The 72,089-nt window shown below is 45.3% G+C and overlaps 2 protein-coding genes across 2 annotated transcripts; both read right to left on the reverse strand.

Moving 5' to 3' along the window:
* Positions 1-19,915: 19,915 nt before the first annotated feature.
* Positions 19,916-20,642, reverse strand: LOC127299862 (uncharacterized). Its single transcript, XM_051329896.2, has one exon. The coding sequence runs from the start codon at positions 20,463-20,465 to the stop codon at positions 20,040-20,042; it is 426 nt and encodes a 141-aa protein (XP_051185856.1). The 5' UTR covers positions 20,466-20,642; the 3' UTR covers positions 19,916-20,039.
* Positions 20,643-54,645: 34,003 nt separating this feature from the next.
* LOC127299863 (uncharacterized) lies at positions 54,646-57,429 on the reverse strand. The gene is made up of 5 exons (XM_051329897.2): positions 56,815-57,429; positions 56,232-56,299; positions 55,935-56,075; positions 55,494-55,649; positions 54,646-55,305 (listed from the first exon to the last, which is right to left on the reverse strand). The coding sequence occupies exons 1-5, from the start codon at positions 57,200-57,202 to the stop codon at positions 54,958-54,960; spliced, it is 1,101 nt and encodes a 366-aa protein (XP_051185857.1). The 5' UTR covers positions 57,203-57,429; the 3' UTR covers positions 54,646-54,957.
* Positions 57,430-72,089: the final 14,660 nt, after the last annotated feature.

The raw sequence follows: 72,089 nt of genomic DNA on the forward strand, positions 1-72,089 counted from the left end.
GTGTCTTTCTTCTTCAACCTCTAGCCTCGGCTAGGTTCTTGAGGAAACCGTCCGGAAGTTCATCCCATCTGATCACAAACCCTCCCCCGAATCCTCTAGCGTCCATTCGGCCCCAATTTAAGCCATCCTATGGCATCTGTCTGTTCACCACGACGACAGGCTCCCAATAAACAGACTCGAGGAAAGGTAGTGGGTGATGGGGGTCCCACTCCCCCACGTACGGGTAGAGCGCTCAATCTCGGAACAGATAACAAGAACTCGGGTCCTAGGGGACATTAGCAAGTCAAAGTTCCGATGCTTTCGCAAAGGGGCTCACAGATGCCTCTGCTTACAATTTTAGTTGTTAACAATAAAGTAAAGCATGAATATCTCCAACAATTGATATAGCATGTGATAACCTCCCAACAACCCAACATATCCCGATAACAGATCGAGATAAACAACAGAACCTAAACACGCCTACGACTCGCAAGGCTCAAACATCAAGCAACGGCTATGGGTAAGGAATGATGCATATAGGATTATTAGGGTAAACAAGTGGAATAGGACACGTGACTCGATAAAGAAGCGCAACATAAGGATAGCAATGCGAGGGAGAGTGTGTAATAGGTGAAGAGAGAGGGCTCGCCTGTGAAAAGCTGCAGAAAAACTTGTCGTATCTCACAACACCACTTCGTGATCCTATCCGGGAAGAAGCAAATGCTGGACAAACAACGGGTGCAAGTCTTACTACTACGGAAAAAGGAACCAGCATGATCAAGATGGTATGCATGACATGGCAATTATGATGCAATGCAACTTATCCATATTAATCAGAGTCGGAACCCCGGACAAACAATTAGGTTGGCATTGCATTTTCTACCGTCAAAGTTAAGCATTGATTAGCATGGCATATCATGGCAGGGGTGAGCTACTTCAGTATTAATCGGAGCGAGGAACCGTAGCCGGTAATTCCCAAATACTCCGCGTTTAATTATTAGGTGCGATGCAAACTATAATGGAACCACATGATGCGGGATGCAAACAAATGAATGGATGGCATATTCATGATCCTCACATTTTTCTGATCAATTTTCATATATAACACTTTTAATTTCGAGTTACCAATTAAAAGTTATTATCATATTAGGATTTTGCTATTTTAAAAGTGAATAAACAGATTTATTTTTAAATGGGAAGGACCCAGAAACAATTTTCGAAAGGGGGAAGGACCCCGGGTTGGTTAGCAAAAGTTCCAGGGGGTTTTCACGCGAACGGCAAAAGCAGGGACGCCGGATTTAGCAATTAGAAATGCAGGGGCCATTCTGCAAAAGCAATAGGATCTGGATCTAGGACGCGTTTTCTCACCAACGCGGGATCTAGCCCGAGGCGCTGACAGGTGGGGCCGGGAGGTCGAGGTGGCGGATGACGTGGCGAAGCTTGTCTGTGCGGCGCGGAGGGTGTTCGACGCAGGGGCTTGCCGCGCGCGTTCCCGAAGACGGCGGTGACCACGGTCGGACGTCGACGCTCCAGGCGATTGGAGGCGTCCCAGGCGGCGCGGCTAGCGCGTTCGACGCGCCTCGTCGGCGCGGACGAAGAGAAGGCGGCGCCGGTAGCGGGGGACCACCGGAGCATGGCCGGCGGCGGAGATCTGCAGAGGAGCGACCGACATCAACATCGGCAGGAGAGGAGAGGAGGGAAAACAGAGGAGGAAGGGGTCCAGGGTCACGGCATGCTCACTAGGAAGCCAACGGAGGGGTCGACGGAGGCAGAGGAGGTCGAACGGTCTCGCCACCGTCGACGAATTGCTCGCGGTCGAAGGCGGGGAAGACGAAATTGGCGGCGATTGGGAAGCCCCCGGGGCGATTCGAGGTACAGGGAGATGGAGGACGTCGAGGCGCACCCGATGGTGCCCTCAGCACGGTGGGGGACGCAGTGCAGCGGCGGTGCCATGGCGGGGTGGAGGCGTACTGTGGGACTTTTCCCCTTGGTTTCGTTTACAGAGAAAAGAGAAAGGGAGAGGGGTGGCGGCGCGAGAGGAAGAAGAGGAGGGCGCTACGGTTGGTGGGAACTAGGCTTTGGCGCAGATAAAAGGGAGGAGGGGAGCAGGTAGAGGTGGGCGCGGCGCCATGGTGGACAACGACGTGAGAAGGGGGCTCATGCTCTCCTCGTGCCCGTGGGGAAGACGACAACAGAGAGAAGGGTCGTACCCCTTCGGTTTGAGAATGGTGGGCCGGGCTGAGGAAGGGAGAGCACTAGCTGGGCTTGGATTGCTTCGGGAAAGAAAGATAAAAGGCCAGATAGGGAGATAGGTCCAAGAAGGTTAGGGTTCTCTTTTAGGAAAACATCTTTCTTTATTTATTTGAAAACTGGTTTGAAACCTTTTTGAAAAACAGTTTGAATTTACAACCAGAACAAAACAAATTTTACATTGAATATGAAAACATTCGAAAGGAGTTTTGTTTATTACATAATTTTTCTTGTTTAGGGTTTTGTGAAAAAGAAAGATGAAGGGAGGGTTTAATATAAAACCATATGAGAGGAAGAAACAAAATAATTAGGGTTTATAAAATAGTTTTTATTTTGTGAACACATGGATGATATGATGCATGATGCCATGATGATGCACAAAAGAAAAAGGAACAAACAAAAATCTATAGGGGGTCCTTCCCTGGGCCGTTACATCTACCTTGCTGGTAGAGATAACGTCCTTCATGGGAGCCGCTCTTGAAAGTCTGGTTGATAAGGTAGTTAGAGTACCCGCTACCATTCGTTGACAACAACAAACACCTCTCAAAACTTTACTTTTATGCTCTCTATATGATTTCAAAACTTGAAAAGCTCTAGCACTATGATTTAATCCCTGCTTCCCTCTGCGAAGGGCCATTCTTCTACTTTATGTTGAGTCAGTTTACCTATTCTTTCTATCTTAGAAGCAAACACTTGTGTAAACTGTGTGCATTGATTCTTACATGTTTACCTATTGCACTTGTTATATTGCTTTATGTTGACAACTATCCATGAGATATACATGTTACAAGTTGAAAGCAATTGCTGAAACTTAATCATCCTTTGTGTTGCTTCAATGCCTTCTACTAAGAATTTATTGCTTATGAGTTAACTCTTATGCAAGACTTATTGATGCTTGTCTTGAAAGTACTATTCATGAAAAGTCTTTGCTATATGATTCAGTTGTTTACTCATTGTCTTCATCATTGCTTTGAATCGCTGCATTCATCTCATATGCTTTACAATAATGTTGATCAAGATTATGTTGGTAGCATGTCACTTAAGAAATTATCATTGTTATCGTTTACCTACTCGAGGGCGAGTAGGAACTAAGCTTGGGGATGCTTGATACGTCTCAAACGTATCTATAATTTCTTATGTTCCACGCTTGTTTTATGACAATACCTACATGTTTTATTCACACTTTATATCGTTTTGATGCGTTTTCCAGAACTAACCTATTAACGAGATGCCGAAGTGCCAGTTCCTGTTTTCTGCTGTTTTTGGTTTCAGAAATCCTAGTAAGGAAATATTCTCGGAATTGGACGAAATCAATGCCCAGCATCCTATTTTTCCACGAAGCTTCCAGAACACTCGAGAGCCAGCAGAGGGGGGCCACAGGGCCACCAGATGACAGGGCGGCGCGGCCAGGGCCTGGGCCGCGCCCCCCTATTGTGTCGCCGCCTCGTCAGCCTTCCGACTCAGCCTCTTCGCCTATAAAAAGGTCCCTAACCTAAATCTTCGATACGGAAAAGCCACGGTACGAGAAACCTTCCAGAGCCGCCGCCATCGCGAAGCCAAGATCTGGGGGACAGGAATCTCTGTTCCGGCACGCCGCCGGGACGGGGAAGTGCCCCCGGAAGGCTCCTCCATCGACACCACCGCCATCTTCATCACCGCTGCTGTCTCCCATGAGGAGGGAGTAGTTCTCCATCGAGGCTAAGGGCTGTACCGGTAGCTATGTGATTAATCTCTCTCTGTACCCCAATACAATGATCTCATGAATTGCTTTGCATGATTGAGATCCATATGATGAGCTTTGTATCACTATTAGTCTATGTGCTACTCTTGTGATGTTATTAAAGTAGTCTATTCCTCCTTCACGGTGTAATGGTGACAGTGTGTGCATCATGTAGTACTTGGCGTAGGTTACGATCATAATCTCTTGTAGGTTATGGAGTTAATTATTACTATGATAGTATTGATGTGATTTATTCCCCCTTCATAGTGTAAAGGTGACAGTGTGTATGCTATGTTAGTACTCGGTTTAGATTGCAAAGATCTATTATGCTCTAAGGTTACTTAAACATGAATATCGAATGTTGTGGAGCTTGTTAACTCCGGCATTGAGGTGCTCTAGTAGCCCTACGCAACGAATGGTGTTCATTATCAAACAAGAGTATATGTAGCACAAAGGAAGAGAACTTATTTATTTATGTGATCAATGTTGAGAGTGTCCACTAGTGAAAGTATGATCCCTAGGCCTTATTTCCAATACTGCAAACACCGCTTGTTTACTGTTCTGCTGCATGTTTACCATCAACTGCACGCCAGCAAGCACTTTTCTGGCGCCGTTACTACTGCTCATATTCATTCATACCACTTGTATTTCACTATCTCTTCGCCGAACTAGTGCACCTATACATCTGACAAGTGTATTAGGTGTGTTGGGGACACAAGAGACTTCTTGTATCGTGATTGCAGGGTTGCTTGAGAGGGATATCTTTGACCTCTTCCTCCCTGAGTTCGATAAACCTTGGGTGATCCACTTAAGGGAAACTTGATGCTGTTCTACAAACCTCTGCTCTTGGAGGCCCAACACTGTCTACAAGAATAGAAGCACACGTAGACATCAGCCGCTTCATCCCACCATCCCGCAAGATGTAAAGTACACTAACTAGAAACAACAAGAGCATCAACTCCCACAAAACCATTGTGTTCTACTCGTGCAACAGATCTATGCATAGACACGGCTCTGATACCACTGATGGGTTCGTTCCAAGGAAAACAAAAAATTTCTACCGTGAACATGAACAAAAACCAAGATCCAATCTAGGAAGAAGCAAGATCTAATCTAACAAGATCGAAGCAACGAGATGTATGTGGGACTAACCCTCGAAGATTCCAAAGCCTATGAGATTAGATCTCGTTATTGATGTAGTCGATCGTCCTGTGCTGCAATCCGGCAGCACTTCCGTACTCGGTCGTGCGTACGGTGTCGATGAAGCCCGTCCTCTCCCCTTTCCAGCGGGCAGCGGAGGTGTGGTACATCCCCTCGGAATCCCAGCAGCACGACGGCGTGGTGGTGGTGGTGGAGGAGAAAATCTGCAGGGCTTCGCCAAGCCGGAGCAGATGTGTAGTGGAGGAGAGAGGGAGGCGCCAGGGCTAGGGTTTCAAGGGTGTGCGCCCCCTGCCCCCTTGATGCGTGCAGTTAACACACGTCCGTTGGGAACCCCAAGAGGAAGGTGTGATGCGTACAGTAGCAAGTTTTCCCTCAGTAAGAAACCAAGGTTTATCGAACCAGTAGGAGTCAAGAAGCACGTTGAAGGTTGATGGCGGCGAAGTGTAGTGCGGCGCAACACCAGGGATTCCGGCGCCAACGTGGAACCTGCACAACACAATCAAAGTACTTTGCCCCAACGTAACAGTGAGGTTGTCAATCTCACCGGCTTGCTGTAAACAAAGGATTAACCGTATAGTGTGGAAGATGATGTTTGTTTGCGAAGAACAGTAACGAACAATTGCAGTAGATTGTATTTCAGATGTAAAGAATGGACCGGGGTCCACAGTTTACTAGTGGTGTCTCTCCCATAAGATAAATAGCATGTTGGGTGAACAAATTACAGTTGGGCAATTGACAAATAAAGAAGGCATAACAATGCACATACATATATCATGATGAGTACTATGAGATTTAATTAGGGCATTACGACAAAGTACATAGACCGCTATCCAGCATGCATCTATACCTAAAAAGTCCACTTTCAGGTTATCATCCGAACCCCTTCCAGTATTAAGTTGCAAACAACAGACAATTGCATTAAGTATGGTGCGTAATGTAATCAACACAAATATCCTTCGACAAAGCATTGATGTTTTATCCCTAGTGGCAACAGCACATCCACAACCTTAGAACTTTCTGTCACTGTCCCAGATTCAATGGAGGCATGAACCCACTCTCGAGCATAAATACTCCCTCTTGGAGTTACAAGTATCAACTTGGCCAGCGCCTCTACTAGCAACGGAGAGCATGCAAGAACATAAACAACATATATAATAGATTGATAATCAACTTGACATAGTATTCAATATTCATCGGATCCCAACAAACACAACAAGTAGCATTACAAATAGATGATCTTGATCATGATAGGCAGCTCACAAGATCTAACATGATAGCACAACGAGGAGAAGACAACCATCTAGCTACTGCTATGGACCCATAGTCCAGGGGTGAACTACTCACACATCGATCCGGAGGCGATCATGGCGATGAAGAGCCCTCCGGAAGATGATTCCCCTCTCCGGCAGGGTGCCGGAGGCGATCTCCTGAATCCCCCGAGATGGGATTGGCGGCGGCTGCGTCTCTGGAAGGTTTTCCGTATCGTGGCTCTCGGTACAGAGGGTTTCGCGACGAAGGCTTTAAGTAGGCGGAAGGGCGGAGTCGGAGGAGTCACGGGGGCCCCACACGCTAGGGCCGCGCGGGCCCCCCTTAGGCCGCGCCGCCCTAGTGTGGCGGCGCCCCGTGGCCCCACTTCGTTTCTCCCTCGGTCTTCTGGAAGCTTCGTGGAAAAATAAGCCCCTGGGCGTTGATTTCGTCCAATTCCGAGAATATTTCCTTTGTAGGATTTTTGAAACCAAAAACAGCAGAAAACAGCAACTGGCTCTTCGGCATCTCGTCAATAGGTAAGTGCCGGAAAATGCATAATAATGACATATAATGTGTATAAAACATGTGAGTATCATCATAAAAGTAGCATGGAACATAAGAAATTATGGATACGTTTGAGACGTATCAAGCATCTTGTCCTAATTAGCTTGGATTAACGCGGATTATCATTGCAAGCCTCATGCATAGAATACTAATAGTGCCCGCACCTTGTCCTAATTAGCTTGGATTAACGCAGATTATCATTGCATAACATATGTTTCAACCACGTGTCCCAAAGGGGTACCTCTATGCCGCCTGTACAAGGGTCTAAGGAGAAAGTTCGCATTGGATTTCTCGCTTTTGATCATTCTCAACTTAGAAACCCATACCGGGACAACATAGACAACAGATAATGGACTCCTCTTTTAATGCTTAAGCATTCAACAACAGATAATATTCTCATAAGAGATTGAGGTTTTGTGTCCAAACTGAAACTTCCACCATGATTCATGGTTTTAGTTAGCGGCCCAATGTTCTTCTCTAACAATATGCATACTCAAACCATTTGATCATGAAAATCACCCTTACTTCAGACAAGACGAACATGCATAGCAACTCACATGATATTCAACAAAGGTAAAAGGTTGATGGCGTCCCCAGAAACATGGTTACCGCTCAACAAGCAACTTATTAAGAAATAAGATACATAAGTACATATTCTTCACCACAATAGTTTTTAAGGCTATTTTCCCATGAGCTATGTATTGTAAAGGCAAAGAATAGAATTTTAAAGGTAGCACTCAAGTAATTTACTTTGGAATGGCAGAGAAATACCATGTGGTAGGTAGGTATGGTGGACACAAATGGCATAGTTTTTGGCTCAAGGATTTGGATGCACGAGAAGAATTCCTCTCAATACAAGGCTAGGCTAGCAAGGTTGTTTGAAGCAAACTCAAGTATAAAACGGTGCAGCAAGACTCACATATGAACATATTGTATGTATTATAAGACTTTACATCGTCTCCTTGTTGTTCAAACACCTCAACCAGAAAATATCTAGACTTAGAGAGACCAATCATGCAAACCAAATTTTAACAAGCTCTATGTAGTTCTTCATTAATAGATGCAAAGTACATGATGCAAGAGCTTAAACATGATCTATATGAGCACAACAATTGCCAAGTATCAAATTATTCAAGACATTATACCAATTACCACATGCGGCATTTTCTGTTTCCAACCATATATCAATGAACGAGGTAGTTCAACCTTCGCAATGAACATTAAGAATAAAGCTAAGAACATATGTGTTCATACGAAACAACGGAGCGTGTCTCTCTCCCAAACAAAGAATGCTAGGATCCGATTTTATTCAAACAAAAACAAAAATAAAAGCAAACAGACGCTCCAAGTAAAGCACATAAGATGTGACTGAATAAAAATATAGTTTCACTAGAGGTGACCTGATAAGTTGTCGATGAAGAAGGGGATGCCTTGGGCATCCCCAAGCTTAGATGCTTGAGTCTTCTTAAAATATGTAGGGATGAACCACGGGGGCATCCCCAAGTTTAGACTTTTCACTCTTCTTGATCATATTGTATCATCCTCCTCTCTTGACCCTTGAAAACTTCCTCCACACCAAACTCGAAACAAACTCATTAGAGGGTTAGTGCATAATTGAAAATTCATATATTCAGAGGTGACATAATCATTCTTAACACTTCTGTACATTGCACAAAGCTACTGAAAGTTAATGGAACAAAGAAATCCATCAAACATAGCAAAACAGGCAATGCGAAATAAAAGGCAGAATCTGTCAAAACAGAACAGTCCGTAAAGACGAATTTTTCAGGGGCACTTAACTTGCTCAGATGAAAATGCTCAAATTGAATGAAAGTTGCGTACATATCTGGGGATCACGCACGTAAATTGGTAGATTTTTCTGAGTTACCTACAGAGACTACTGCTCAAATTCGTGACAGCAAGAAATCTGTTTCTGCGCAGTAATCCAAATCTAATATTGACTTTACTATCAAAGACTTTACTTGGCACAACAATGCAATAAAATAAAGATAAGGAGAGGTTGCTACAGTATTAACAACTTCCAAGACTCAAATATAAAACAAAGGTACTGTAGTAAAATGATGGGTTGTCTCCCATAAGCGCTTTTCTTTAACGCCTTTCAGCTAGGCGTAGAAAGTGTGAATGAAGTAACATCAAGAGATGAAGCATCAACATCATAATTTTTTCTAATAATAGAATCATAATGTAACTTCATTCTCTTTCTAGGGAAGTGTTCCATACCTTTCTTGAGAGGAAATTGATATTTAATATTACCTTCCTTCATATCAATAATAGCACCAACAGTTCGAAGAAAAGGTCTTCCCAATATAATGGGACAAGATGCATTGCATTCAATATCCAAGACAACAAAATCAACGGGGACAAGGTTATTGTTAACCATAATACGAACATTATCAACTCTCCCCAAAGGTTTCTTCATAGCATTATCAGCAAGATTGACATCCAAATAACAATTTTTCAATGGTGGCAAGTCAAGCATATCATAGATTTTCTTAGGCATAACAGAAATACTTGCACCAAGATCACATAAAGCATTACAATCAAAATCATTGACCCTCATCTTAATGATGGGCTCCCAACCATCTTCTAACTTCCTAGGAATAGAAGTTTCAAGTTTTAGTTTCTCTTCTCTTGCTTTTATGAGAGCATTTGTAATATGTTTTATAAAGGCCAAATTTATAGCACTAGCATTAGGACTTCTAGCAAGTTTTTGTAAGAACTTTATAACTTCAGAGATGTGACAATCATCAAAATCTAAACCATTATGATCTACAGCAATGGGATCATTGTCCCCAATATTTTGAAAAATTTCAGCAGTTTTATCACAAACAGTTTCAGCAGTTTTAGCAGTTTCAGGCAGTTTTGCACGCTTTGCACTAGGAGTAGAAACATTGCCAACACCAATTATTTTACCATTGATAGTAGGAGGTTTAGCAACATGTGAAGCATTATCATTACTAGTGGTGGTAATAGTCCAAACTTTAGCTACATTATTCTCTTTAGCAAGTTTTTCATTTTCTTCTCTTTCCCACCTAGCATGCAATTCAGCCATCAATCTAATATTCTCATTAATTCGAACTTGGATGGCATTTGCTGTAGTAACAATCTTATTATCATTATCCTTATTAGGCATAACTTTCAATTTTAAAAGATCAACATCAGAGGCAAGTCTATCAACCTTAGAAGCAAGAATATCAATTTTATCAAGCTTTTCCTCAACAGATTTGTTAAAAGCAGTTTGTGTACTAATAAATTCTTTAAGCATGGCTTCAAGACCAGGGGGTACACTCCTATTATTGTTGTAAGAATTCCCATAAGAATTACCATAACCATTACCATTAGCAGAAGGATATGGCCTATAGTTGTTACCAGAATTATTCCTATAAGCATTATTGTTGAAATTATTACTTTTAATGAAATTCACATCAACATTCTCTTCTTGGGCAACCAATGAAGCTAAAGGAACATTATTTGGATCAACATTAGATCTACCATTCACAAGCATAGACATAATCGCATCAATCTTATCACTCAAGGAGGAGGTTTCTTCAACAGAATTTACCTTCTTACCTTGTGGAGCCCTTTCCGTGTGCCATTCAGAGTAATTGATCATCATATCATCAAGAAGCTTTTTAGCCGCCCCCAAGGTGATGGACATAAAGGTACCTCCAGCAGCTGAATCCAATAGGTTCCGCGAAGAAAAATTTAATCCTGCATAGAAGGTTTGGATGATCATCCAAGTTGTTAGTCCATGGGTTGGGCAATTCTTTACCAAAGATTTCATTCTCTCCCATGCTTGAGCAACATGTTCATTATCCAATTGCTTAAAATTCATTATGCTACTTCTCAAAGATATAATTTTAGCGGGAGGATAATATCTACCAATAAAAGCATCTTTACATTTAGTCCATGAATCAATACTATTCTTAGGCAACGATAGCAACCAATCTTTAGCTCTTCCTCTTAAGGAGAAAGGAAACAATTTCAATTTTATAATATCACCATCTACATCCTTATACTTTTGCATTTCACATAGTTCAACAAAATTATTAAGATGGGCAGCAGCATCATCAGAACTAACACCAGAAAATTGCTCTCTCATAACAAGATTCAGTAAAGCAAGTTTAATTTCAAAGAATTCTGCTGTAGTAGCAGGTGGAGCAATAGGTGTGCATAAGAAATCATTATTATTAGTGTTTGTGAAGTCACACAACTTAGTATTTTCAGGAGTATTCATTTTAGCAATAGTAAATAAAGCAAACTAGATAAAGTAAATGCAAGTAACTAATTTTTTTTGTGTTTTTAATATAGAGAACGCAAACAAGATAGTAAATAAAGTAAAACTAGCAACTAATTTTTTTTGTGTTTTGTTTTAGTGCAGCAAACAAAGTAGTAAATAAAGTAAAGCAAGACAAAAACAAAGTAAAGAGATTGGAAGTGGAGACTCCCCTTGCAGCGTGTCTTGATCTCCCTGGCAACGGCGCCAGAAAAAGAGCTTGATGCGTGCAGTTAACACACGTCCGTTGGGAACCCCAAGAGGAAGGTGTGATGCGTACAGTAGCAAGTTTTCCCTCAGTAAGAAACCAAGGTTTATCGAACCAGTAGGAGTCAAGAATCACGTTGAAGGTTGATGGCGGCGAAGTGTAGTGCGGCGCAACACCAGGGATTCCGGCGCCAACGTGGAACCTGCACAACACAATCAAAGTACTTTGCCCCAACGTAACAGTGAGGTTGTCAATCTCACCGGCTTGCTGTAAACAAAGGATTAACCGTATAGTGTGGAAGATGATGTTTGTTTGCGAAGAACAAGAATCTAACAATTGCAGTAGATTGTATTTCAGATGTAAAGAATGGACCGGGGTCCACAGTTCACTAGTGGTGTCTCTCCCATAAGATAAATAGCATGTTGGGTGAACAAATTACAGTTGGGCAATTGACAAATAAAGAAGGCATAACAATGCACATACATATATCATGATGAGTACTATGAGATTTAATCAGGGCATTACGACAAAGTACATAGACCGCTATCCAACATGCATCTATGCCTAAAAAGTCCACTTTCAGGTTATCATCCGAACCCCTTCCAGTATTAAGTTGCAAACAACAGACAATTGCATTAAGTATGGTGCGTAATGTAATCAACACAAATATCCTTCGACAAAGCATTGATGTTTTATCCCTAGTGGCAACAGCACATCCACAACCTTAGAACTTTCTGTCATCGTCCTGCATTCAATGGAGGCATGAACCCACTATCGAGCATAAATACCCCCTCTTGGAGTTACAAGTATCAACTTGGCCAGAGCCTCTACTAGCAACAGAGAGCATGCAAGAACATAAACAACATATATGATAGATTGATAATCAACTTGACATAGTATTCAATATTCATCGGATCCCAACAAACACAACATGTAGCATTACAAATAGATGATCTTGATCATGATAGGCAGCTCACAAGATCTAACATGATAGCACAACGAGGAGAAGACAACCATCTAGCTACTGCTATGGACCCATAGTCCAGGGGTGAACTACTCACACATCGATCCGGAGGCGATCATGGCGATGAAGAGCCCTCCGGGAGATGATTCCCCTCTCCGGCAGGGTGCCGGAGGCGATCTCCTGAATCCCCCGAGATGGGATTGGCGGCGGCTGCGTCTCTGGAAGGTTTTCCGTATCGTGGCTCTCGGTACAGAGGGTTTCGCGACGAAGGCTTTAAGTAGGCGGAAGGGTGGAGTCGGAGGAGTCACGGGGGCCCCACACGCTAGGGCCGCGCGGGCCCCCCTTAGGCCGCGCCGCCCTAGTGTGGCGGCGCCCCGTGGCCCCACTTCGTTTCTCCCTCGGTCTTCTGGAAGCTTCGTGGAAAAATAAGCCCCTGGGCGTTGATTTCGTCCAATTCCGAGAATATTTCCTTTGTAGGATTTCTGAAACCAAAAATAGCAGAAAACAGCAACTAACTCTTCGGCATCTCGTCAATAGGTTAGTGCCGGAAAATGCATAATAATGACATATAATGTGTATAAAACATGTGAGTATCATCATAAAAGTAGCATGGAACATAAGAAATTATGGATACGTTTGAGACGTATCACCCCTCCCCTCTTTATATAGGGGGGAGGGTCAGTTTGGGTGGCCCCCCAACCCCCTAGATCCATCTAGGGCCGGCGGCCAAGGAGGGGGGGAATTTTCTTCCCCCCAAGTTGATCCCCCCTAGAGTTTTGGGGAACCCTAGTGGGCTGGCCGACTTGGGCCTTGAGGGGCATGTGCCCCTGGCCCATTAGGCTAGGGTGCATCCCCTCGGCCCATGCTAGGCCTCCTAGGGTCGAGGGCCCATTGGTGGGACCCCGGAACCTTCTAGAACCTTCCCGGTCTTCCACCAGAAAAATCTCGAACTTTTCCGAAACCTAGAAATCAACTTCCCTTATATGAATCTTATTCTCTGGACCATTCCGGACCTCCTCGTGATGTCCTGGATCCCATCCGAGACTCCGAACAAACTTCGGTCTCCATCTCATATTCCGAATCTACTTATGCGACATCGAACCTTAAGCGCGTCACCCTACGGTTCGTGAACTATGCGGACATGATCGAGACTCCTCTCCGACCAATAACCAATAGCGGGACCTGGAGATCCATAATGGCTCCCACACATTCAATGATAACTTAGTGATTGATTGAACCATTTACATACGATACCAATTCCCTTTGTCACGCGATACTTTACTTGTCCGAGGTTCGATTATCGGTATCTCCATACCTAGTTCAACCTCGTTTACGACAAGTACTCTTTACTCGTACCGTGGTATGTCATCTCTTGTGACCTAGTCACATGCTTGCAAGCTAATCAGACGACATTCCACCGAGAGGGCCCAGAGTATATCTATCCGTCATCGGGATGGACAAATCCCACTATTGATCCATATGCCTCAACTCACACTTACCGAATTCTTAATCCCATCTTTATAACCACCCATTTACACAATGGTGTTTGATGTAATCAAAGCATCCTTCCGGTGTAAGTGATTTACATGATCTCATGGTCGAAGGACTAGGTAACTATGTATCGAAAGCTTATAGCAAGTTGAACTTAATGACTTGATCTTATGCTATGCTTACTATGGGTGTGTGTCCATGACATCATTCACCTAATTATATGATCATGTTATTAATAACATACAATGTTCATGATCAGGAAACCATGATCATCTATTAATCAACAAGCTAGTTAAACGAGAGGCTTACTAGGGACTCTGGTTGTTTACACAACACACATGTATTAATGTTTCCGGTTAATACAATTTTAGCATGGGGTGTAAACATTTATCATGAACACTAAGATATAACAAGAAGTAATTTATTATTGCCTCTCGGGCATATCTCCAACAGGGGAGTGTCTAGGGTTTGGGGAGAGGGGGCACTTGGGCGCCGGCCTTGGGTTCCCTTGGTGGTATGGCTCAATTGGTGTGTCCAGCCCCCTCCCTCTCCCCTCATTATATAGGTGGAACCTCCTTGGGTTTTCCCAAAATTCGAAAAAGAGTCCAACTCAAAACCTTCCATATGGGTGAAACCTAGGGGAAGTGGGATTGCTCCCTTTCCTTTCCCTATGGCCGGCCATGGTGGTGGAGTCCACCATGGACCTCCACCTTCCCCTTTGGTTGGTCAGCTAGGGTTGGTGGAGTCCATCCGGGTCTCCACCTTCCATGGTGATTTCTTCCGGAAGGTTCTAGATCATTCTAGCGCCTTCCATAAATGCGCCCGATCATTTCCAAACTTGGAAAGTGACTTCCTATATATGAATCTTATTCTACGGGCCATTCCGGAACTCCTCGTGATGTCTTGGATCCCATCCGAGACTCCGAACAACATTCGAACTCTATTCCATATTTCATATCTACTTAAAACGACATCAAACCTTAAGTGTGTCACCCTACGGTTCGAGAACTATGCGGACATGATTGAGACTCCTCTCCGATCAATAACTAATAGCGGGACCTAGAGATCCATAATAGCTCCCACATATTCAATGATGACTTCGTGATCGAAAGAACCATTCACATAAAATAACAATTCCCTTTGTCTCGCGATATTTTACTTATCTGAAGTTTGATCGTCGGTATCTCCATACCTAGTTCAACCTCATTAATGATAAGTACTCTTTAATCATACCGTGGTATGTTATCCCTTGTGAACCAGTCACATGATTGCAAGCTGATTGGATGTCATTTCACCAAGAGGGCCCAGAGTATATCTATCCGTCATTTGGATGGACAAATCCCACTATTGATACAAGTACCTCAATCCTATACTTTCCTAACACTTAATGCCACCTTTATGACAACCCATTTACGCCTTAGTGTTTGGTGTCATCAAAGCACCCATCCAGTGTAGGTGATTAACAATATCTCATGGTCGAAGGATTAGGTTACTATGCATATTAAAGCTTGAAGCACAAAGAACTAAATGACTTGATCATATGCTACACTTACTATGGGTGTATGTCCATCATATCATTCACCTAATTATATGACCTTGTTATTAATAACATCCAATGTTCATGATGATGAAACTATGATCATCTATTAATCAACAAGCTAGTTTAACAAGAGACTTACTAGGGACTCTTTTATGTTTACAAAACACACATGTATTAATGTTTCCGGTTAATACAATTATAGCATGGGATGTAAATATTTATCATGAAGACTAAGATATAACAATAAACACTTTTATTATTGCCTCTTGGGCATATCTCCAACAATCTTTAGTAAGAATCACACATCGGCGAAGATATCATGTGAAGACCTTAGTTTTCAATGGTATCTTCATCTTTCGGATGGACTTACTATTTAAAATTGGTTGGGTAGGAATGCAAAGGGATATGTACATTGAGGCTACCGAGAATACTCCATTCTTGGTAAGACTCCAACGGAATTTATCGGTTCCCGTAGATAACTGTATTGAATCTAACCGCTGAATCAGTTCGTTCCAATAGTCTAGGCGGGGACCAATAAGATCATGTCAGGACGTTTCCGAGGGTGGAGAAGATTTCATCACCTTATGCAAGGTGTCTCCTTTATAGCGAACAAAATTGTACAAGGTTGGATACTGTTCGCGGAGAGTGGTTGTTCCCAACCATTGATTCTCCAAAAAATGTATCTCCGCCCCATTCCTAATGGAGAAGGAACCAAATGGAAAAAAATATTTCTTTGTTGCCATGATGCCAGCCCAGAAGTGTGAATCCCCCGGTTTCCAAATAACCTGGGATATCGCTTTTGAGCCTACATACTTTTTCCGGAGCAGTTGTTGCCATACACCGTCCTCTGTTAATAACTTGGCCAGCCACTTTCCTAGCAAGGCCCTGTTTTTAACTTCTAGATCGTGAACACCAAATCCACCTTGATCTTTTGGACGGCATACAACACTCCATTTTGTCAACCGATATTTTTCTTTTCACTATCCTCTTTCCAAAAGAATCTTGATCGGAAGTAATCCAATCGGTACAAGACTCCTTTGGGTAACTGGAAGAAAGAGATCATATACAGTACCATATTTGTGAGTATTGAATTTCTGAGGACTAATCTTCCCCCAAGGGATAGGATCTTTTCTTTCCAGCTAGTAAGGCATTTTTGAAGTCGTTCTTTGACGATTTTCCATTCAACCAGAGTTAGTCTCCGATGATGAATCGGAATTCCAAGATAGCCATTGGAAAACAACCAAGCCCGCATCCGAATAGCTCGGCATAAAGGTTGGCATCGTCTATGGCTTTGCCAAAACAAAACAAATCTCTTTTATGGAAGTTGATCTTAAGACCTACAATTGCTCGAATGCTGAAAGAATTAACTTCAGATTACGTGCCTTTGCCAAATCATGGTCCATAAATAGAATTGTATCGTCGGCATACTGAAGAATTGATAAGCCCCAATAAACTAAATCGGGAACCACACCTTCAAATTGGCCATCAAACTTAGCGCGTTCAATTATAATTGCAAGCATATACGCCACAATGTTAAAGAGCATTGGGGACACGGATCGCCTTGCCTCAACCCTTTTTTCGTCTGAAAGTATTTGCCAATATCATCATTGACCTTTATGGCAACAGTACCACCAAAAATGGCGTTATTAATTAGAGCGTGCCACTCATCAGAAAATGCTTTCATCCGTAGTGTTTGTTGAAAAAAGGACCATTTAACTTTATCATAGGTTTTTTCAAAGTCGATTTTGAGTACGACCCCATTCAACTTTTTACCGTGCATCTCATGAATTGTTTCATGCAAAGTGACGACTCCATCTAGGATGTATCTACCTTGCATGACAGCTGTCTCGAAGGACGCACCACATAATCTTCCACTGAATTCAGTCGAATAGTAGCTACTTTTGTGAAAATTTTGAAACAAACATTTAAAAGATATATGGGTCTGTATCGTTGGATCCGTTTCGCATCAGTAACTTTCGGTAAAAAAATGATTTCACCAAAATTGATACGGAATAGATCCAGCTGTCATGCATGGAGCCTTACTATCCCAGAAGTACTGATAGAGTTCGGCTGGAAAACCATCCGGTCCCGGTGCCTTATTATGCTCCATCAGAAATATAGTCTTCCTAATCTCCTCCTCGAAATAAGGGGTGATTAGAATGGCATTTTCTTTTGGAGTCACCTGTGGAATATCATCCGTCCTGGATTCATCCAAGGATATATCCTATTCCTTAGGTTCGCCAATGCAATAATAATAAAATATTTGAGATGCTTCGTTTTTTTAGAGATGGCAGACAAAATATTTTGACCTTTTATCCCTAAAATTGAGAATAGCTTTAAATCAAAACACGTTAATCTTAAAGCCAAACAAACGCAAAATCTGCTTAAACATTTTCAACGTAGGGAGAATCATTGAGAAAAATTACCACATCAATACCCTCAAACTGAATGAAGCTACATAGGTGTTAGCCGCATAATTTTCTCCTCAATCGATACCGTGTTCTCTTCGACATCTCTGGCCTAGGAAAAATCGTGAGTTCACAGCGGCCTTGGGCGAGGAATGGTGTCTCCCGTGGGGATGTCTTCAGATGCATTGATCAAAATCTAAAATTAATCCAGGAATAAAGATATGCGGGATCAAGCGAGAAAACCCTAACCTTATCCACGTAAACCTTCACGAGTGAGCCGACGGCAAGAACTTGGCGCGGTGGTCGCGAGCAGCAGCTCCAGGTTGACGCCAACAATAGTACCTCGAGCAAGCAACTACCAGCTTGTCCTTTGTGCCTCCCAGCCACCATTTTGTTCACTGCAGCGAGATCCTTCCGTCGGTGCTCCTCACGTTGGCTAGCAAATTACCGAGCGCCACCCCCTGTCCTGGTCGTCTCAGTTAGACACATCGGCTACCCCTGGAGCTCCGCCTCCAACTCTGCCCTTGGATGCTCGTCGTGGCATGGCTGGCTACTGGAGCGAGCACGAGAATGGCGTCCGGACACATGCATGTTCGCTCCCCAGCGTCCCACGAGGAGGGGCACCTAAACGTCGGAGGCCCAGCCGACGATGGATGACGAGGAGGGCCTCAACAACATAGGCCACACCGAGTTCAGCGACCAGAGGATAGGACCGTCGAGGGAGACAGCGGGGAAGCAGTGGGAGATGCAACGCCTGTCCAGCACCACTATCGTCGGCAGCATCACACGCGCCACTAGCACCCCATCCTCCTCCCTGCCGCCGCCACTCCTCCTCCCTGCCGCCGCCACTCATGAGGCTGGTTATCTCTGGCAAGAATGCCATTTTGTTCATTTTCCAGGAAATCTGGTAGCTCTGTATCTTCTGCGTATAGGCGTATCTTCTGCGTAGGTGTTGGGCACGGTACCAAGGTTGATGCAGGACGGATTTCGGAAAGTCATCCACACCACCGACTTGCTCCGGTGAGAGAATGGTATCTTCTGCGTAGGTGTTGGGTAGGTGTTGGGCACGTACCAAGGTTGATGGTCGACGGATTTTGGAAAGTCCTCCACACCTCCGACTTGCTCCGGCGAGAGAATGACGACAGTGTGATCCGGTGAGAACGCCGCCTTCGTCAAACTCATTCGAGCTTTCGTCCGCGAGCTCATCATTGTTCAGGCATGCCGGCCAGTCCGACGGCCCTCCCTTGCTCGCCTCGGAGATGAGATGATCAGATGATACTTGGGTTATGTATAGCATCTCCTTGTGTATAGGATCTCCTTTCACTATAAAAATGACCGTTGACATGCAAAAAATAACCGTTGACATGCATGAAGTATAAAATCTGTTACACCTTCTGTGTTTAGGAAACAGGTACATAAAATCTGGTAGCATATCATCTTTGGATGCATGCTCGTAAGCAGAATTTATGGAGACGAGATAACTCTAGCGCTGATGGAGGGAGTATCTGATTAATTGCAGATCAACGTCGGATGTAGAACGGATGGATCGGATAAAGGCAAATTGTGAAGTGGACGTACCATTAAACCTAGAACATCTCCAAATACGATTAATGGACAAGGCTTGCAGCCCATTACTCTATTTTTACTAATGATGTACCAGGCCAATTGCACCCTTTACCGCCTTAATCGGCAAATAAGAGCCCCGTAAGACCAGAGCCCGCGAGCTACCATTAATGGGCTGCAATCAGACTTGGCCTTAACGTCGAGTGGACCTAGGAGGAACAGACACAGGCTTCTTCTGATTTCTTCACCTAAAAAGAAAAGGTTTCTTCTGATTCTTAGGGGGGGGGGGGGGGGGGGGGGAGGGGAAAGACAGATACTTCTTCTTCCACTAAAAAGAATACTTATAACATTCTGAAGAAAAAACACTTGGAAGTATTCTCGGACTAGTTCTTTTTTTCTGAAAAGAAACGGGACATGGACTTTGAGGACATCGTCTAGTACCCAAAGAGACGATGTAAAGTTGACTGCCGAACGTAATTAAGCCAAAATAAACCGAACAGTTCCGAAATCAGAGGCAAGACAGAAGTAAATTTGAGTTTGTTCCACGCTTGATTATTGATAGCTACATGGTAATTCAGCACTGACAAGTCCACACAACACACACACAGTAGGAACGCTCGCTCACACGGCGCTGAGCCAGCTCCTCCTACTGCAGGTCCTGCAGGAGCGGCGGCGCGACGTCGACCCTGGCGACACCGTCCCTGGCCTCGGCCACCTTGGCCACCTCCACCTCCCCGACCAGCGCCTCCTTCGCCACATCCTCCATCTCCCCCTCCTCCTCGTAGTTGGGGTCGTTGCGGTCGATGGCCGCCGGCAGAGGGTCGAGCTCGCTGTCGACGATCCCGTCGGGGCCCTCCCAGGTGAACTTCCCGCCGCGTCCAGACTTGGGCGGCGGCGCACCGATGCCGCGGGGACCGTTGGCCGGGTGGCGCTCGAGGCGGTGCAGGCCCTTCTCCTCGAACTTGCGCTCGAAGTGCCTCGCCGTGTCCGGGCGCCGCGTCCCCGGGATCGGCACCTTCTCCTTCACCATGTGGCCCTCCTCGTCCCGGTGCACCACGCGCATGTGCGCCATCTTTTGGTCTGGATCGACTGTTCGGCTGGATGAATCGGAGCTTCGCTCTCGGCTAATAGCTCTGGATAGGACTGTATGGGCGCGATGGGATAGATAAGCAGAGACGCGACGGCGGCGAGGCTTATGTAGGACGCGGGGTTTCGGTGGGCGGTGGAATGGTGGATAACTCAAGATGCCTCTAGAACAGCGGGGAAGATGGCGGAAGCGGAAGGCGACGTCTAGAGGACGGGCTGGACTGGTACCGCCACGTCAAGCTCGAGAAATATGGTCGTGTCAAGACATGTGTCTGGTGTCGATTTGGCACATCGAAGCGTACGGGGTAAGTTGAGTCGGCGCTCTCGCGAGAAATCTTCTCGTACCGCAATTGCAGAGTTTAGTCCTCTCTGGATCTCACTAGTAACACCGTCGTAGAAACCTTGCAGCAGAAATCTACTTTTTTTTTTTTTTTTGAGAAACACAGTACAAACGCAGACGCTCACATACATGCGCATACACTCACCCCTATGAACGCACACACGCACACCCCTACCCCTATGAGCACCTCCGAAAGACTGAGCCGGCGGATTGGATCTTGAAATTGACGAAGTCACCACAGGCGTCTCGCTGTCGACGGGAACGTCGCCTCCCACTGAATGAATATTCCGCCTTTATGAGACACACAGATGTCAAACCTGGGGTTTGAACTCTGGTGGGCTGGGGGTACAACCACCCTCCTAACCACCCAACCTCAGGTTGGTTCTCTTGCAGCAGAAATCTACTTACTCCCTATGTTCAATATTTCTCTTTTTTTGATAGGATAGCCCATTTTAAATTAATGAAAAAGCCTTCCATTATCAGTTATATATAGTGCAGAAAAACAGCTCACAAAACTACAAGCACAGGAATTAAAAGCCATGAAGTGCAACTAATCCCGGTGGAGTTTATGCGCTAGCTATGTGAGAGGAACCGGCCGGTGCCATGGTCAGATGCCAGCCTAATGGGAGGAGGCTGGTACCTTAAAGCTCACCGCGTGCCAGTCCCTCATGTGTCGCTTAATAAGGGACGAGAGCGGCACGACGAGGTCCGCCGCCGCCGGTTCATACTGCTGTCGGATCTGCGAGACGATTTGGCATTCGATATCAACTCATGCAATTGGATCATGTTTGAGACGTGGGAGTTCGACCCGCGCCGCCGAGCAGGATACCTCGGGGATGTCCAATTCTTCAAATGAGAAGTTATGACCGGCCTCACGAACGACGAGGAGGAGGACGACAACGAGGAGGCCGACAACGAAGGCGACGACGACAAGGAGGAGGACCAGGACGAAAATCAGGGTGAAGCCGACGACTTCGTCGAGGACGAAGACATCGATCCCTGTGACGAGAACTTCAACAACGGCGGCGCGGCGTGGGATCCGGAGCACCAGCCGCCAGATCTCAAACCATCCAGCTCGCCATTTCGCAGAGCGAGCTCGACCAGCTCGGCCAGTAGGATGGCCTCGTCGTCTAGCTTCACGAGTCTACGCTGGCGCAGGAGAGGCCGGTGACACGGGAGAGCGAGGAGAATGGGCCGTCTCCTGCTCCTCCCGTGGTGTGGGATTTGTGGCCCGATCCGGTGACGTTGGCTACCCTTCCTCCTCCTCCACCGTCAGTATACCGTCTACCGCCGCTGGTGCTAGACTGGCCATGGGAGATGCTGGAGATAGTTGACCTCACCAGCAACGACTAGACGCCCAGTTGATTTTTCTATGTTATTCCCTATGTTTTAATATTATCCTATGCTTTTTATTTGTTTTAAACTTTGTCAACTATGTATCTTTATCAATGAAAATTTTTAAAAATGTGTTGGGCTGCTAGAGAAGCCATAATCGGAAAAAAAAATCACTGAAGATAGCACAGAGGACTCGCACCATTGTCAATCTTAGGACAAGACACGATGCCAAATGTTTCTACCTCCGAAGAAAGCACTCTGCCTTCTCGCCCCGGATCGAGGGGCGCCGCACCTGTCAAGAGGTGGAGCAGCTCACCTTGGCGATTTATTTTATAATACGAATTATTTATTTAATTCCAGGAATAGCACGCGTTTTCAGTTATTTTCAAAAGTGTGACCTGGTCGGTCAGTAGCTGACTGATCGGTATTTAGAAATCCAATTGCCGCTCCATGACTAGGAGTCTAGGCCGACGAAGGCTAAGGCTGCAAGTTTGCCCCGGGTGTGAGAGCGGAGCGGTGTTGGTGCGGCCGTCTTGCGAAGGTTAAGCAGGTGGAGGATTTCTCTGATCAGTTTGGCATGAAATTTTTCATGTGTGATCCACCCCGAAGTTCAGCTTTGTCGTCCACCAGGTCGTCGGTATGTTTTGGCCTACGGGTGGCGACGGTGGAAAAAGATGCCTGGTGGACGACGAAGCTGAACTTAGGGGCGGATTATGATCATAGTTCGCACACATGAAAATTTTCATGCCGAACCAATCAGAGAAATCCTCCACCTGCTTAACCTTAGCAAGACGGCCGCACCAACACCGCTCCGCAGTCACATCCGGGGGCAAACTTGCAGCCTTCGCCTTCACCGGCCTAAACTCCTGGTCAGAGCATGACACACTCGTGATAGCTAAGGGTGATCCAACACAAAGAAGAGAGAGATAGAAGCACTTGTGCATCGAAGAGTGTCGATCCCTGCTTTTATAGAAAAAATCCAAGAACAAGACGGGAACAAATGGTGGGAGAAAAGTGGTGGGAAAAATATGGCGGGAGAGCGGTGGCGGGAGACAGTGGTGGGAAAAATATGGCAGGAGATAGTGGCGGGAGATACGGGCAGAATTTTTTTTACCGAGTGTGTCGTACGCCAGAGATATGTGCGGGAAAATATTTGCCCAAGAGGTGGGAGGAGCCCTAAACTAACCTAAAAGTAACCATATAAATAATCGGCATATTAGCAGCCTGGTTGGGGACCGGTCGGTCGGCTACTAACCTAAAAGTAACCATGTAAATAATCTGATGGGCCAGAGGCAGCCGACATCCTATCGGTATACTACGAGCCGATCGGCCCACGGTAGACCGACAGAGTCTCAAAATTGAAATAGATCCAAAACGCGTAATATTTCTGGAAAATAATAAAAAAATCGTATTATTAAAAAAATCGCCGCTCACCTTGAGCATGCATGGCCATTGATATGTAATTGGGGAACTTAGAGCACTACCGCCTCACCACGCAGCCACCCACGGACACTGTCGCCGCCATAGCACCGACCACAACGCCAAGACCTAAGTTATCGCAAGAAGACACCAACGAAGATGCAGTGAAAAAGATGTGCCGGTGTGAGGCCTGGTCAAGCAACACGGCTCGAAGACGGGAGGCTGCTTCTACCGTAGAGGGGAGCACTTCCTCTCTCGCCCAGGCTCGAGGGCGTCGACCCGTCGGCAAGCAAACAACTCCGGGGGAGTAGAGCACCTGGCCAGCCACAACACATCACCAAAGAACAACCTCTACCAGCTACCAACCAGCCGCCGTTGGATTCGTACATTGACACTGCAATCTCATGGCGGTGCCTCCAAGGATGGGACGACGCCAGAGCCCCACCGACACCCATGCCAATGCTTTTGGTTTTTCACCCGAGACATGCAAGTCAGGGATGGGAGAGTATACCTCAAAGTCGCCTTGAAGAAGGAGAACGACGCATGCAACATTGTCGACATCGTGGCTGTCTTTGTCAGCCAAGGTTTTTCCCCGATCCAGAGACCAGCGCCCCACGCAGTTGCCTTCCTCCCTGCAGCCGCACAAGGGGCCCCAAATGCAGATTCCCACCGCCTCCTTCACCGGCGCCATATTTCTCATAGCGGGATGGAGCACTTTATCTCGCACGAGTTGACGCTCTCACCGTCAAAATACACATACTAATGTACTCGCACGAAATCCACGTTATCTCACAAGAGTAGAAGAAAATCTATGACCATATTAGGTTATTAGATAATTTTCAAGCAAGTAAAAATAGGTTATTGCACTGGTCTTTTGTGGTGACCCTGCATACTACTGCATGTTGTAGTATGCCAGTCGTTGATATAACATTCACGAAGTACCAATCCGCAAATATTACATCCCTCAGAGTAGTACAACAGAACATAGCAGGTCCATAACTCATTCACTTATTATTACAAGCAACATGTACATATCATCTCGGAGCTCCTCTTGGGTCCTAAGAGGGATACTCCTGGGTTCGAGGCGAACCCGACTTAACTTACAATATAAAAGTCTTACTAGGTTATACATTTTATTCTCCTCGAGCAACTAAGTACTAAGAGTTCGTACTGCTCGGATACTACTACTACTCGATAGGTCTAAGCTTCTCCTCCGGAACCCTCCCCGGTTCCGTAGACTATGAGGTAGTCTATTCCTTCGATACCTCCGGAGAGGTCTGGTTCTTCATAGCCGATGACTTCGGCTCCTTCAGGGTCATCGTTGTCCTCCTCCAGTCGATTCAGACAGTCTAAGCAGGGGATTTAAGAGTGGTATGAGTACGAGCGTACTCAACAAGTTCATTATAGAAAAGAGGTGTTTAATGCACTAGCTACGGTATTAGACCAGAAAGCCTAACACCAATGCAGGTTTTCATAATCATTTCTTCAAAAGGTTGCTTTTATTCAGAAGAACTATGTCCGTCAGCCTTCACCGGTTTACTAGAACTTCATGGAGTTCCTTTCCGGCAGCGTTCGCAGTTCCAAAACCCGGAACAAGGAGTGACTGGTCACGATTCGTTACACTCTGCAGAGGTGTGTTGCTTTACCCATAAGAGATCTTAACCTTGGTGCCAACCGGGCAGCTTTCCCGTCCACACTTCCTTTGGTGTGAGGCCCGGTATAAGGTCCTAGCCAATTATGTTCCTCCGCTACCTCGAACACCCACCCTTTGTTGCAATTCCGATCTTGGGTCCTCGCCGGCCAGCGTATCCTAAGATACCATCCGACCTCGACTACTATCAGGCACGACGGCCTGATACCTTCGCCGGTCGTTGCAACCCCTCATAGACCGTAATACCGTGGGGACTTAGGACTCCCCAGCCTCACCGCTTGCTCCTTCGGGCGACAAGTGTACTACGGACAATGCCGTGGGGACTTAGGACTCCCCAGCCTCACCGCTTGCCCCCTTGGATTACAAGTGTACTACGGTAAAGCGCGTCCGTTGATGAACGAGAGGTGGAAACACTTTTTACTACTCCGTCCCACTCCAGATCTTATGGTTAACACGGGTATTACGGCACAAGAATCACTGGACGACATTTGTTGTTTAATCCTAGATGGATATAAACCCTTGCAATGGAACCTCCACCATATTAACACAATCCATGGTTCCATTGCCCACCATTTAGTCATATTCATAGTTATGAAAATAGTGGTTTTGCCTTTTTATGCAATAGTGATAAATATAGTATTTTGCAAGTAATTTGGTAAAAATACTCAAATGGCATGAGCAAGTGATGAACTTGCCTGAACACTGCAAAGTGTTGCAGTTGGATGGGGTGGACTGACCCTTGTCCTCTGTTGCTGAAAAATAGCATCATTGTCTGATAAGGGCAATGGTTAAAGAAGCAATTATACATGCTTTCCATTTTTAGGGTTTGTCCCCCCCTTCCGGTGTTTTATTATTTTATGTGAGAGGTTAATACTAAGAATAATTTAGGGATACTCTGTTTAGGGTAAAATACAACCTTGAAATGTTGTCAAGGTGTTTTTTTAAAATCCCAAAGCATTTATAGACTTATTTTCATTATTGAAAATATAAGGTGTGATTTAAATGATTTATTTTAATCATTAAATTTGGGCTTAATCATGTTTGTCTTCAAAAATTCCATTTCATATTTTATTATGATAGAGAATTTTATTCTGAATGGTTTTCATATTTTAATTATTTTTTTAAAGCTATTTAACATTTTTATGCATTTTCAAAGTTTCTGTTTTATTTGGAATTGTGAAAAGTCATAATTGCCCCTGGACCCACATGTCAGGGTGGCCCAGCGGGTTAACCCTAACCCGCCCGATCCAACCGACCGGTGCGGTCGCTCCCCACTCCTCTCTCACGCTGCCGCTCCGTTGAACCCTTCTCCTTCCCGTGCTTTGGCGACTCGCGTCGCCGTCGCCGTCGCCGAATTAATCCGGCCGTCTCCGGCTAGCTCCGGCCGCGTGGTTGGTCGCAAAAGGACCGCTGCGCGACGGCGCAACAGATCCTCCGCGTCGATCTAAGTTTCGCCGCCTCCTCGACTCGCCCCCATCGCCTCTGCGACGCGGCCATGGTGATTCGCGGCGATCTCGTTGCCGCCGACGATCCAGGTGCTGCGGCGCGGTCGTGTGTCTCGCCGTGCCTGCGCTGGAGCTCCCGCGCTTCGGCGACCGCCTGGCTTGGCCATGGCTTGGCGCTGCCGTGGCCAGGCTGTGCCGCCGTGCCGCCACGGTGACGCCGTGGTGCTGCTCCAGGTTAGTGCGCCTCCGTCTTCTTCCTTCCTTCCTTCTCCTCTGTGCCTAGCTCTAGTTACTGGCCTGCCTCTCCTCATGGAGATGCTGGCCGTGCCGATGTGCTGCAGCTGCTACACCTTGCTAGTTGTGTATACGCGTATGCTATTGTCTTCTTCTTTGTCTTTGCTGTCTTCTTTGTCTTCGCTCTGTTGCTTGTCTTCTTTGTCTTCTTTCTTGTCTTTGTTCTTCTCTAGCACCTGCTGTTCTAGCTTATGAGCTTTTGTTCATAAGCATAATGTGATGCTTTGTTTAATTATCTTGACTCCTACTGTTGCTCTGTATCCATGCCTCTCCTGTGTATGCAATGGCTTGCTTCTGGCTTGATCATGCTGTGATGATCCTTGCCTTTGGCAAGTGCCAGTGCTCCTGATGTGCTATTATATGTGCTCTAATTCATGGACATGCTCAATTGAACCTATCTGTTGCTTTAACAGCTCCATCCCTTGATGGAGTGCTTCTGGATACCAGCATAATTCATTGATTTGATTAACTGTGGAGCAATTATTGACTATATGTGGCTATTTCATTGACTGGTTCCTGCTCTGCTGCTCAGTGATGCTCTAGCATGCACTGGCATGCTCTAGCAAGCTTCTGATGATCACATGATCATCAGTTGCTTGTAAATGATGTTGTTTCATAATTGTGCCTCACTATTGCTCACTCTGTGTTGTGTGTGCATCACACAGGCTTGGCCTGGTGTATGCTGGTGCTTGTTTAAGCATCAGCTAATGCTTGCAATGATCCATTGGATCATCAGCAAGGCTCTGGTGTATCTATTGCTTGTGTATCTCATTTATCTGTGTTGACTTGCTTGGCTGAATGGATAAATGATGTGAACTGCTTGCAGTTATGATCGTCTTTTTAATTGTGACAGGCTAGATGGATGCCAACCCTTGGTTGTGTACCCTAGTCCATCATTTGAACCCTTCTGATGATGATAACTGTGTAAGGCTTGTGATTTGGGGCTGTTTCAGTGGTTGAGGTGGCCTCAACAGCAATTCTTGCTGTCCAGGAAGCTCCCACCCCTGTTGGCTGGTTGTGGCTTGATGAATGCATCACTGGACAATCCCTTGTTGGATTTCCAGTGAGCTTTACTGTTGACAAACAACAATAGGCACAGGTTGCCTATCTGTCTGATGGTATTACTAGCTGTAGGTGCTAGGTGATTTGGGCTAGGCTAGCTGTGAATCCATCCTTTGCTGGATTTCCTTAGTTGTGCCACTGATTTGACATAACTAGTGTTCCCTTGGATGATTTCCTATTGGCCTCTCCCCTCTTTGCTTGCACCAAATGGCTAGTAGCCAAGTGATGATACAAATAGGGTTTCTACCCTCTTTTGCTTCTGTGACATATGCACATGCTTAATTATGAACAAAACCATGGTTTGCTCATGTTTATCTGGTATACCTCACTCCAGCTCCTAGAAATTTGGTGTTGGTGTAGAGGTTTGCTTCTGATTGATGACTTAAGCTTGCCCTGCTCCTCCTGGCTAGCTTGAGCTTGCTCTACTCCATCTTGTGCTTGTTCACAGTTGACAATTCTTGGTAAAACTGTCCCAGGATGATTTCTGGTGGTTTGTTGTTCTTCCTGTTCTAAGTGTTCTTGTGTTCTTGATGCACTTACCCAGCTGCTTGTGTCGATGGACTGGTTAGTGTTTACTGTGGAGGCTTTTATCTGTCTGGCCCCTTTCTTCTCTGGTCGACAGCACTGCCTGGCAATACTTGGTGACTCACTGGCTGTGTGAGTTGTTGTTGTGCATGCACACTAGCTGTGTGTGCTGCATGTGTGTGTGTGTGTGTGTACCAGGCTTGGGAACTTGAGCTGTGAGAAGATCAGCTCGACAGCTTGTGGTCATATCCTCTCCAATAACCATTTTCTTGCTAACCTGCCAAGTGGCAATGCCACTTGGCTTAACTTGTGTTTTGCTCTGTTTGTGTGCAGGGAACTTGGAGATGATCAAGATGAAGTGCAAGATCATCTTGGTCAAGGATTTCATGAAGATCAACTTGTAGTTTAGGAAATTTCATTAAGTTGTAATCTTTCTTTTTCTTTTTCCTTTTATTCAATTTAGGTAATGTATTGTAATATTTCATAATTTCAATTATGAATATTGTAATGACAATGTATCTTGTGTGATTATCAATAAATCTCCAATTTTCTCTATTGAGCTTTACTTAATATTTGCATTGTTCATATTCTTTATTATTTATAATTTGTTTAAAGAATTACCTCAATAGTGAATTATGAGATATTCATATGGTGTTTGAATTTGAAATTCAAATGCAACTTGTGTTTGAATTCAATCATGCAACTTAAGTTGGGATGCACTAACTCTCCTCTCTTCTCAAAACCCTAAGCTAGTTAAGTGAGATGCAAGTTTGTCGCACTCTCGAAACCCTAACCCTGTAAGGTTTCGAGAGAGAAACTTGTCCCCCTTCGATGCAGTTTTCTTTTAAAAGCGCGAAATTTCCCCAGAATTTACAATGCAATGCACATCCCTTTCTAAAATCTACCCCTCGATCGTCTCTAAACCTGGGACATTACAGCCTTTCCCCCTTAAAGAAAACTTTGTCCCGAAGTTGTGGTTGTAATACCTGAACAGTTCTGGGTAAGACTTTCTCAGGTCTTCTTCCTTCTCCCAAGTGGCTTCCCTCTTAGGATGATGCTTCCACTGAACTTTGCAGTACTTAATGGCTCTGTTTCTGAGTTGCTTCCAATTTTCCTCGAGAATCTTGGCTGGTTTCTCGATGTAGGTCAAATCTGGTTGTAACTCTAGCTCATCATGTGATACTGGCTCGTCTGGAGTCTTTAAACATTTCCTGAGTTGAGACACATGGCATACATTGTGTACTTGAGCTAACCTTCCCGGTAGATCCAATTCAAAGGCTAACCTTCGGTTCTGACTCAGTATCTTGAAAGGTCCGATGTATCTAGGGCTAAGCTTCCCCTTTACTCCGAATCTCTGAAGACTTTTCATCGGACTTACCTTAAGGTACACCATGTCTCCAACTTGTGGCTCCCATGTTCTTCTCTTTTGATCGGCATAACTCTTTTGTCGACTTTGAGCTATTTTGAGTCTATCCCTTATAATGTCGATGATCTGCTGCTTTTCCTTGACATAATCTGGATTGAACTCCTTGCTTGATCCCGCCTCATACCAACATATCGGTGATCTACACTTCCTTCCATACAGAGCTTCAAATGGTGCCATCTTGATGCTGCTTTGATAGCTATTATTGTATGAAAACTCTGCTAGTGGTAAGTGCTCCTCCCATGATCCTCCGAAGTCTAGGGCACATGCCCTAAGCATATCTTCCAATATCTGGTTTGTTCTCTCTGTTTGTCCACCTGTCTGAGGATGATAGGTGGTGCTATAGTCTAACTTGGATCCTAAAGCTTCATGTAGTTTCTTCCAAAATGCTGATGTGAACACGGATCCTCGATCTGACACAATCTTCTTGGGCACTCCATGTTTACTTACGATCTCTTTGATGTAAAGATCGATGAGTTTCTCCCCTTTATCCTTCTGGTTTACTGCTAAGAAGTGTGCACTCTTCGTCAACCGGTCCACGATTACCCATATCATGTCCTTCTTTTTATTAGTCATGGGTAGTCCGGTGATGAAATCCATTCCTATCTCCTCCCATTTCCATTCTGGGATTGGTAAAGGTTGCAACTTTCCCGTCGGACTTTGATGTTCAGCCTTCACCCTTTGACATGTATGGCATTCCGCCACGTATTGTGCTATCTCTCTTTTCATGTTATTCCACCAGAATAATTCCTTGAGATCCATGTACATTTTTGTACCTCCTGGATGTATAGAGTATGGTGTTTGATGTGCTTCCCGGAGTATAACTTCTTTGATCTCATCAATATCCGGAACGCAAATCCTTTTCTGGAACCATAATGATCCCAACTCTCCTCGGTGAAATCCTGATGGTCTTCCCTCATCAATCCTTCTCATCTCTTCCACGATGAATGGATCGTCCAATTGACCCATGATTATCTCATTCTTTAAGTTCACACTAAGTTCATCGGCTACTTGTAATGCCGATAGTCCTTCATGAGCTTCTTTCTCCCAAAGTTGTATCTAGGCTTGGCTTATTTCTTTCTTCAACTCTGATGCGGTTTCTTGTTCAACTCCTCCAGTACTCTTCCAGCTCAAGGCATCTGCTACAACATTGGCCTTTCCTGGAGTGTAATTGATGGTCAAGTCATAATCCTTGATTAGCTCCAGCCATCTTTTCTGTCTCATGTTGAGTTCCTTCTGAGTGAAGAAGTACTTGAGACTCTTATGATCAGTATAGAGCTCACACTTGGCTCCATAGAGAAAATGTCTCCAAGTTTTAAGTGCAAAAACTACTGCTGCTAACTCCAAATCATGTGTTGGATAATTCACTTCATGAGGTCTGAGTTGCCTCGATCCATAGGATATTACTTTCCGATCGTGCATGAGTACGCAACCCAATCCATGTTTGGATGCGTCACAGTACACGGTATAATCCTTGCCAACTTCCGGAACTGCTAACACCGGTGCTGTGGTGAGTTTTTCCTTCAGAGTCTGAAAACTCTTCTCACACTCATCAGACCACACGAATGGTGTGTTTTTCCTTAACAGCTTGGTCATCGGTCCTGCTATCTTAGAGAATCCTTCAATAAATCTCCGATAGTATCTTGCCATTCCTAAGAATCCTCGGATTTCTTTGACAGTCTTTGGTGCTTCCCATTCTAAAACTGCTGCTACTTTGCTTGGGTTTACTGCTATACCATCCTTGCTAATAACATGACCAAGAAATTCTACTTGATCTAGCCAAAACTCACACTTGCTGAATTTGGCATAGAGTTGATGCTCTCTTAGTGTTTGCAACACTATCCTCAGAAGTTCAGCATGTTCAGCTTTATCCTTAGAATATATCAAGATATCATCGATGAATACGATGACAAACTTGTCTAGACATGGCATGAAGATCTTGTTCATAAGATTCATGAATATTGTTGGGGCATTGGTTAATCCAAAAGGTGCTACCAGGTATTCATGATGTCCGTACCTTGAGACAAAGGTTGTTTTTGGAACGTCTTCCTTCTTGATCTTTATCTGATGATAACCGGATCTTAGATCAATCTTGGAAAAGACTCCCGCGCCTCTAACTTGATCAAATAGATCTTGTATTCTAGGAAGTGGGTACTTGTTCTTGATAGTAACATTATTCAGATTCCTGTAATCTCCACACATCCTTCGGCCTCCATCTCTCTTATCCACGTCACAGGTGATCCCCATGGTGATATACTCTCCTGAATAAATCCTTTCTGTTCCAGGTCATCCAACTGTTCCTTGAGTTCTTTCAACTCCTTAGGCCCCATATTGTACGGTGCCTTAGCAATCGGAGCTGTTCCTGGAATTAGGTCGATAGTAAACTCTATCTCCCTATCTGGTGGCATTCCAGGTAATTCCTTAGGAAAAACATCTTGGAATTCATTGACAATTGGAATGTCCTCGAGTTTCACCTCCTTCATACTGTTTAATTTTAACTCAACTTCAATCTGGGTGTGCTTATCTCCTTGATAGATTATTCTTCCTCCATCTGGGCTTTTCAGAGACACTGTCTTATTGGCACAATCTATCAGTGCTCCATTCTCCTCTAACCAGTTCATACCAAGAATGACATCTATGTCCTTCATAGGTAGAACAAATAGGTTTGCGTTGAACTCACATCTACGGATCATAATGATCTGCTCTTCCTTAACGTGGGTAACTAAGATCGTTCCCCCCGCAGATAATATGGTGATAGGTGTTTCTAACTTAGTGCAACTAATCCCATGTTTGATGATGAATTGCTGGGAAATGAATGATGTAGTTGCACCAGTATCAAAAAGTACTTTGCCAGGATGAGTAAGTATCTGAAGCGTACCTATCACTGCCTGATCGGAGTTCACCACCTCCTCCAAGCTGGTGCAGTTCAACTTGCCGAAGGGTTTCTTGTTCTTCCAGTTCCCTCCGGTATTCCCGCCTCGATTTCCTCCTCCTCCTGACTGTCCTCCTCCACTCTTCTTCTTAGGGCAATCCCGAAGCATGTGCCCCTCCTCGCGACAACCAAAGCATATTATTCTTGGCCTCTTGCAATCCTTGGAAAAATGTCCTTTGCCTCCACAGCTACGGCAAACAATCTGGGTTGCAGGCTGGAATCCTTGGTTCCTCCTCTGGTTGTTGTTGTTGTTGTTGTTGTTCTACCTTGGCTTGAAACTTAAGCCAGTGTTTGGCTTGTTGCTAACAAATCTCTTAGGCTCAAATTTAGCCTTCTTCCTCTTCTCTTCTTGCAGCTGTTTGAAGTCATCCTCAAGAGTGATGGCTGCATCCACCAACTCCTGAAACTCGGTAGCTCTCAACATCCGGAGTTGTACCTTGAACTGAGGATTCAATCCTCGCATGAACCTCTTCTTCTTGTCCTCGGTGTTGACCTCCTCAACGGCGTACCGGGACAATCCAGAAAACTCCCTGACGTAAGTCAGGATAGCCTTATCTTTCTGCTCGAGACTTTCAAACTCTCGGTGTTTCAGCTCCATAATACTCTCAGGGACATTGGATTCCCTGAACTTCCTCTTGAATTCCTCCCAAGTGAACACTTTCCCAGCCGGATAAACGGCTACTATATTATCCCACCAAGATGCGGCGGGTCCACACAACAGATGTGTTGCGTATCTGACCTTCTCCAGGTCATTGCATCCGACAGTGTTGAGCTTTCGATCAGTGTCCATCAACCAATCCTCCGCGTCCATTGGTTCGGGCGCGTATGCGAAGGATATTGGCTTAGTATTCTGGAAGTCCGACAAAGTGACTCCCTGATTATCAGGCCTCTCCACCCTATTTTGCCGTAGCAGCTCCTGAAAGAACTTGTTCTGCTGCTCCATCGTCATGCGTTGCCTTTCCTCCAACATTTGCATGTATTGGAGGAAATTCTGCTGCGTCATGGGTGGTGGTGGTGGTGGAAACTGGTTTCTGGCTGCTTCATCAGCCTCCTCCTTCTGTTTAGCTTCGCGCTCGAGGCGCTGTGCTTCGCTCTCCTCACCCGGCGCTACCGACATATCCCCTAGTTCTGCAACACAAAGTGGTACTCATAATTACTCCATGCGCAAGCTTTCTGAGCTCAACTTTGTGCACAGAACTAGTCACGCAATGGAAATCAAGAAACAAATCCAAATCATACAAAACATATACCATGTATATACATACTAAAGTGGTTTATTACAATACTCAGTAGCGATGTGAGTATGCAAACTCACTTATTAAAGTATATGTACAAATTTCTACAAATATTACATACTACAATACATGTGGTACAATTGTATTGTAGTCTCGCCTCCCATGGTGGTCTCTAGTCGTGCTTCACTCCCGGTACATCCCAGGCTTCCATCCGGTCGAACGTGTAGTCCTCCTGACAGAATCTGGAACATAGGGTCTTCCAGTCGGCTGATAGTCAGAATCAGAGGATGATCCTAGGGAGAAATCTGTGCTCATGAACTGGTCATTCAATGCATCATAATCCACCCATCGGGTGTACTCCCCTGTGACTCCACCATAGGTATTTCCACCAACAGTATCCGACTCGATCTGTATCGGATACTCCCCATCATCTTCCCTATTATACTGATAGTTCTGGTTCTGGGTTGTGGCGTCCTCATTCATCTCAGGATTATATCCAACTGAATCACTATGGGTTCCAGTGTCTGATCCCCAACGCCAACCTGTGGAGTTTTCTATAGGAGTCTCGGAACACTGATGGTTTCCGGATTCCTCTCCACCCTCATAACCTCCATGGGAACTACTAGGAAAGTACCTAGGTGTAATAGGTGTGGTTTGTTGTTCTGGATGGTCAATACAAATGAAGTCACCAGCTGAATAAACTGGTGTATGAACCTCACTCTCCATTGGTTCTTTCCCCTTAGTCTCCTCCTTGGGCTCAGTGAACTCTTCCAGCATTGTGTCAATTCCTCCCGACAGATGTCGGTTCAATTGAAAGAACAATGACAGTAGGTTGCGACTATTATCCATGTACTTAGCGGCTTCTGCTGGTTTACGTTTTGCATACTTGAAGTGGTTAAGCATAGGATCATCTTCCTCCTCCATATGAGGAATGTGTGAGAATTCGGAACCAATAAGCTCTTTAGTCTTATGTTCCCGAATATCAGTGATAGCTCTCATGATAGCTATGTGGTAGGCTGTTTGGATAGTTCTAGCATCACCTGCTGGCATCACTACACTCATTCCTAGGGATTCTGGAAGTCTTAGTCCTACCCTACACTTCGCTAATACCGTACCGTCGTAGTACATGTATTTCATTACTTGGATTTGGGGATCGCACCCAAATTCAAGCAATATAGCACGAAGAATGTCCGCAAGTCCTCCATCATATTCACTTAGGTTTGATTCCATCACCTTCATGTTACGTCCCGAACGTGAACTTGCCATAGTTGGCTGTAGAATAGAAAGAATATTATATTAGTAATGATGCATCATAATAGAGATAATAAAGAATTATCGCACTAAAAGATATGATGGTTTTATTCTCAAGTGAATAGATACCATATTTTTAGAGAATTCTTTACTAATCCTATTTGACTCCTAACGTTTTCGTCCCATTTACTAGGTTCCAACCTAAGGACAAAGCTTTTGCTCTGATACCAACTGTGGTGACCCTGCATACCACTGCATGTTGTAGTATGCCAGTCGTTGATATAACATTCACGAAGTACCAATCCGCAAATATTACATCCCTCAGAGTAGTACAACAGAACATAGCAGGTCCATAACTCATTCACTTATTATTACAAGCAACATGTACATATCATCTCGGAGCTCCTCTTGGGTCCTAAGAGGGATACTCCTAGGTTCGAGGTGAACCCGACTTAACTTACAATATAAAATTCTTACTAGGTTATACATTTTATTCTCCTCGAGCAACTAAGTACTAAGAGTTCGTACTGCTCGGATACTACTACTACTCGATAGGTCTAAGCTTGCTCTCCTCCGGAACCCTCCCCGGTTCCGTAGACTATGAGGTAGTCTACTCCTTCGATACCTCCGGAGAGGTCTGGTTCTTCATAGCCGATGACTTCGGCTCCTTCAGGGTCATCGTTGTCCTCCTCCAGTCGATTCAGATAGTCTAAGCAGGGGATTTAAGAGTGGTATGAGTACGAGCGTACTCAACAAGTTCATTATAGAAAAGAGGTGTTTAATGCACTAGCTACGGTACTAGACCAGAAAGTCTAACAACAATGCAGGTTTTCATAATCATTTCTTCAAAAGGTTGCTTTTATTTAGAAGAACTATGTCCGTCAGCCTTCACCGGTTTACTAGAACTTCATGGAGTTCCTTTCCGGCAGCGTTCGTAGTTTCAAAACCCGGAACAAGGAGTGACTGGTCACGATTCGTTACACTCTGCAGAGGTGTGTTGCTTTACCCATAAGAGATCTTAACCTTGGTGCCAACCGGGCAGCTTTCCCGTCCACACTTCCTTTGGTGTGAGGCCCGGTATAAGGTCCTAGCCAATTATGTTCCTCCGCTACCTCGAACACCCACCCTTTGTTGCAATTCCGACCTTGGGTCCTCGCCGACCAGCGTATCCTAAGATACCATCCAACCTCGACTACTATCAGGCACGATGGCCTGATACCTTCGCCGGTCGTTGCAACCCCTCATAGACCGCAATACCGTGGGGACTTAGGACTCCCCAGCCTCACCGCTTGCTCCTTCGGGCGACAAGTGTACTATGGACAATGCCGTGGGGACTTAGGACTCCCCAGCCTCACCGCTTGCCCCCTTGGATTACAAGTGTACTACGGTAAAGCGCGTCCGTTGATGAACGAGAGGTGGAAACACTTTTTACTACTCCGTCCCACTCCAGATCTTATGGTTAACACGGGTATTACGGCACAAGAATCACTGGACGACATTTGTTGTTTAAACCTAGATGGATATAAACCCTTGCAATGGAACCTCCACCATATCAACACAATCCATGGTTCCATTGCCCACCATTTAGTCATATTCATAGTTATGAAAATAGTGGTTTTGCCTTTTTATGCAATAGTGATAAATATAGTATTTTGCAAGTAATTTGGTAAAAATACTCAAATGGCATGAGCAAGTGATGAACTTGCCTGAACACTGCAAAGTGTTGCAGTTGGATGGGGTGGACTGACCCTTGTCCTCTGTTGCTGAAAAATAGCATCATTGTCCGATAAGGGCAATGGTTAAAGAAGCAATTATGCATGCTTTCCATTTTTAGGGTTTGTCCCCCCCCTTCCGGTGTTTTATTATTTTATGTGAGAGGTTAATACTAAGAATAATTTAGGGATACTCTGTTTAGGGTAAAATACAACCTTGAAATGTTGTCAAGGTGTTTTTTTAAAATTCCAAAGCATTTATAGACTTATTTTCATTATTGAAAATATAAGGTGTGATTTAAATGATTTATTTTAATCATTAAATTTGGGCTTAATCATGTTTGTCTTCAAAAATTCCATTTCATATTTTATTATGATAGAGAATTCTATTCTGAATGGTTTTCATATTTTTAATTATTTTTTTAAAGCTATTTAACATTTTTTATGCATTTTCAAAGTTTCTGTTTTATTTGGAATTGTGAAAAGTCATAATTGCCCCTCGACCCACATGTCAGGGTGGCCCAGCGGGTTAACCCTAACCCGCCCGATCCAACCGACCGGAGCGGTCGCTCCCCACTCCTCTCTCACGCTGCCGCTCCGCTGAACCCTTCTCCTTCCCGTGCTTTGGCGACTCGCGTCACCGTCGCCGTCGCCGAATTAATCTCGCCGTCTCCGGCCAGCTCCGGCCGCGTGGTTGGTCGCAAAAGGACCGCTGCGCGACGGCGCAACAGATCCTCCACGTCGATCTAAGTTTCGCCGCCTCCTCGACTCACCCCCATCGCCTCTGCGACGCGGCCATGGTGATTCGCGGCGATCTCGTTGCCGCCAACGATCCAGGTGCTGCGGCGCGGTCGTGTGTCTCGCCGTGCCTGCGCTGGAGCTCCCGCGCTTCGGTGACCGCCTGGCTTGGCCATGGCTTGGCGCTGCCGTGGCCAGGCTGTGCCGCCACGGTGACGCCGTGGTGCTGCTCCAGGTTAGTGCGCCTCCGCCTTCTTCCTTCCTTCCTTCTCCTCTGTACCTAGCTCTAGTTACTGGCCTGCCTCTCCTCATGGAGATGTTGGCCGTGCCGATGTGCTGCAGCTGCTATACCTTGCTAGCAGTGTATACGCGTATGATGTTGTCTTTCTTCTTTGTCGCTTGTCTTCTTTGTCTTCTGCTACGCTGCTTGTCTTTGTGTCTTCTTCTTGTGTTGTTCTTCTCTAGCACCTGCTGTTCTAGCTTATGAGCTTTTGTTCATAAGCATACTGTGATGCTTTGTTTAATTATCTTGACTCCTACTGTTGCTCTGTATCCATGCCTCTCCTGTGTATGCAATGGCTTGCTTCTGGCTTGATCATGCTGTGATGATCCTTGCCTTTGGCAAGTGCCAGTGCTCCTGATGTGCTATTATCTGTGCTCTAATTCATGGACATGCTCAATTTAACCTATCTGTTGCATTAACAGCTCCATCCCTTGATGGAGTGCTTCTGGATACCATCATAATTCATTGATTTGATTAACTGTGGAGCAATTATTGACTATATGTGGCTATTTCATTGACTGGTTCCTGCTCTGCTGCTCAGTGATGCTCTAGCATGCACTAGCATGCTCTAGCAAGCTTCTGATGATCACATGATCATCAGTTGCTTGTAAATGATGTTGTTTCATAACTGTGCCTCACTATTGCTTACTCTGTGTTGTGTGTGCATCACACAGGCTTGGCCTGGTGTGTGCTGGTGCTTGTTTAAGCATCAGCTAATGCTTGCAATGATCCATTGGATCATCAGCAAGGCTCTGGTGTATCTATTGCTTGTGTATCTCATTTATCTGTGTTGACTTGCTTGGCTGAATGGATAAATGATGTGAACTGCTTGCAGTTATGATCATCTTTTTAATTGTGACAGGCTAGATGGATGCCAACCCTTGGTTGTGTACCCTAGTCCATCATTTGAACCCTTCTGGTGATGATAACTGTGTAAGGCCTGTGATTTGGGGCTGTTTCAGTGGTTGAGGTGGCCTCAACAGCAATTCTTGCTGTTCAGGAAGCTCCCACCCCTGTTGGCTGGCTGTGGCTTGATGAATGCATCACTGGACAATCCCTTGTTGGATTTCCAGTGAGCTTTACTGTTGACAAACAACAATAGGCACAGGTTGCCTATCTGTCTGATGGTATTACTAGCTGTAGGTGCTAGGTGATTTGGGCTAGGCTAGGTGTGAATCCATCCTTTGCTGGATTTCCTTAGTTGTGCCACTGATTTGACATAACTAGTGTTCCCTTGGATGATTTCCTATTGGCCTCTCCCCTCTTTGCTTGCACCAAATGGCTAGTGGCCAAGTGATGATACAAATAGGGTTTCTACCCTCTTTTGCTTCTGTGACATATGCACATGCTTAATTATGAGCAAAACCATGGTTTTCTCATGTTTATCTGGTATACCTCACTCCAGCTCCTAGAAATTTGGTGTTGGTGTAGAGGTTTGCTTCTGATTGATGACTTAAGCTTGCCCTGCTCCTCCTTGCTAGCTTGAGCTTGCTCTACTCCATCTTGTGCTTGTTCACAGTTGACAGTTCTTGGTGAAACTGTCCCTGGATGATTTCTGGTGGTTTGCTGTTCTTCCTGTTCTAAGTGTTCTTGTGTTCTTGATGCACTTACCCAGCTACTTGTGTCGATGGACTGGTTAGGGTTTACTGTGGAGGCTTTTATCTGTCTGGCCCCTTTCTTCTCTGGTCGACAGCAGTGCCTAGCAATACTTGGTGACTCACTGGCTGTGTGAGTTGCTGTTGTGCATGCACACTAGCTGTGTGTGCTGCCTGTGTGTGTGTGTACCAGGCTTGGGAACTTGAGCTGTGAGAAGATCAGCTCGACAGCTTGTGGTCATATCCTCTCCAATAACCATTTTCTTGCTAACCTGCCAAGTGGCATGCCACTTGGCTTAACTTGTGTTTTGCTCTGTTTGTGTGCAGGGAACTTGGAGATGATCAAGATGAAGTGCAAGATCATCTTGGTCAAGGATTTCATGAAGATCAACTTGTAGTTTAGGAAATTTCATTAAGTTGTAATCTTTCTTTTTCTTTTTCCTTTTATTCAATTTAGGTAATGTATTGTAATATTTCATAATTTCAATTATGAATATTGTAATGACAATGTATCTTGTGTGATTATCAATAAAGGTCCAATTTTCTCTATTGAGCTTTACTTAATATTTGCATTGTTCATATTCTTTATTATTTATAATTTGTTTAAAGAATTACCTCAATAGTGAATTATGAGATATTCATATGGTGTTTGAATTTGAAATTCAAATGCAACTTGTGTTTGAATTCAATCATGCAACTTAAGTTGGGATGCACTAACTCTCCTCTCTTCTCAAAACCCTAAGCTAGTTAAGTGAGATGCAAGTTTGTCGCACTCTCGAAACCCTAACCCTGTAAGGTGTCGAGAAACTTGTCCCCCTTCGATGCAGTTTTCTTTTAAAAGCGCGAAATTTCCCCAGAATTTACAATGCAATGCACATCCCTTTCTAAAATCTACCCCTCGATCGTCTCTAAACCTGGGACATTACATCTTTTCCACGAATAAAGGGCCGATGACCCCCAGCTTTCATAAAAATCCAAGCAAGGTCACATAGTTTTTAGACGAATCTGCTCACGATTCGTGGCATTCTCGAGGTCTTTGGCGAAGCCTGTGGATTGTGCACCAACTTTGCGAAATGCTCGGTATCCCTGATCGCCTGCTCGGAGGAAGTAGCCGCGGGTGCGGCGGCTATTATGGAGTGCCAGGTGGCACCCTACTCCGTAAAGTACTTGGGCATACCCCTAGTTATTCGCCGGCTCATGGCTAGTGCGATCCAACCGGCGATCGACTGGATTGGGGATTGTCGAGGGTGCTCCTCGGCAATGCCCTCCGATAGGGGCTTAGGGTTGATGGAATCCTGCAAGCTGACACGAGACATCGGTTCACAGACAAGCGGGGAGAGCGATTTACCCAGGTTCGGGGCCCTCGATGAGGTAAAACCCTTACGTCATGCCTGTCTGTTCTTGATTATGATGATAATGGGTTACAATGGGGTGCCGAATAGTTCGGCTGTGATCTCGTCGAGATGGCTAAGTACTAGGGTAACCTAGCTCTAAACTTCTGTTGGCTAAGATCGCTAAGATTGATTGTGTCCCTCGACAGCCCCTCTCTTGGCCTTTATATAGGAAGCCAGGTCTCAAGAGGTATAATCGAGTACGACTAGGTTTACAGTAGATCTATCTCTAAACTTTCCTTGTTCGGCTCCTTCCGCGTCTTGTACTTCAAGGAATCTTCCGTTGCACTGTCCTAGTGGCCCACCTTGCCATCGGGTACCTTCATGGGCCTCCAACTAGGAAATACGGGATAAGGCAACATTGGTTAGCCGAAGGGTAATGCCCACGTTAGTAGCCCCCGAGTGTCTAGCCGAAGCTAGTTCGGGTAGAGACTAAAGCATGTCTTCCTCTGATGTCCTTCTCCTCAGTCGTTCTTGTTTTCCTTCTGTCTGCATCATCTTCTTCTATCGGGTGCGCGTCAGCGCTCCCGATGGGAGTAGCCCCCGAGTCTAGGTACGGATGCTTGCAATTCGTGCATAGACTCAAGTTGTACCACTCGAACATTTGTCTCTGCCGAAGTTTTTCTGCAAGTCTTCGTAAGTCATCCGATATATTTCCCCTTGCAAGGGATAATGAGTAACGTGCCCAGCTTTTGCTGGTTAACTGCCGACGGCAAAACAACGTTACCCTACACAGAATCAAGTCCCCGGGCATGATCCTGGAGTGCGAAAAAAGTTCTGTCGGGTGCGCGTCCAGCGCTCCCGATGGGAGTAGCCCCCGAGTCTGGGCACGGGTGCTCGCAACCGGGTGCAGACTCGAGTCAAACAATTATCTCTTCTCTCAAGGCCTTCTTTTTCTTTTTCTTCGAGTCCTCATTTTATCGGGTGCGCATCCAGCGCTCCCGATGGGCGTAGCCCCCGAGTCTAAGTGCAGATGCTTTGCAATCTGTGCATAGACTCAAGTTCACCATCCGATACTTTTTTATCCCTTCAAATGCTTTGAGCATTTCTCATGACGTCATTGATGACGCTTTACTAATATCCTAATTTTGACTGACAGGACGTAACCTGCTGGGCCTATTCTTTCTTTGTCTGCCCCTTTTCGCACAGTCACCAAGGCATCTCCTCGATTTCTGCAATCTTTAATTAGAAAAGATCCACTGAATGAACCGGTAGCAATGACACGTGCCCACACAGCTCTCAAGTTCTCCTTAAAATCTCCAAAGGGCGAAAAATCTCTAATCTTCTCCCACATTTTCCGTAGCATCTTCTCGTTCTTCTCCTTCTTCCTTCCTTCGCTACTGCCGCGCCGCCACCACTGCTTTTCCGATCTCCCCAGATCTCGCAATGGTGAAGAAGAAGGGCCTTACTGCCGCCGCCAGTTCTACTAGCGGAGGCGCCGCCACCAAATCTTCCTCGAATCCTCCGAAGGGGGGGCGCCCCGAACGCTTCTCCCCCAGCTCCGGCACCGCCGGCGCCACCAAGTTCGGTAGCCAAGCCCGGAGATTGGATAGCGTCAACCGTCACCAAGCGTGACGAGAAGAGATCCCGAAGCTTGGGCTTGATCTCCTCCGACGAGGGGAATGTGATTTTTCCAGGTGCGATTTCTCGGCCTAATCCCCCCGCTGGCTTTACCGTGATGTTCTTGTCGTTCCTCTATCGGGGTCTTTCGCTCCCCGCTCATGAATTCCTCCTCCATCTCTTGCGAACTTACGAGATCCAATTATGGCAACTCACACCCAACTCGATCCTCCACGTTGCTGTGTTCATCACCCTTTGCGAGGCATTTCTGGGCATCAAACCTCATTTTGGGCTGTGGAAAAAGATCTTCTATGTGAAGAGATACATCAGTAGTATTGGATCCTTTATCACCGGAGGGGTGGGGTTTGTAGCTCGTTCGGAGGTCAATTACTTCAATTTCCCAATGAGAGAATCTGTGCAAGGGTGGAGATTGAAATGGTTTTACGTCAAAGATTCCTTGTCACCCGAATCCCAGCTTCCTTGCTTCGCCGAAGTCCTTGAAGCCAAGCCTAAGAATTCCTGGAAGAACATTCTCTCACCCGAAGAAAGAGTAGCAGCCGATGAATTATTTGCCAAATTTCTTCGAATCAAAGAGGCCGATGGCCAAACCATGGTCGGCACAGAGGTGGCAGCAGTGTTTCTGAAACGTCCAGTCCAACCAGTCATGGCCAGAGTTCGTCCGATGTGGTTGTATTCAAGTCCAAAGGATGAGACCAGGATTAATGTTGCCGAACTGTCGGAAAATGAACTGCTCGATGAAGTCCGTCGCCTTACTTTCTTTAGCCAAGAAGACTCGATCCCATTGATATCTTCTTACACTCCTCTAGATGCCGATCATCCACCACCAGAGGTAACTTTCCCTTTCAAATCCTTATCATGCTATTTTTACTTAGTCAACGCAATTACCACTATTCTTATTTGTTTTTCTCTTCGACAGATCCCCATAGTCCCTGGAGATTTGCACGATTCACCAAACGATACCTCTGAGGGAAGAGGCTCTTCAGTACCCGTTGATTTTCACACTGTCGAGCATACTGGCCCAGAGTGCGATCATGATGATCCAATAGAATCCAAAACTGTTCACACCGATCTTCCTCCCTCAGCCGATGATGCTTGCGACACAGAGGGATCAGTGCGCGATGATGACGCTGATCGTGATGCCTTTGTTAATGCAGCTGTGGAGGCGACCAGGGCTTCGCCTGTGAAGAGATCGGCCGGTGGTTTTGCCGACGAAGATGATCTCTTCAACATGTAAGCACCCTCTTCCCTGATACCACAGTTTCTCCTTTTATTTCTTGCATTCTTTTCATAACTCCTGTCGATCATTTCCCTTTTTGTAGTGACGAAGGTGTCATTGAGCCTCCGTCTAAGAAGGCCAAGTCTGGTGCTGCTCCGCCGGACGTTGCTGCTTCCAAAGCTTCGGCTCCTAAGGCAACCCCCACGGCCCAAGCATCAACAGCTTCCTCCCTTTCTAAGGGGAAAGATGTTCCTTCGGCCGCCACCGCCGTGACTCCTCCATCGGTGAGTCCCTTTTTGATTTCGACTTAAATTTTCCTGGTGCGTTCTTTGCTTAATGACTCTTTGTTTACACGTCTTTCTTCCTTAAGGACCTGCGAGGTGTCATATCTTCGTTGGAAGCTTTTGCCTCTCAATTTACTTCCCTGGATGCAGACAAAGTTCGACTGCAGGAGGAGGTTAAATCTTCTTCTTCGAAGTTGGACGGCGCCATTAAAAAGGCTGCCACAGCTCGCCAGGAAGTCGACTCCCTAAAGGAGGAACTGGGCAAACTGAAGGAGAGGTTGAAAGAGGAGGAAGCTCGGGCAGCCGAAAAGGATGAGCTCCTTCGTCAGTCTTCTTTGGCTCTTGTTGGTAATCTCTTTTATACACCTCTGTCGATTATTGTACTTATGAATTCGTTCCTTTGTCAACGACCTTTTCCAATTCATTTTCTTGTAGAAGCCGCCAGCATCCCTGCCACTGCCTTGGACAAAGTTCCAAACAACTCTCCGTCAAACGGTGTGTCGATGGCTCTCGCCTCCCACCAGCTTACACGGGAGCTTCTTGAGAAGGGAAAAGGTGCTATGGTGCGGATGCACTCAATGATTTTTCCCAAGATCAATCAAGACAAAACCTTGGGGCAGCTGATTGACGCCTTCGCGGTTGACACCAAGGAAGTCATCGAGGTATTCAAACGCACCTCGCGTACCTATGGTGCCCTCCTTGCCTTCCAACTTATGATGGGTCACGGCTTTAAGGCTGACATTGAAGAAATGTCTAAAGAGCTGCCGAAGGAGCAAGATGGGCGATTCGTTGATTTAAGCACCTTCAAGATATCGGCTCTTAAGTGTGCCCGCCAGCTTCTCGAGCTGGTGTCATCAAAGAAGACATCGGTCGGCCCTAGTTTATCGACTCAAACCCAAGCCATTTGATCTCTGTAGCAAACTTTCCTTTGAACTGTTGTGAAACAATGTTTTGTCGGATAACTTCTGTTTGTAATAAACTTTATGCTGGCGATGTTGTTGGCACACTCTTTGCTATGATATTTCCGCTTGTATTCTCCCGATGGGAGTTCCTTCTGTTGTTGAGTGAGTCGATCCGTCATGCCTTTGACGTCTTTTTCTTGCAGGTTTTCCCAGTGCCATCATTTGTCGACGACTCTTCGGGTGCTCTCCCTGAAGGTGATCAGATCCAGCGTATGAAGGATCGGATCACTCAGATGGAAAAGGACCTGCGCTACACTTATGCTTTAGCTGCTATTATCAATAAGAAGAGCGAAATTGCAGCCGAAGTGGAGCGATACGCTCTTACTGAGCTGCATAAAGCTACCGAGAGTTTGAACTGTAAGTTTCTTGATCCCTGCGCCTTTTGTCAACGACGCCTTGTCTGATCCTCTATTTATTCCTTTGCCACTCATAGCTCTAAACCGTGCAGAAGAGAACAAACGGATTCACGAGCGTGTACACGCTTTAACCCAGCTGTCCTCAGCCGAAGAGATTTTCTGGCGGGAACACTCGAAGGCTTCGGCTGTCGCACTATTTCAGGATCGGGTGCAGCAAGTCCACCATTTCTTCGACAAGTGCTACAAAGCTATGAGGGTGGTTTGGAAGACGATGTTTCCTTTAAACGCAATTCCCCCTACGCTGCTGACTTTGATGTCTGAGTTCAGAAATGCCAAGAAAATTCGAGACTTGGTGCGAGCTCAAGTTTTCGCAGGGGCCAGGTTTGCACTTGCCCTTGTGCTTGCACGTTATCCCTCGGCAAATCTGCTAGCCATTGCCAACGCGGTTGGTGACTTTGATACTCTGTATCCGAAGGTGTTGCTGCCTGCCAATATAATTGTCGACAAACTCGAGGAATATTCGAAGGTTCCTGAAGAAAGAGAAACTCCGCAAGGGTAACTTCAAGGATTAGGGTTATTTTGTAAATAGGTTATTGTGGCTACTTCATCCAAGTGTTAAGCCGAAACTTTTTGTTCGGTAGATACATGTGTATGTACTTTTACCGTGTTGTTGCCGTTGGCAATTTTTGAGGGAACAAATCTTAATTGTCCGTTTAAGCGTTTTTTCGTATTTGTTGGTCAGCAAACATTTGAGTGATCAGCTCGTGTTGCAGGTCTTGCTGAACCCGTTGTATGTGCAACTTTGCTTTCAACCGATGTATGTTTCGACAGTCACTCCCGAATTTTTTGGGTGCAATGATTCTGCCGATGAGCCCGTTGTTCTTTGATATTTCCATAAGTAAAATATCGAACGTGGGTTGTGTGTATTTCCAAAACTCTTGCTATTTTCGGCACTCATAGAGGCATCTATAGCAGAGGGAAGGATTAACATCCTTGTTTGCTTTGTATCTTTTAGCACTCGTAGAGGCTTTTCTTTTTGGTGCACGATCTTCTGCCACGTACTATGTTGCATAGTGATGCAGCTTTAGACGTTTTTGAATTACTGCAATGCTGAACAAAGGATCGAAGCTTTAAGTTCTCATTAATAATGTAAGCACGAGACTAGAGGGCGAAAAAAGGAAGGCCCTGTTTAAAATAAAGGAAAATTTAAACGCTAATAAATTGCTTAAGCAAGGAAGGGGTTCTTCTCATCTTCTGGCTCTTTCACCATGTTAGTGGTTACTGCAGCGTTGTTGATTTCACCAGGGGTCTGGGCAATGGTTGCCAGCGTCTTGCTGCCTCCTATGCCTTCTGTGCCATCAACTGCCTGACCTTGTGCTGCCGAAGCTTTTTCTGCCGAAGCTTCTTCTGCCGAAGCTTTAAGAGCAAGGTCAGCTGGCTTTTTCTTCGTTTCCCTGACATCTTTTTCTTCCTTGATTTCTCGCAACGTCAACTTGGGCAGGGGGTCGACGATTTCTTGCTGTGACCCAAACTTCGCAGCAATCCTCTGAAAGTCGCGATCACAATTGTCCGAGCGTGAGAAACTTCCATAGACTGTGATGTTTGTTCCGTTGTTCCCAGGCATTTTCAGCTTGAGATATGCATAGTGCGGCACAGCCATGAACTTGGCATAAGCTGGTCTCCCGAGTATAGCGTGATACTGTGACTCCCAGTTCACTACTTCAAACTCGATCTTCTCCTTCCTGAAATTGTCGGTTTTACCAAAGACGACGTTCAGGTAAACTTTGCCAAGAGAGTAGCCCGGTGCAGTTGGAAGGATCCCATGAAAGCAAGTGTATGTTTCTTCCAGCATCCTCATGGCGATCCCCATGCTTTTGATTGTGTCCACGAATATCAGGTTTAATCCGCTTCCACCATCCATGAAGACTTTGCTCATCTTGAACCCCCCGATTTGTGCCTCGACTACTAAGGCAGCGTGTCCTGGTTTTGGTATGGTCATCGGGTGATCTGCTTGACTGAACGTAATGTTCTGAGAGGACCACTCGACATACTCGGGGATGTTTGCCATGATGCTTTCTGCCAAGTTAATCTCTCGGGTGAGCTTCTTCATCTCTCTTCTCGAGACACCTGTCCTATGGATCATGCTCATCTATCCTCATGGTGGTGGAAACGCCTCGTTGGGTTGATGAGGTTGAGCCTGCTGGACTTGATGCTGCGGTGGAGGTGGTAGCGGTTGCTGGCCTGACTGCTGGATGAGTTTGTGCATGTCAAGGAAGTGCCGACAGTCCCTGAGCAGGTGACTCGACTTCGTTTTGCCATCCTTGGAATCGACATACGAATGCAGGTAGCAGGGGGCGTTGATCTGCTCAGCGTAGGGCAGTTCGGGAGTCCTCTGCTATCGTGGTTTATAGTTGCCACGGTTCCCAGAGTTGTTCCGATTATCGTCCTGTCGATCGCCTCTTCTTTCGTCATATCGATCGTCCTGCCGATCGGAGTACCCTGCGGCTACCAGGTTGTTGTCATCATAGTTGCGGTTCTTCCTTCTCTTGTGACGATCCCTTCGGCCACCCGAGTCGTGCTTCGGCTGGTCATCGTCTTCGTCGTCACTGCGCTGTCGTGGTCTTCGCACGTTGTCCTCACCATCAGCCCAACTGTTGGCGATTTCCATTAACTTGGTTATGGTTTTTGGCTTCTTGCGTCCGAGTTCTTCTATGTAACTTTCACGCCGGACGCCATCGCTGAAAGCGTCGATTGCTCCGTCGACAGATACATCTTCGGCAGCGTTTAGGAGTTTGGTGAATCTCCCGATGTATGAGCGCATCGACTCTTTCTGCTTTTGCTGGCAGTTTCGTAACTCTTCAATTCCGACGGGTCTCTTGTATGTTGCTAGGAAATTGGCAACGAAGGCGTCTACTAGGTCGTCCCATGATTTAATGGAACCCTTCGGCAGCCCCCTAAGCCAGGCTCGCGCTGAATCCTTCAAGTAGAGCTGCAAGCACTGCATTGCTGCTATCTGGTTCCCCTTATGCAGAATCACAGTCTGCAGGTAGTCGTCTATCCAAGATCTTGGTTCCTGCTGCCCATCGTATTTGGCAGCGTCGGTAGGAGTGGGCTTGAACTTTTTGGGCGGCATCGTCTCACGGATTTTGTAACTTAAACAGTCGGCTCCTCTGAGTTCGCTGTCGTACTCCTGATCCTCATCCGAAGAATCGCTATCGTTGTCCTTCCTAGTGGCGCGTCGTCGCCTTGCTTTGTCGATCCTGCTCTGGGTGATTTCATCTCGAGCATCTCTCGCATGATGTTTTGAGCCACTAGCCTGTGCCGTGGTCTTTTCCTTTTGCGGAACTAGATTATTTCCCAATATTGCGAGACTTTCCAGGGCGCCTCGATGAGCTTGAGCCATGGATCCTTCAGGACGCTGGTTGATGAGGTACGCAGCGAGGTTGGCTGTTGCTCCTGCAACGGTTTTCGTCCGTGGCATGCCTGCGGTGTCCGTAGTTATAAAGGACTTGGTCAGGTTTGACGTGATTTCTCTAGCGTCATCTTCCGAAAGCCTGGATAGCCTTGACCGGTGTTTGCCTGCCCCCTGAGTATTTCGAGAGGCGCTCCCTTGCGAGCCCCTTCGTCGTTCGCTGGATCGATCTGCCGCAGATAGGCGTCTCTCGAGGGTGGCTTCCTCTTTCGATAGGTGCTCCCGGTTTTTCTCTAGTATAGAGCGATAAGCATTGAGGGTTCCAACCGAGGTTCCTGCGAGGAGTGGTGTGTTGTTGAGTATTGCTGCCCTGGCGGCTGCCCACTCTTCGTCCGCGATGGTGTAGTCGCTGTCGTGGTTGCTGGCGCTGTTTTCGAAACTCGCCCGCCTACTGGAACGAGGAGTATGGTCTCCGTCTCCTCTGTGCCTTGTGTTTCCCGTGTTATTGGCGACATAAACTTGATGGTGTGCCGTTCTTCGGGTGGATCCTTGGACGATGCTGTCGATACTGTCCTCTCCCGATGAATACTGGGCATTGCAGATGAACGGCGTGTCGCTCGATCCCAGCCCGTGCCTTGTGTCGCAGTTCAAGCAGTAGTACGAAGTTAACTCCGAAGATGTGGGATCGTCGGATCCTACCGACATGGAGGACACGGAACGGGGAGTCGAGGGCGCGGGTGAACTCGTCGAGCGTGTCAGGCCAGCCGAAAGGTCGAGCGATGATGACGCGCTTGGACTTGACGATCTGGAGGTGGGCGAGTCCAGCAGTCGAAGGATTCCTTCCGCGTTGACGTTGTAGTGGATGCTGCCGAAGGTCATCTCCGTGTTTCCTTGTAGATCTGAGAAGTTTGAGCGGGAGGAATCGCTGTGTGGGGTGAACTCGTAGGAGCCGAACCGAATTGGGCTTCCCAGGTTTGGCGATGACGGTGTCGATGAAGTTGCTGATGAAGTTGCCGGTGAAGTCGCCGGTGCCATGATTAGATCCACCGATGACCGATCTTGTGCCGACAGGGTTCCCACAGACGGCGCCAATTGTCGAGGGTGCTCCTCGGCAATGCCCTCCGATAGGGGCTTAGGGTTGATGGAATCCTGCAAGCTGACACGAGACATCGGCTCACAGACAAGCGGGGAGAGCGATTTACCCAGGTTCGGGGCCCTCGATGAGGTAAAACCCTTACGTCCTGCCTGTCTGTTCTTGATTATGATGATAATGGGTTACAATGGGGTGCCGAATAGTTCGGCTGTGATCTCGTCGAGATGGCTAAGTACTAGGGTAACCTAGCTCTAAACTTCTGTTGGCTAAGATCGCTAAGATTGATTGTGTCCCTCGACAGCCCCTCTCCTGGCCTTTATATAGGAAGCCAGGTCTCAAGAGGTATAATCGAGTACGACTAGGTTTACAGTAGATCTATCTCTAAACTTTCCTTGTTCGGCTCCTTCCGCGTCTTGTACTTCAAGGAATCTTCCGTTGCACCTCCTAGTGGCCCACCTTGCCATCGGGTACCTTCATGGGCCTCCAACTAGGAAATACGGGATAAGGCAACATTGGTTAGCCGAAGGGTAATGCCCACGTCAGGGATAAATTGCCGACGTGGAAGGCATCTATGATGCCTAAAGCGGGGCGAGGGCTCGGTGCTCGCTGCAATCCCTCTTCACCAACTTATGATGCTTTCTCTAAACAAGAAAGCGCAGGTGGATAAGATTGCTAGGAAGAAGGTTAATGGTGGTCACTGCCACGTAAACCGGGACAGGGTGTGTAGGCCACTGTGCTATGGAGGTCTCGGTATCCCTGATCTCGCACGAATGGCCATCAGCCTTAGGACCGGTTGGAGGTGGAGGATGTGTACAGATCCCTTACGATCTTGGCGCGGGCTTGATATGCAGTTCACTAGCAACGAGTGTGACATCTTCTTCACCTCCACCATCATGGTGCTTGGTGATGGATCCTCCACTCTGTGAAGATAGGTGGTTGGATGGGAGGTCGGTCAAGGAAGTAGCGCCGGATTTACTAGCGCTAATTCCACGACGCCTCAGGAAGCGTCGTATGGTAGAGCAGGCGCTTACCAAACGTAGCTAGATCACAGACATTACGGGAGCCATGAGGCCCTTGGCACTCTGGCAGTACGTTCAGCTTTGGTCCAGGTTGCGGAGGGTGCAGTTGGTGGAGGAGATAGACAAGCTTGTCTGGCGATGGACGATCGATGGCCAGTATTTCTCTAAGTCCTGCTACTACGCCCTCTTCCAAGGGTCGGTAGTGTCGAGATCTTGGAAGTTGAACTGGAAATCTTGGGTGCCACCTAGGGTGAGGTTCTTCATCTGGCTGGGATGCCAAGATAGATGTTGGACGAGTGAGAGGCTCGCGCGCCGCCAGTTGCCTCACGGCCGCGATGCGTGTTCTGTGACCAGACAGAGGAGACTATGACACACATTCTTACTAGGTGCCCGTTCTCGCGGACTATCTGGCATGAGGTACTTTCCTGGATTCGATCTATTGCCGGACCTCCCTTTGTTGAAGGGGATTTCGCGTAGTGGTAGACGCTAGTGGTGTGTTCCAACCAATGACATATGCGTAAAGGAACCTCGTCGTTGGTTATGCTCACTGCGTGGTGGATTTGGAAGCATAGGAATGTGATTATCTTCGACAACGAACCGCCTACGGTGACCTCCCTAGTCAACACGATCAAGGCTGAGGCGAGATCTTGGGTAGATGCACGAGGGCTATGTCAACTTATCCCTTAGACTAGGTTTCTTGGGTTGAGTTGTATGACGTGGGTAGATGCACGAGGGCTATGTCCACTCTTTGAACTTGTAAATACAACTTATTTTTTCAATCAATGCATCGAAACACAATGCTTTTTTGTGTTTTCGCGAAAAAGGAGCAAAACGAAACCTCGGAACCAAACTACAACCATTTGACACATCCACTGGTCCTTTTGTTCACTACTCCACTTCTACAAAAAGTACAGAAAACAGCCTCCAAATGCCACCACGATAACATCCCAGCTTTAAAGGTTATAAATAGATGAGCCACAAATGTAGATTGCATTCATGCATGTAAAATCTGGAAAAAAATAAACTATCCGATAAAACATATCAAAGTGAAGTTCCACCAAGCTGATGATTTAGAACTAGTTAATCATGCTGAGTGTTATAGCTTTAATATCCCTTTTGGTAAACTTCTATTATTAAGAAGGCAAAAGTAATATCCATAAATAAAAGTAAACATCACACGAGAAAATAAATAAAACTTGATTCTTAACTCATCTTCTCTGGCCATCATTAAACCTACGTGCTAAACAATTGTTTAGCACATGTCATCGACCAAAACCCAATCCATTCTATTCTTGCCTTATTCTACCCCATCAGATATCATCTTGTCTTATCCCCATCACCAATTGATCATCATTACTTGTAATTGACACTTGTTAATAATCAAGTAAATCATCTAAAACCTTGCACTCCAGCCTTATCATCATCCCTTCACCTTCGGAATGGTTCAATCAAACCCTTGATCATATCTAGTGAGATCTAGTCATTAGGGTTTAACCAGAGTTCCCAAACCCAAAGCCATCCATTGTCACACTTAACCTCAACCAAATCTCTTGTCCAAGGAAAGTACACAATATAACCTTATACCTAAACCTATTCCACCAAATCCAATCCAAGCTTGAGCTAAAACCAATTTCTGGCCTCAATCACTACCTAGTCAAAGTAGACCATGTTGACAACTCATTAGAGTCTAGGTAAAGCCAATCCTACCACTTAATACGATAATTACTTAGGGAATCATTCCAACCCTAGTAGGGGGATCACCTAATGATGTTTTAAGGCCTAAGCCATGATCCATTCCACCAAGTCATTACCAGAGAACATTTGGATTCTAGAAAAATTCTCTGATGCTAGTAGGGGAGAGATAGTCAAACCAATGGAAGCATCATGTTGGAGACATTATTAGGGATGTGTTAACCAAAAGCCATAGTAACCTAGGGATAATATCCTATAAACCTTAAGCCTTAAACCTGAGAATAGAAAGAGAGTAAGACAACCTATGTAGTTTATCTCAAACTGGATCATTCCCAATCTTATCCAAGTCATCGATAAACCATTGACCATTCCTAAGCCCATGGAAAAAACCATCTTCCTTATACAATCTTTGTTGTGAGTATGATCCTTACTTAATAATGAGAGACATTAAGTGGATTGAATGCTCCATTCCAAACTAGGGTATAGTCATGGCTTAGTAATCCAAAGCAAGTCAAGTCTATGTGTCCATGCATACTACTTGAAATTAGCCCTATAAATCAATCAAAGATAATCCTCTGATTGAAAGGCAAATCTATCTTGCTCAACCTAAAACCCTAAACTCTAGAAATATGTTGAGATGAACCATGCCTCACACATTTGTGGGTCAATTCTATGAGTAAGCCATGGTCATAACTCATAATCTTGTCTCTAGCAATTACTTAGTGCCACAATTTAAGTAAGATAGAATGACAAGTGGATTTCTCCCTATCGTAAGCCAAACCCATACCCATCCTTGAAAACTTTTCAAGTACATCAAAAAACCTAGGAAATGAAAATGCTTCCAAATTTCTTTGGAACTAAATTTTCATATAAAGGTTTTACCAATATCTTAAACTTCGCAAGTATTGATCCAAACCTTGTCAAATATGGGAATAACCCAGGCCACTTATTTTCATCTCTGACCTAAACCACACTCTCTCTTATGAATAAATCATAATAATATGAATACCCAATTCCTTTCAATCCAAACCAACCTATTCCTTAAATTATTTATACATATCTTGACTCAATTTTGAGCAGCTAGAGATATTATAAAATACCTTTCAACAAAAGGACGTTTGATGTTAAATCTTTTAAGTAATAAAACAAGTGTGGCATTTTGGAGGCCCAGCTACACGTAGCGCTTTATTTTCAAACATTTAAAATTCGTATTTCAAAGTTTCAGAAAAATGTGAAAAAAAATCTAGAGGTTGCCAATGACGTATGCTACAATAGTGTAAAATCTCAATGCAAGCAATTTTGTATTCTTGGGTACACAAAATTGACAAAATATGACAACTTTTAGTCTTGAAATGTGCACTGTTCACTATAAAATTTGTCAGAAATTATCTTTTTTTGTGTAGCCTAAAATATGAAGTTGTTTGAATTGAGATTTGACCCAAGATTGTACTATACACCATTGGCTATTTCTAGAATTTTGTTTTGGATTTTTTGAAACTTTAAAATACAAATTCTGAGTGTTTGCAAATAAATGGCTACCCATGTAACTTAGCCGCTATTTTAAGTTTTCCGATATAATGTAATCCATTTTTAAGTAACCCACTGCTTCCACCACAATGGGGAGGGTCTCAAAACGGGCGCCCACACGTTTCTATTTATAAGTTGCTACTTCATATCTCATCATTATATGGAACCTGGGGGCTACGCCACATCGGCCTTGAATAAAATGACACTAAATGTCACTAACCTGTTGCCCAGTGAAGCCATGTGTCATGACAAATGAAGTGTCAATTCATCCGCGGGTCGTCAACTTTCGGATGTTGAGCGCAGATGCAAATCACACCACTTGAATGTAACAGAAGCCAGTGGCTCAGGGAAACATGCTACAGACTACACATGAACTTGGAAGGTAACCACCGATTAGAGTACTACAGTAACCTCCCATAGAAAAAAGGTACTACTGTTACTGTTACAGCAATGGCAGAAATCACAATGAACACCAGAACAAATTGTCAAGTCTGTTCTAATTAAGGATCATCAAGACCAAGATCTATCACACTACCAGATTAGGGCTAAATTGACTGACCTCGCTCTAGCCTAGCTTCTCCCCCCGATGTTGAACTGCTGACCTACCAGATTAGGATAGAGCATAATTTGTTACCATGGCAGGTTACAGCCATGCCTAAAAAGAGTGTCAGGGATGAGGAGACCAATTCAAAATGGCAGCCAATTCTACTCCTGGGGTGTCAAGCAGAGGTTGATATCAGGGGATGGCATGTGCCTCATAGGCTGCGCGCTGCTGACAGGCCAACCAACCATGGTGAAACCGGTGGAGCTTGAGTTCAGGTTCATGGTCCCGGTGGTTGCAGCGTGCTCCATGTTAGGACGAGCTTGTAGGGGTGCCGCGGGGACTGGTGGCGCATGGCGGTCATTGCCGGGAGCTGCCTGAGATATGGGCATTGCAGCTGTGAGCACCGGAGGAGGGGCGGCAGTCGCCGGTAGTGGCGCAGATGGCTGTTGCAGGCCCATCCTCCTCTGATGCTGCCTCAGACTGTTTGGTAGGAAACTCCCCACAATCACCTGCCCAGACGGTTTGTGTTAGAGAACAAGGAAAATATGGCTTCAAAGTGCGATCCTTATGTGTTCCAATAAGCGTTTGGATGAACAAACAGAGTAACAACTAACAACGTGTTCTGTTTCATCGACTTGTGCAAGTGTAGCGAATTGGTAATTTGCAGTTGATGTGGGTTGTGTAGTCAGGTTTGTACCTGGATAGGAGTGGCAGCACGGAGTGTCCCAGCCACTACGCCGCCAACGACACGGCCATCCGGGCCAGCAAGTGAGACGCTGAGCCCGCCGGTCCTCCTCCGGCCTTCCTCGGCCATTGTGAAGGAGCCAGTCAGCTGAAGAATCTCAAACAGACCCTGCAAATCAGATACAAGAGGTGTTGCCATTTGGTATCAGGGAGACACGAACAAAATACAGTAATTCATGCACAGGACCATTAAAATTGGCGAGAAAATTGGCCTCTCCACAGGTACATAGCCATTAGCCAAGTTGCATTACTGTACCAGGCAATACTCTGAACCTAGCTAAATAAGCACAAATAAGTGCAGCCTCTGTACTACTTGGGACAACTCAAATACTACTCAACAGAGATTCATCAATAGCTAAACAGGTGAGTAAGATGCAAACAGCAAATTCAATACCTCGTAGTTGAAGGTGCTACCGGATGATCCAGATGAGCCAGGCTGATTAAATGCCACAGTGGAGATGGTCCCATTGGCAGAGAGGATGCAGACCGAGCGTGGACCCTTCTGGGAGAACGACATTATGCGCGCCGCCACGTCCTGCATAACAAAATCGGATAATAAGAACATATAAGTGTTTCTCAGATTGTGAAAGGCCTTCAGAACAAGGATCACAATGCCAAACCACTGAGCGCTAAGTATAACATGTGAAGGGAAAATTCAGGTTTACAGTGTCAAAGATAGCTAGTTAATTACCTCTCCAGCGGGGACGATGATGACATGGGGTGTGAAGCTCCCTCCAGCAGACAGAGCATACCATTCCCCTTCACAAACCACGAGTGTTGAAGGATGACAATCAGGCAAACAATTGCGCTAATTTTTCTAGGTCACTGAACTAGTAGTACTAGAGAGTAAGAAACAGGAACCTTGGTCAAGGTTAATATCTATGAATCTAACGAAATCATCTAAATCTAGCAGATTAGGCCGACTAGTTAATCCTCCTAGAAAAATCTTGTACTACTAGTAATCCATAGTTAGTACACAAGTAAAGGCTGGTGAGAATAAATGGGGGGCAGAAGCTGAAGAACGACACAAGGCAAAGGTTGGTGAGAATAAATGGGAGATTAACCATCAGAATCATTTTAATAACATAAGAGATGGATGCGACAAGATGAGAAGAGAAGTCAAGAATAGCAGTGCTGACCTAACGGATACCACCCTAACTGGACCCCATCCTAGTAGCAATGGAACAGAAATGCACAAGGCGGAGCAAACATGGCAAGAACCTAAACAGCAAAAATGGAAGCCGAAGCTCTGGTTCCAGAGGGAGCATACGCACCTAGGGTGGCTAGGATCTGGCGTCTCCCGGAGCCGCGTGGCCGGCCCCTGCGCCGCCCGGAGCTCAAGCCAGCGGCGTGCTCGCCGTGCCCCGGCATCTGCATGCCGTTGCCGTTGTCCCCGCCGCCGGCCTCGCTCGGCTTCTCCTGCTCGGCACCAAAGCTCCACGCATGCGGCGTCGCAGCAGCGTACCCTCCTCCTCCTCCTCCATGGCCAGGCTCGGCCCGCGGCGGGGACGGCGTGAGGGACGTGGACGGAGAGGAGGGAGAGGAGCGGTACTCCACTTTCGCCGCTCCATGCGGCTCCGCCTCCGCCATGGAAACATCTCTGAACAGGCCGAGGCCGGCCTCATGGCCACCTGCCACCGCAATGCCCACCCTCCCTTCCATGTGAGAGGAGCTCGGCTCGGCTCTTCTTGTTTGGCCGGTCTTTGCTTCCGTTTCTTGGTTTGCTGGCTTGGCCACGAAACGAGGAAGAAGACAGACAAGAGGAGACGCCTACTCTAGTTCAGCAAGTTTGCTTTCTTTCCCCGGTTAATACTAGGACACTGTAGTGGAGTACTATATGCGGCCAAAGTTCTACGGGGGAAAAGATTTTAAAGATGTGGAGGGAGGGAAACAGAGGGAAATGGTGAAGCAAATAAAAAGGAGAGAAATTTTGGGGGCAGAAACTGCACAAGAATGGCGGGGTTCCTGCTCTCTCTCCTCTCCTCTCTCTGCGCAAGAAACACCCACGCTCTCTCTCCTCTCTCCTTTGACCAACCAGCTGATTGGTTGGACTGCAAAGGTGCACTGGAGTACAACATACTTTCATTACGTTGAACAGTAAAATACGGTAGGCAACAAGACAAATTCTGGCTTGTTGAAAAATGAATTAGACACATGAAATAAATATTCTAAGTACATGGGAAACAGCTCACACTAAAGAAAGCAGTTTAATGCCATGGCGTCTTAGTTTGAATTTGACACGCCATACTTATATGCAACGATTTTTTCGATGGTAAGCCAATTTACAAGATAAAATTTGCAACATGTGACCCAAGTTTTGCAAAACAGCAGCAGAAGCATGGTGACCCAAGTTTTGATGAATCTGGTATGCTTGTGTTTCTTCCGTATAGCATCCTTCTTTTATAGTAACATGTGATTCTTCCTTGTAGAAAACAAAGTAGGCGATAGAAAGCAATCACGTTGGAGGACGTGCCCTTTTGTTTCATTACATTGAGAAGCAGTGCTGCTAAAATACTATTTCATGCGTATCCATGCAATGCAGCCGTTCATCTTGTTTTGAATTTTCACACACGCATAAAAGGCATAAAATGTATAGATTCTTGTTTGTTCCCTCTTAGGTCCCTCAACCCACCACCAGGACAATTCCAATAGATAATACACAACATTTTTGGTGAAAACACTAATTTTTAGGGTATAAAAGAAAGAAAACAGTGCTCCGGCAAATACATTGTCCCTATATGGTGATGCTTTTTTGGGAGGCATCAAATTATTGCCTCGTATGCTCCAAATTTGCAAAAGGAAGCCACCGCTCCAAAACAAATTGACACCCACACGCCTACGCCAACTGCCGAGCGGAAAACTCCCGCACGCCACCTCCCCTGCCCCGCTCCCCACCTACCGCTAGCGACCAAAGCACCACCAATCGCCCTATCGCCGCTCCCCCACCGTCCTCGGGGCCCACACGCCTACGCCAACTGCCGAGTGGAAAACTCCCGCACGCCACCCCCTGCCCGCTCCCCACCTACTGCTAGCGACCAAAGCACCACCAATCGCCCATGCTGCCGCTCCCTATCGTCCTGGGCCCCACACGCCTATGCCAACTGCCGAGCGGAAAACTCCCGCACGCCACCTCCCCTACCCCGCTCCCCACCTACCGCTAGCGACCAAAGCACCACCAATCGCCCTGTCGCCGCTCCCCCACCGTCCTCGGGGCCCACACGCCTACGCCAACTGCCGAGCGGAAAACTCCCGCACGCCACCGCCCCTGCCCCGCTCCCCACCTACTGCTAGCGACCAAAACACCACCAATCGCCCCTGCTGCCGCTCCCCTATCGTCCTGGGCCCCACACGCCTATGCCAACTGCCGAGCGGAAAACTCCCGCACGCCACCGCCCTTGCCCGCTCCCCACCTACCACTAGCGACCAAAGCACCACCAATCGCCCTGTCGCCGCTCCCCCATTGTCCCTGGGGCCAACCCTGCATTGCCCGTCCTTTCCCTCATTGTGAAATCCCCTCGACTCGCTCGCCCTTTCCCTCACTTTGGGATGGCCGGCCCCGCCCCGCTACCACAATGATTTCTAATCGGTCGCCAAGACAATTTCGGTCAATTGCGCCCGGCCGCCGCATCTCCCGCTATTGTTTTCAGGGCCACGCGGCCCCACAACTTTGATTTAGTGGCAGGGAGATGCCGCAACACACGCCCGTGACCGGTCAACAGGTGCCACCTCTCGCATGATGTTGATGCCTTGGCTGCCATTGTGACCTACCGCACATCAAAAAGTAGTAGAAAACCTTTCTGCAACCCTCTTGCTAGCCTTGTTTCTCTCTGTCAGTTCATCGACATAGCCATTGATGTCTGCAAGGTCACATATCACGTGTAGCTAGTTTTTAAAAGTAAGAGTATCAAATCCACGGTGGAGATTGATTGTCAAAGATTCTATTGCCTCGTGTTACCTTCACTTAAATGTATCTTCAAGTTGTCCTTAAATCCAAAACAAAGAAATGATAGTTGTTTTTGAGAGTTTGTGAATAACAAAGTAAATAAAATGACTAAAGTAAACGAGATGTGCGAATGGTAGTAAAGTAAATAAAACCTAACAAGGGCAAAGCGTTCTCGGGGAGTAGCGGATCCACCTCTAGCGGGTCCAATCACTTTCTTTCACATGGTAAATGATGTCAGCGTCAATTAAACGAATTACATCTTTTCTTACATCTTCTTACATTTGAGATTTTAGTCTCCTTTGAAAATCAGCCACTTGTTCGACTCCATCCTTTAGGAATATTCGATGAGTGACTATAGTTGGGTTTATCCCTTTAAGATTATCTAGGGAATACCCAAATGCCGTGCGGTGCTTTCTCAAGACAGCCACGAGTTTGATTATTTCTTCTTCTAAATGTTCAGTACTAATAATGATTGGATGCTTATTTAAATCATCTAAAAAATCATACCTTAATCCATCTGGTAGCGGTTTGATCGAGTTCTGGTGCTGGAAGTTCTTCATTTCACATCCTTTCCAGTTCTTCATATTCTTCATTTGTAGGAGGCTCCATAATAGGAACCGAGTCAACATACTCATTTATTTCTTCATTCTCTCGATCTTCAATTATACCTCTTCATTATATATGATTTTTTATGTATCATCAATTGGAATACCATAGAATATAGCAGCTAGGTCATCTATGGTTGTGCCCTCTTGATCTTCAAGGTCCTTGAAGTAAGGCTTCTCTCTAAATTTTGAGAAGTGGAATTTCACTTGTTCTTCCCCAAACTTAAGAGATATAGTCTCTTCCTTGCAATCAATTTTAATATTCACATTGTTTAAAAATGTTCTTCCAAAGATAACAGGACAAAGAGGATCGTGTGGCATATCAATGAGAACAAGTTCAATGGGAAAAGTATACGGACCAACATCCAATTAAGCATTTTTAACTATTCCCAAAGGTTCATGAGGGTTCTATCCGCCATTTGAATAGTAATATCGGTACCACGAACAACGGGTGGTGCTATATCCTCTAGAATCTCATGATCGAAAGTATTGGAAATAACATTTACAGCAGATCCTATATCACATAAACCATAGTTAGAGACTCCTCCAAATGAACATGGTAGTAAGGGCTTACTGGACTCCTTACTCTTGATCTTACCATAAATAAGCTTGGAAGTATCCTCTTCCATTTTTACTATTTTGCAGTTTGGTAACATGGGTCTCTCAAGACTTTTTTACCTCTTCAATAACTTCGGGTTCCTTGGGTGCTTCTTCAATGATCTTAGGAGCAAGTTTCTCTTCTTCAACGTGTTTTGCACGTTGTTGAGCTTCATATGCTAGATCATGCATTCTTTTGGTCCTAGGGAAGGGGTAGGCTCCTCGTTGAAGGGCTCTCCTTCGTTGGGCTCAAAGGATAATCAATATAAGCATATCCAACCTCTCGCTTGGGAGGTGCCTTCTCAGCGGGCTTACCATATCCATACCACTCCTTCTTCGGTGCCTTAATTTGTTCTATAACAACTTGTAAGACATGCAAGACAATATATGTATCTACATGATGTTTTCAGCAAGTTGTTCTAGTTGTCATGTTGCTACAAAATATTTGATACAGTCATGTTCAATTTTAATTCCTCCAAGCTTTCGTAGTTTTACGTATTGTGTCTAGTAATTTCCATGCCTTTGTAATAGTGAAGTCTAGAAAAGATCCTCTAGAGGTCATATCTATTTCATTATTATTTGCTTCACTTATCCCTCCATCAAAAACATATAAAACATACCAATTAGATAAACCATGATAGGGACATTTATTAAAAAAATTATATCTAACATGGAATCTTAAAAGAATTTCACATGGTCTTTTGTTGAAATAAGCAATAGTATGTCTTCCTCCAATAGGTTTGCTCATTGGTAAATAATGAGACATGAAAGCTTGTGATAAATTCTTCTGTGTGTCTTTCAATTCAATGGATAAAGCCATATACCAAGCTAGTGCCTAACTTGAAAGTGTTTGACTGAATAATTTCAATTTCATATCACCATAAGAGAAGGCTTTCAATTAAAATTTTCACACATATCATTAAAGTAACCAAGGTGTGCATATCGTTCTTCCGAATCATCTTCTCCTGCAAATACTTTTATAGTATGCAGTATCTGGAGTAGATAAGGGTTAACCCCATATTCAATAGTTTGCGGCTTCGGATATAGGCTCGATTGAGCAACATTAAATTAATCTCCAAAGTCCTTCAAAGTCACATGTTTGGGTTGATTCCCAAACATAGCCATGGTGCATGCTTCAAACCTGCAAACAACTAAGTACAAATACTAAAATAAAAATAAGTTGAAACCAAAAACAAAAAACGCTAAACTCCTCGGTAACGGTGCCATAAAATAGGTTAGTAATTGCAAGGTCACAGATCAAATGTAGGTAGTTTTCAATAGTAAGAGTATTGAATTCACGATGGAGATTGAGTGTTAAAGGTTTTATTACCTCTTGTTACCTTCACTTAAATGTACATGCAAGTTGTCCTTAAATTAAAAGAGAATAAATAATAGTTGTTTTTTAGATTTTGTGAATGAAGTAAATAAAATGACTAAAGTAATCAAGACGGTGCGAATGATAGTAAAGTAAATGAAAATCAATAAGGGTAAAGTGTTCTGGGGGAGTAGAGGATCTATTGCTAGCCTAGATATGATCATTAGGAATATCGATTGTCTTTTAGATATGTTTGTTTGTGGCAAGGTTCCGTGTATGGATACTCTGTTTCACATTCTTTTAGATATGTTTGTTTGTGGCAAGGTTCCGTGTATGGATACTCTGTTTCACATCCCTTATGCCCACTATTTTATCCCTCCGCATGTCGCGTGAGTCTAGTAATTAAGGGTATCTCCATGGTCATGATCATAGGTACCAGTCCTTGTTACCTCGTACACACATGATTGACAGAGGCAGTGGATTGCTGCCACATGTACGCCCATGTACCGCCAATCATACGCAACGATGATTCTTAACAACGTCTCTCGAGCAAATATTATGTGGTCGACAATACATAACATCGTTGATAAGAACCAACACACTTCATAATTATTAGACAATCAACGAACTTTATTTCATTTCATAGTTTGTCTAGGGTTTCTCTATGTCACCTAGAACAAATGGATCTACTCACACATGAAGGCAAATAACATCAACGTCTCTTGAGAAAATGGAAGATCGAAGTATACAAATATGAATCTCACTCAAGGTTAATGATTACAATGTGATGCCCAATGGTGATGATGATGATTATGATGATGATGACGATGATGAAGATAGACGTCTTAGCCTCCAATGATACCAACAACGGTGATGAGGGACCCCTTCTTGTGAGTTCCCCCTCTGAATCCCTCCTGGAGGTCAACTTTCGTGGTTTTCTGGTGGCTCTGTGTCTCGCATCTGAGATCTGACTTCACGGGTGATTTTATTTGACGAGGTTGTGCTAATGACGGGTGGTAGGGTCAGGAAGTATGGGCGGGCATGACCGTACCATTGGTTGTTAAAACGTCTGTGATTGCCTCTTCGCGAATTTTTGCCTTGGCTTCATGTGGTTTATTATTGGAAGGCATTTAATGCTCCAAATCATCAATATTTGGCCCAGATTTGGCCCCTTTTGCATTTGTTGAAAATCCTCCTCCTTATTTCAAAGATTACATGAAACAAATAGAATAGGTGCACGGTCAACGTAGTAAAATACGAAAATCCTAACACTATTAAGGCATTTAAGCGTGGTACAACATGGTTCTTTTTGCGCTCATCGCCATCGACCACCACAGGCCGATGAGCATCACCTTGCACACATGGTATTTGACAATATTTTCCAAGGTAAATTTCTCTCATTTTCAAGTTTATTCTTCTGAATATTTTGTTACGATGTAGTAGTAGTAGTTTGAACCAAATATTATTGTCTCGTAGATGAGTTTGTTTGATGATTCCTCGCCTGGCGAGGAATTTGACATGGATGAAGAGGAATACATTGATATGATTTTAGCATTGCACAAGAACAAGCACCGAAGAACACCGGTTCCGTTATCGGTCGCCAGAGGCTACAGAGAGCAAGAATTGATGGGCACAACAGGTTGATGCTCAAATGCTTTATTTCTAACGCGGTGTATCGCGAGAGATACTTATGTGCTTGTTTAGAATGGGAAACGAATTTTTCATAATTCACAAGCGACCACTAGGAAAGATGTGGAGAGAGTATTTGAGACTTTGCAAGCCCGAATTATTGTTGTGAGCGGATCGGCTAGGTTTTCGGACCAAGAAGGGTGCTTTGGTACATCATGAACGCTTATGTTATCATCCACAAGATGATCATTAAAAACGAGTATGTAAAAGTTTTTACTGTGACTTCGACAAGTTGATGGACCAACTCGTGCGGCCACAAAATAGGCATGACAAAATCACTAGTTTCATGTTGTATGTGAACTTTATGTTGTATGTGATGAACTTTAGATGTATGCATGTTTATTTGTGTTCTACTCGATAAACTATTTGTGTTAAAATTGATGAACAATTTGTGTATTAATTGATGAACTATTTATGTGATGTAACAATAAAGTATTATTGTTACAAAAACAAAATGCATGGACAACTTACCAAAAATATTAGCAATCGGTTGAGCTCTGTTTTTTTATTAAAATAAAAATACTTAACCGTTAACAAGAAAAATTAACCGAAAATAGATACATCCCCGACACACACACCAACCCCAAGGTTGTACATTAACAAAGTCGGTTTCTCTGAAACCCAAAAAAACCAAGCCTACCACTGATGTGGGCATTACCTTTCGGGTACTCGACATTAGTCTACCTCCTCCGGCCCAACTAGGGCCCATGAAGATTGCCCAACAACTAAGGTGGACCATACGTCGGTTCCAGCAAAGGAAACTTACCAGAAGATGGATTCTTGACGAACAAGACAAGAAGACGTTGTTGAAGGAAAGACTAGAATAGATCTCATTGTAACCTACTCGAGTCCGAACATGACTCTCGGGACCTGGCCTGCTATATAATGGCCAGGAGGGAGCCTGCCGAAACACAACATCAATACGTAGAACCACCGCAAGTTAGAGCAAGAAACCTAGAATCCTTGCCTCTCGGCGAGTCGACCATAGCAGCCTATCGGCTACCCATTGTAACCCGATATATTCGATAATCAAGACCAGACAAGCAGGAAGTAAGTGTTTTACCTCATCGAGGGCCCCGGTGACAAGGTATTAACTTGTCAATGCCTACGGATTGTAGACTAGGGTTTAGTTGGATGTAGAGGGCAAGTAGATCTCAAAGGTTTCAGCCGAAAAGTACTCGACGAATATGAAAACTAGGGTTTGAGAAACAATGATTCGATGCCTTCTGTGTCCCTCGACTCCCCCTTATATAGGAGGCGGAGCCGAGGGATTCGTATTGTACAAGTTACAGAGTCCGGGAAGGTTTCTAACTCCTCCCGCAAGATTACAAATAATGCTTCCTATTACAACTCTAGCTTTCCTTAACAATATCTTGGGCTTCCGAGTCTTCTTATTCTTCGGGTAGTGGGCCTTCAGTAAACCCCGGGTACTATCATCGGCAGGCCCATTGGGGATGCCTATGTCAGTAGCCCCCGAGATTTTGCTTGAATCATAGAGTCAGGGAAAATCTCCGCTGTTTATTTTTACTCGACAACTTAAAACCTTTCTATATTTCTTCACATAAATTTCTATATTGTACAGGGATAATGGTAGTTGGGGCTAGTTCATCTGACGGATCAGGTACTAGTTAACTGCTCTAGTGGCAATCCGCAAAAACCTACTTCAAAATCACGTCCCTGGACATGATCTCGGGATGCTGGTGTAAACTTCGACAGGTGCCACTTAAGGTCTTACCATTATGTCGAGTCCCAGTTAAATTTATCGGGTACCTAACGCGTCCGTTAGGATTTTTCTTCGTATCTGTTGATACGGATAAAAGTAGCAGACCGACGTCAGAGACGGCGCCACGCCTCACAGAACGGATCTGGGGTCTTACCTTTGCAAAGTTTTGCGGCATTCAGAAATTGATCGCAACTTTGGCATTCTGAGAATATATTGTCGAGTGCTTATTCGGCTGTTGGAATGGCACATTTTATTGAGTCAAAGATGACTTATATTGCTCTCCCGATGGGAGTATATGCAGAGTTATTTATAACTCGAAATATACTCTTTTGCTCTTCTATCTTTTTTTTTTTTAATTTCATCGGGCACGCGAACAGCGTTCCCGATGGGAGTAGCCCCCGAGGCTACAACCAAGGACTTGTGCTTGGTTGTAGGCTCCACGCCTTATGCCGCTATATTTTCTTTCTCTCCCGAAGTTTTATAATTTCTCGGGTGCGCGAACAGCGCTCCCGATGGGAGTAGTCCCCGAGGCTATGAACAAATATTTGTATTTGATCATAGGCTCATGCCATTTCTATTTTGTCTTTCTTGATCTTTTCATTTTTTCAGAGTAGCCCCCGAGCATTTGATCAAAAACTTGTATTTGATCAAAGGCTCTCCAATTTTTTGCATGTCACCTTTTTATGCCGCTGTTGAGTCGAATTTTTCTCTCTGACAAGGTGACGTTGTTGCTGACGATAGCCACGATTGCGAATCCGAAAATTGCGAGAAGTTTTCTCCCGCTGCCTTGCGGGCCCAAATTATCCATTATCTTGACACGTCGTGTAGGTGGGGGACACACGTCCTCCGCTTTTCCTGGCGCACGTACCGTAACTTCTCCAGTGTTAAAATACTTTTTTACCCTTGTTTCTACGTGGTTATCATCTGCCACACCCCTTTTCCATCCAACGGTCCGCCGCTTCACCGCACCTCTATATAAGATCTCCTTCTTCTTCCTCGAGCACTTCCGCTCGCGCCGTTCTCCTACTCTCCTCTGCAAAACCTCCTCCTGCGCCCCACAATCCCCTAAGCTCATCTTCTCCAAGCTGTATTCCTGCGCCATTGTTGATGCCACCGTGTCGGTTGATCAAGCGCAGCACGCCTGAATCGTCAATGGCTGCCGTAGATCTGGGAAGCGCGGAGTGGGAAAGGTCCAAAATTTCTTCTCAAGACATCAATCTCTTGAAGAAGCTAGGGATTAGCAAGAAGCCCAAAGCGCTGTGCTTCCCTAGTGAAGAAAGCTACCCAACCTCTCCAATGGGGTATCGGGTAAGTTTCGTCGACCATCTCATCCGCGGTCTTTCCGCCCCCACTCATCCTTTTCTCCGTGGATTGCTTTTTGTTTATGGTCTTCAACTTCACCACCTCACGCCCAACTCAATCCTCCATATCTCCATTTTCATCACCCTCTGTGAGGCCTTCCTTGGCGTCCAGCCTAACTGGGCGCTATGAAGCGCATTTTCTTTTGTCGCCGCAATGGCTCTCCCAATGTCGCCTATAATATAGGCGGCGTTGTTATTTTTGTTCGCCCCACAGTCGATTACTTCGACGTCAAACTCCCTGACTCAGTTCAAGGGTGGCGCAAGAAGTGGTTGTACATTCAGGAGGAGAACCATGGATGCGCTGAAGACAACATCCCTCCTTTCGATGGTGCCGAGAAAATCCTTCGCCGCCGCTCCTCGGATGCAGAGGCTACCGAGGAAGAAAAAACATCGACAGAGGCCTTGATGACTCGCATCCATGAGTTGCAAAATACTCGCGGTAAAGAATTGTCAGGTATCCAAATCACAGCGTATTTTCTTAGAACCAGAGTGCAGCCTCTTCAGGCTCGCAAAAACCCTCTCTAGAAGTATGCTGGCGACGAGGACGCAGATCGGTTGTCAGTGGATTTGGAGGTCAAGGATTTAGAAAAGCTTGTCCGAAAAATCTCCTCTCTCAGCAAAAAAGATTATGTCCCTTCTTCTTGTCGTGTAAAACCGTACAGCGCCACCAATGCGCTTCCCAAGGTAAACTTTGTCGATTGATTTGTTATTGCCTTGCTATCGTTTTGTAACTCCTTTTTTGACATCTTCCCCTGTTTTTATATAGAACCATCCAAATCTTGTCTCGCTTCCTCCCCTTCCTGAGGGTGGAGAAGTCGAGGAAAGGGCCGTTGTCACCGACGACAACCAAGATGCTCCCTCTTTTGTGAATGAACCCGCAGATTCTCGAAAATCTGCGGGATCTTATGAAAAGGAGGCTACCTCTGAAGGCACTGCATCGGCACAATCTCCTCCTCCTGCTGTTTCTCCAAAGAACAAAAGGAAAAGGAATGATGTCGAAGATTCCAGCACCTCCAAAGCCGAAGAAGCTGTTCCTGCACGTCAGAAGGCAGCTTATGATCCATACCTTGAGGCCCTCATCAGTTCGTAAGTCACTTTTTTTTTACTCGAAGATTTTTGTCTATCTTGCTTTTTATGTTGCCAACATTTAATCGCAGTGATGATGAGGAAGAAGTGCTAGCTTTTGATGTGGCTGCTCGAACGAGTACGTCACATACTCTAGTTGTTTCGGAGACGCCAGTTGAAGGGGAGGAATCCTCGCCTCCTCAACAAAACGTCGGCGTTCCTACACCTCCTTCAAGCCCCCTTGTCCCATCACCAAAAAGGGCAAGGATTGAAACAATCCCGGAGCCTACTCTCCAATTGAGTAGCTCCTCTAACCCTCTCTTGGATGATGTAAGTTCTTAATTTTCTTGTCGCTGTCTATATTTCTTTTGTTTGCTTCTTTATGCCATCATATTTTCCCCATATCGACATTTTTTCTTTGTCCTTCTTTGACAGCCTATGATCAAAGAGCTTATTCGCATCGGTGCCCAATTCATTGGGTACCGTGAGTATGCCAGTAAGACTGAAGGTAATGCCTTGCTGCTTATTTTTGCCCTTGCCTTCTTACTCCTTTATTGTCGATGTTTTTAACTAAATTTTATCTTTTCTTGGCAGAAAAACTGGCGGAGGCCAACGAGCGTGCCAATGCACTTGCTCAGAAATTAGAGCAAAGTGAAGAGGCTCGTAAGAAAGCCGAATCAGATGCTATTCAAGCTAGAGCAGAGGCTGACAAGGCCAAGGCCGATGCTGCTGGTGTCGAAGATCTTAAGAAGAAACTTCATGATGCCGAAACTTCGCTGAGCGAGCATATAGCCGCACAATCTGCTCGCGAGGAAGCGATTATTAAACGCCTAAGGTCGCAGAACCGTCGCTTTGTCAGTAAGTATCTGAACCACTTCACATCCTTTGGACTTTCTTTCCTTCACTCGTTTGTTGATCAATAGTTTTTTATCTTGACAGGTAAAACATCTCAAGAATTTGAACTTGAAGATCCCGACAATGATCCTCTTCTTGACACCCTTTCGTTCCTTGAGTTTCATGGAACAGAAGCACGCGAGGGCATTGATCAAGCTAAAGCAGGGCTGTCGCGACTCTTCCCCTACTTCTTCCCGAAGAAAGAGGAACCCGCAACTTTCCTTGCTCTTGCCAAGTGTTTTAATCCACCAGAGGATCTTGGACTGAAGATGCGCCAGGAGAACATGAAGATTGCTATCGAAAGCACTGTTGCCTTGGTCGCTGATAGCCAACAAACTATCGACTGGGCGAAAGTAGGCGACACAGAACAGATAGAGCAGACAAAATGGCGATCGTTGATCAAGGCGGCAAAGCCCAACACGAAGAAAATCCTGTCCTATCACGGGATCAAGCCATCTTCAACTCCTAGCTCATCAAAGCTGGAGGTCTAGTTGAATGCCCCTTCTTTTTATTTTTCCCGTTTCTTTAGCTATTGTCGCCATATTAGCTTTGGCGACAGTTTCCTTAGTAGTCCTTTTGAAGAACTCCTTCTGTAATATCCATGTAAATTTCTTGAAGATCAATGGAATTCTGTCTTGTGCAATCCTTTGATATTGGTGTTTTCTTTTCCAGTTGATATTTGATAACTACTCTGTCAATCCTTATTCTGCCGATACTTCTCCTGCTTCCTCCTTCTCGAAGAAAACATTAGTCAATGATAACCTCATCGAAGGTTCTTCAAGACAACATTTGTCGCAAGATTTGCAAGAATTGCGCCAGCAACTCCAATCCATGAAGAAACAAACTCTTGCGATGATGGAACAATCTCGAGGAGCATCCGAGAGAGAAAAAATTGCCCTTCAACAAGCAAAAGAAGCCATTGCTGCAAAGGATGCTGCTGTTACTGAGGCTACTGAAGCTTCCTCTCGAGAAAATTATATGCTTCAGCTAATGACTGACGCCAGCCTGGACATGACAGGTATGTTTCTTGTTCATAACCATGCTGGATGTTATATTTGCTATTTTTCCTTCCTTATCAATTTATTTACTGTACTAGGCTCATTTGTGGATACTGCTGCCGAAGATCAACGTGTTGAAGCTCGAGCCAATGTTCTGCTCAGACTGGCTGCACAACATGGTTCTAACTTTTGGGTTACTCCTGAGCGTACCCGCCAAATTGTCAGATTCCAAGATCGTGCGGCTCAGGTCCGTGACTTCCTTGACTTCTGTACGAAGACTTTATTTTTAGTTTATGGAACCATGTTTCCTCGCAACAAGATGCCAGAAACTCTTCCTGCATTAATGGAAAAATTTCGAGATGCTCCTCGAATCCATGGCTTTGTGCGGGCTCAACTCTCTGCTGGCGCAAGATTTGCTATGATGATGATAAAGATTTGCTATCCAAAATTGCCTATGAATCAAATTGTTCCCACGTGCTTGGCTAAAATGTCGAAGAAAAAGAGAAACATGAGCAAGATTGATGATCTGGTGACTCCTGTAGCCGAAGATATGATGGATGAACTTCTTCGGATGGATGCTGAGTTTTTCGTGAAGGGTAGCTATGCCGAGCACAGTACTCGTCCTTCCAATGAACGAATAACCATAGACCATGTGCTAGGTATCCATTGAGGGTTTTTCCCTTTTTCTTGCTGTAGTTTCACCATTGATACGTCTTTGTAAACATGATCTATATTGTAAAGCTATCAACTCTGTAAGTTCTATTTTTGATCGTCTAGCCCCCGAGCCTTTGGCTGGAGCTTGTACTATTTTGTTATCCCGGAGATTTTTCTCTTATTGCGAGAAGGTATATATATTTTGCTATCAATGGGCATGAGCCCCCGAGTGTCTTGGTGGTGACGTTCTATATTTTTGTTGCGAGGTTTTCAGACCAAAGCAATAATATTTTGACGATTGCGCTATATTTACAGTTGTTAGCTTCCGATATTCTATTTGGCGAGGTATTCTTGTACCAAGGCGAAATATTTCGGTAAGTCTAGTTTATCTATATTGTATATATTTTGTAACTTGAAGGCATTGAGCCCCCGAGCGTGTCGAAGAATAAGAAGTATATCTCCACTATCTTTATTATATTGCAGCACCGCGAGCCCGCCTCATTAAAAACCTTTCTCGGCCCCACTCGGTGCCCCGAAAAAGGAAAAGAGTGCATCTGAAAACTCGCGGGAGTTTCAGTACATTGTATTTTTACAAGGAGGACTATATTTTGACACTAAGCGTAAAAACGCCTTAGCTGTGCCACGTTCCAGGGGTTTTTCTCGGGAACCCCTGTCTTCTTGTCTTTTATCCTGTACGCTCCTCCTTCGATTACTTCCGTAATGACGTAAGGGCCAAGCCATGGTGACTCGAGTTTTTCAGTACGCTCTTGATTGAGTCGCAAAACTAGGTCTCCAACTTGAAAGGATCTTGGTCGCAAACGTCGACTGTGGTAGTTTTTCAGGTCCTGCTGATACTTAGTTACCCTTGACAATACTTCGTCTCGAGCTTCGTCGAGTGCGTCGACGTCGTCTTCCAAAGCTTTCCTGGAAACTTCTTCGTTGTACTCTGTGACTCTGGGGGAGTCGTGCTCTATTTCTATCGGCAGTACTGCCTCTGCTCCGTGGACTAGGAAGAACGGGGTCTCCTGTGTTGCTGTATTTGGTGTTGTTCGGATGCTCCATAACACACTTGGTAATTCTTCTGGCCAGGTATGTCGAGCTTTTTCCAGTGGTCCTAACAAGCGTTTCTTGATGCCATTGCAGATGATGCCATTGGCTTTCTCGACTTGACCATTGGTTTGAGGATGTGCAACTGACGCGAAGTGCAATTTGATGCCTACCTCTGCACAGTACGCCTTGAACTCCTTTGACGTAAAGTTGCTGCCATTGTCTGTGACGATGCTGTGAGGTACTCCAAATCGAAAAACGATGCCCTTCACGAACTTTATTGCTGATGCTGCATCTGGTGAATTTATCGGCTTTGCTTCTATCCACTTGGTGAATTTGTCAACAGCAACCAACATGTACTCGTATCCTCCTGGCGAAGCTTTGTGTAATTTTCCCACCATATCGAGACCCCATTGAGCAAAAGGCCAAGATAAGGGTATTGGTATTAATTCTGCTGCCGGAGAGTGAGGTTTTGCGGCAAATCTCTGACATGCGTCACAAGTTCGCACTATCTCCTTCGCGTCCTCAATTGCTGTCAACCAGTAGAATCCTGCTCGAAAAACTTTGGCTGCAATAGCTCGACTGCTCGCGTGGTGGCCACATACTCCTTCGTGTACGTCCTTCAGAATTATCCTTCCTTTTTCGGGTGTGACGCACC

The sequence above is a fragment of the Lolium perenne genome, chromosome 5 (genome assembly GCF_019359855.2).
Source record: "Lolium perenne isolate Kyuss_39 chromosome 5, Kyuss_2.0, whole genome shotgun sequence".
Lineage (NCBI taxonomy): Eukaryota > Viridiplantae > Streptophyta > Magnoliopsida > Poales > Poaceae > Lolium > Lolium perenne.

What these genes read in the sequence shown, in the direction of transcription:
- LOC127299862 (XM_051329896.2), bottom strand. Translation starts at nt 20,465, where the DNA reads ATGGCGCACATGCGCGTGGTGCACCGGGACGAGGAGGGCCACATGGTG.
- LOC127299863 (XM_051329897.2), bottom strand. Translation starts at nt 57,202, where the DNA reads ATGGAAGGGAGGGTGGGCATTGCGGTGGCAGGTGGCCATGAGGCCGGC. An exon ending in CCAGATCCTAGCCACCCTAG is followed by an intron (nt 56,300 to 56,814) that starts GTGCGTATGCTC and finishes TGGTTTGTGAAG; the next exon opens with GGGAATGGTATGCTCTGTCT. An exon ending in GTAGCACCTTCAACTACGAG is followed by an intron (nt 55,650 to 55,934) that starts GTATTGAATTTG and finishes TCTGATTTGCAG; the next exon opens with GGTCTGTTTGAGATTCTTCA.